Genomic DNA, 72,089 nt, shown 5'->3' with positions numbered 1-72,089 from the left:
TATTCCAACATTCCATCCCCGGTCCTATCAATGAAGGATGATCTCCCATTTCTCTGCTCTTCTTTAAGCCCTCCAGTTAGCTCCTCAGATATGCCTTTTATTTGTGGACCCTACAGGACCACCTTTTCACTCCTTTATCCTTCCGCCTTCCAACAGAAGTCTGAAACCTCCTTTCAATTGCTACTGTCAGAACGGTGTTCCTGCTTATTCTTGATTCATTTTAGTTTGTTTCTGTTAAAGGACAGTTATTTGAAGGTTTAATGATTTTACACTACCTTGAGGGACAGAATTAGCACCTAGACTTATCAGGGGAGGTGTTGGCTCCTCCTCCTTCATAGTCACACTCTTAAGGGTACAGACAGCGTATTTTTGTCTCACTAAAATCAGATTGGAGAGAAGCAAACATGTGTTGGAAACATAAAATAATACCAGAGACTTGTTGAGTCAATAAAGATTACCACAATGTCATGGGAGGCATCAGTGTATTGATTCTAGAGACCAATATTGAGAATGCTAGGTGTCTAATTAGAAAATGTTTACCAATCTGACTAATGGATGCTCAAAACAAACATTGAAAACTTAGTATATAATTGTCAGAGTGAATATTTTTTGTCTGTAAGAACTCTGAAAAATACACAGTATGTAAAGAAATATAATAAGCTTTGTTTTTAAGTAACTCTATTTGCAAAGATGTAGAAAACTGGATTTGACCTACCTTGTTTGCTTGTGTCTGCATTGTCATTTAGCACATCTTTCATCATTTGTTCTTTAAATCTAATCAGTCACCATTTTTACCTTTAGATGGTTTGATCTATGATTCTTTCTTCCTACCAGTGTATTCCTTCAGGTTCGTTAAGCAGTGAGTGTGGATACACTGGCATTTAGATTTCTCACTGTCTTTGGGCTTTTCCTACTCTTTCCATTTTAGAGCTCAGAAAGAACAAGCAATCTGTTTCACACCATGCTGATAAGAATCTAGTCTTGGAATATATGTGAATGGGTGGGTTTGACTTTCATGTTTTCCACTCTATTGCCCCTTTGGTGGGTTGTGAATATAGAGAGTTTTTATCTGAGTACCATGATGTTGCACATCGTTGTCTCCACAGGCAGTTATGTCTCAAACCGAAACATGCTTCTTTTGTTATTAAAATCTTCAGAAAACTGACTCTCTCTTCCCTTCCCAATAGTGCACTAACAAACCCTTAAATCTGAATGCATTCACTTTTTTACATATACATTCTCACATATTGGACAAGATAGTTCAACCTTATAAAACTACATCACATTTAATAATGTATGGTTGAATGTGAATTGTTCTAATTTAATGTTGAAATTTAATACTGTTCGCTATATTTAGAGATAGAATCAGATGGGAGATGTAGAATGTAACTACTGGGTCTGTGGAAATGACTCAGCTAGTAAATAAGAACATTTATTCCATAAACACAAGGATCTGAGTTCAAAACTCCAGCAACTACATAAAATGCCTGGCATGGCTATACATACCTGTAACCTTAGCATTGAATAGACAAACACAGGGTAACACAGGATCCTGGAAGATTACCTGCTAGCTCCTCTAGCTAAATTGGGGCACGAAAAGGAGAAACTTGCTAGATGAAGACACACAACGTCCTGCTATGGTCTCTGCATGTGCACACACAAGCAGACCTACTTGTACATGGAAATGTTTGCAACACACAAACACATACACAAACAAAACCTCTTTAATCAACTAATATTTTCACATAATAGATAAATGCCATTCAAAGAGTCTAATAACTTTTATGATTATGACTTATAAATTCAAGTATTAGAAATATACTGAGGTACAGAATAAGTAATGAATATTAAAATATTTTTTTTTACTTGTTTAGACATAGATTTAGGTCTCTCGATTTTCTTGGGGTTTTGGTTTTGGTGGCACTAGGTGAACCAGTGGCTTTTTTCATGCTAGGCAAGTGCAGGATCTCTCAGCTACATCTCTAGCCCTGAAGCATCTTTTGAAATATTTATGAAGCTTATTTTTAAAAGAAAACAGAAAAATAATTCTGTCTGAAAACATTCAAGGGGAGTTTTGTATCATTTAGAGAAAATATTTACACAATTTATAAATTATATATTTTTCTTAGTTTTTCATAGCTCTCCTCTATCTCCTAGGTGTCCTAATGTTTGTTTGATTTGATTTGATTTGGTTTAAATGGCTAGCTTTAAGTCAGACATGGCCCCTCATACCTGTAATCCCAGCACATAGGAGACTGAGCCAAGAGGGTCACCCTGAAATCAAAAATAAGATGGTATGCATAGACCATTCTAGTATAGCCTGGACTACATACAACATGAGACTCTATCTCAAAAAAAGCAAACGAACAAGAGGCTATTAGAAAGTAGGCATGGTACCTGGGAAAGAGAGAAAGGGAAACTATATAATTTAATTAAATAAAAATGAAAACTAATTTAAACATTTAAAGCCCAATGATAACACTGAATAATTCTGAGACTCTGTTGGAAACTTTCCTAAGGGGCTATAACCTCACTAAAGGGGCCACATGAAGGGCAGTTGCAGTGAAATCCAAAATTGGCAGAATAAGACTCCCCAGTTCTGAAAGTTACACTGATGGAGAATAGTCCCAAGAGGTGGCTGACCAAGGAAGAAGATCCTTCTTTGTGACTAAAATAATGTTTATTTGTGAATTATTCCAAAAACTTTACTGGCTCGAGGGAGTTTTCCCCATGTCTCAGAAGTATAATGCATACATACTTCACTCATCACAGTCATGAGATGATCCCAGCTTGCAGTCTCCTCACAAGGATGCAAGGAATCCCTGGGGGAAATCCCAGGAGACTCACGTGCATTTTAGACTCTGTTATCTTAAAAACGAAGAAAACAGAAATAAAGCCGCAGTACCTTAAACATTCTATGTCCTAAAACTATCTGAAAAAATGGTGTGTCAGCCTTCAGCCTCTTAAAATATGTTGTCTTTGATTGGGTTAATAATGAGATTATTAACCTGTGTAAAGATTCACACCTCATGAAGAATAACAAGATTCCAACTGTCATTTCTAATGCTATGGCTAGATTTCTTGGTGTTCATCAGTAAATATCATGAGATAAAGAAGAATACAGAGCATAAATATAGTTTAAATATAGGTATTTTAATCTATTAAAAAAACTTGAAAATGAAAGCTGATCTATTAGCTATCATAAGAAATCAGGTCCATAAACATTTGACTTGTCAGAAAAAAAATATATATAAATATAAATATATGAACTAAAGCTATAAAGTACCATTAGTAATAATCAAAGTAAACATAATACAAATAAACAAATACCCACACAAATACCCTTGATCTGTGAGTGAACTCTAAGTCTACAGTCTTAGTCTACACGAAATTGCCAGTCATTTCCTATGAAATATTCACTGCTTAATTGAAACACAGACATAGGGGGTCTACTTCTGAAACATTTTCCATTCAAAATTCGTTTTAATGCTGGTATAACTTCAGGATTGTGGAGTTTACATATAATCACAAGCAAGAATTACAAGGTAAACTTTGGTGAGCCTCTAATTTTAAGATATTGTTAACTGTCCCATCTTTATATTCATCTCAGAGGTAACTGTCATTACATAAAAATAAAATTTGTTTCTCCAATTTATATGCATTCTGATTTTTAGAACAAAATAACGTTTCTTAAGTTGTTTAAAGTTACTATTATTAGATGCCTATATATATATATGTGTGTGTGTGTGTGTGTGTGTAATCATATATGTCTGCATATATTTATATATTTGTCTCATGGCAAAATTTGAGGAAGAAGAATTGAGACACTAGGGTGCTCTGTGCTGTGTTTAGAGATCATCTCCCTGATCTCAAACAGCTATAAAATTTTCCCCAAAGACAAATAAACACAAAAGTACTTAGTTGAATATTGAAGTGTTGTTAAAAATATCAGGCCCACAGTGATGGTAAGAATGGTGCTATCATTATGTTCATCACCACTACTTAATACACACACAATCACTGGGAGCAAAATGCCAGGATTCTGCTAATTGTATGACTGTATGTTGAAGCTTCAGAGCAATCTCCAATCAGAGATGCGAAAGGTTTGATAAGACTGACTGGTAGATTCCACAAAACCAGAACAGTATATGGTAGGATTCTTATGTTTACAAATACAATAAGCATTTCAAGTACTTACATGCCTCTTTCTTCATGCTAAGCATACTGGGTGCTAGGAATTCAAAAGAAATGCTGAATTCATTGTAATTGTTTTTAATTTGTTGACTTAACTTCAAGGCAGGAACTAATAAATATGAGAAGTCCTAGAGTTACAACAACAAAGACTTGAAAATTAAGTACACTAATGAATTACAGGAGGATGTAGGGTTGTTTCTTCTAGGGGAAAAAGTGGGTTTGTGATAGCTAATCAATTTCTTAATATTTGAAAGATGATTGTCATAAAGAAACTTCATGTTGACTTCTTATACTAGGGCAAGAAAAAAAATGACTCTAAGAGGGGAGACAGATTAACAAAGATTTGCTGTCATGAAAAAAAAATCTCAAAATAATGAATTTGAGAAGCCTTTGGGGAGGAATGGCATTTCTATCTTGTAAAAACAATAGAAACCTTCAGGTTCTAGGAACAAACCAGTCAGTTTTGGAGATTGCTGAGTTAAGAAAAAAATGAACTGAAATGTATCTAAGTCATTTCTAAACCTTGTTGACAAAAAAGAAAATGGAAAAGGAAAGAAATGCCTGTCACTCCAGTCCTATGACTCAGGTGGACTACTTTCAAAAGCTAGTGATTTAATTTGCTTGAGTAATCAAGCAAACAAATGTGTTAAGAATTAGAGAGAGTACAATTCAGAAGGAATCAAGTTTGAGAGTATAATGATGATTAGAGAGGGGAGAAAGTGAATCCCAAAGAAGAGAAAGCTGAGAGCAAGGTGGGATTTCAAAGTTCTATGACTTGAACTTTACTGACAATAGATTTGTCTACTTGAAATTAGAAGAGCAAACACTGTTGGTCTAGCTAAAATACATCATGCACTGTGGTTATAATTTTATTAACAGAATGAGGTTAGCTGTCTTTCTGTTTTAATTGTGCCCCTGGCATCCACGATTTTTATGCCTGAAAACTATGCAAGCTACAATTTCTGAAAGTGCTTCGTTTCCTGTTTAATTGAAATGAGGATCACTTTGCTAATCTAGTGACTTGAGCTAGAAATGATAACAATCTTCAGATTGAATGAATAAAATAATGTAAAGATCTAGTAACCTGGTTATGTGGTTTAAGTATTCATTTTGGATGCAACATGGAAACCAATTTCTGTTGAGTCAAAGAAAAGAACTGTGATGTGGTGTACCTTCCTGCCACAGGTCAAATGGCAGCTATATATCTCCTGACAGATTCAGTAGCCTTTGAGCATTCTTCTTCCTTAGACCAGAAAAGCCCCCAAATTCCTTTCACTGAGGATTTCTTGAGGAAAACAGCAGGGCATTGTCAACCATCTTCAGTCTTGTATAGACTACCAGTGACAGAGACACTCCATAAAGAAGGCTAAGGATAACTAGTACTAATCCATTTTGCCTTAGACCCTAAATCCTTTTTAAATAATGAAGAGGTGGTGAGAAGTAGCTGATGGTGATGGAGCAAGGCTTGATGTGAGAGGATACGACGGGAGAACTCTAGAAAAATATCTAACTTGAACTAATGGCAGTTTGCCTTTTATAAAGTAACTTTTCTCTTCAGGCAGGTAATGGAATGCAGAGAACATGGTGTAAGAGTGAAATCTTCAATATTGACAGCACAAAGCAAGGAGAAACCATCTAACAGGTCTCTCTCTGCTTATCTGTTGGCTCAAACTCAAACAGCATTACTTAAAAGGCCATGACAATGTGGTGAGCCAGCGCCACCTGCATGGGTTGCAGTGGTCACCAGGACTACCTGTGGCTAGCAATAAAAAATTAATCATGGCATTTTCAAGAAAGGAATGTTGTCATTCATATGCAGCTTCTCCCTGCCTGACAATCCCTCTAAAGAGTATAGAATTTCTCTAGTCAAGAAGTTATATACAATAAACCTCTTTTTCCATAACATGCAAGGCTGAGTCATTAACACACCTACCAGAAAAGGAGGAAGAAAAAAAAAATACCCTCACTCTTGGAAAACCCATTCATTTAGAATTTCCAGGTTCCCAGTGCTGTCCTCTGAACACCCTAATTACCTCCTCTTGCCCTTAAAAACAAGCGGTGTGAATTTTAATCAGCTGAAATATAATCAAGTTCTGAAATAAATAGTGTTAACTAATTTCTACAAAGAAAAGCAACTCTCATACCTGTACTCTGTGTATCTCTGGTTTTCACAAGGGTGAAATGCCCTTGCAATAGACTGAAACAAACAATGTTTTATTTTTGTTTCAACCTCTGTTGACTTTCCTTTGCATTCCTTTCCCCTAGTTTGCCAGAGCCTCAGTTCTGAGAATAATTAGCATTGCCCACTGGTGATAACAGGGCCACAGCAACCTAACAGCGATATCTTGCTGGCGCCAGCTGTGCTTCCAGTATTTATTTATTAAGATCACAATATTTACACAGTATGAACTCGTTGAGATGGTGGGGGGATTGAGCAATGCTTCAGCAGCTAAATTTCATCTGTACTTTAAATGGATATTTAAAAAATAATAATAACTTGTAGGCTGTGTTCTGTTTATATCTCTGGATAGAAAATTCAAGTGTCTCATTCCAGTCTGAGTCTGTTTGCTAGCAGCTTGGAGTATGCACCCTGGAGAAGCTGTGCAGGCATGAGCTGCAGCAGCTGCTGCAATGAAACCTGCTTATCCAACACAGAGACAAATTTTTGTGCTGCCACAGATGCACGAATTGACACAGCAAAGAAATAAGGCAGTGAGCTTCCAGCAGCTGACAACCACACTCAGCCAAGGGCTTTGGCTAAATAATCTTCACTTCACTTGAATTCTTACATCTTTCCATTTGCTTTTCTGTGAAATGATCATCATGCTGGTAAGTGGCTTGTGTCCTGATGGTCATCTGGGAAGTGGATTCTATGTACAGAGAAAGATTAGATACCAACAGGCCAATTTTGGAACTTTTAGTATTTTATTGTCATAGTATTTGAAGGTTTGTTGTTGAGAAGTTAGTAAAAAACGAAGGGATGGTGAAAAGGGAAATGTATGGATTGAAGGAGGAAATAAGGTAGAAATATTATGTTTGTCAAAGGGCATAGAGAACTAACACAGCAAGTTGACTATAAATAAAATAGTTATAATCTAGTGTGATGGCTTGAATAAGTATGATTCTCATAGCCTCATGTATTTGAATGCATGGGCCATGGGGAGTTTCACTATTAGGGGCTATGGCCTCATTGGAATAAGTATGACCTTGTTAGGGGTAGTGTGTCACTGGTGTGTGGGGGAGCAGGCTTTGAGTTCTTACATGCTCAAGCTATATCCAGTGTGGCACACAGTCTCCTTCTTCCTGCCTGTGGATACAGATATAGAGCTCTAAGCTCTTTCTCCAGTACCATGTCTGCCTGAAGTCTGCCATATTTCCCACTATGACAACAATGAACTTAACTTTTGAAACTGTAAGCTGGCTCCAATTACATGTTTTCCTTCAGAAAATCTATGATGGTTGTGTCTCTTACAGTTAAAGAAACCCCAACTAAGAAGAAGATCCTTCATCTGTGTTTGTTTGACCATTGACACAACCTACAGTTGCCAGGGATGAGGGAACTTTGTATAAAGAATTTTCCCCAGTCAAATTTACTGGTGTACATGTTTGATATAGAAAGGTCCAGACTGCTGTAGGCTATATATTCCTATGCAAGTGAGTCTGGCTTCTATAAAAGAAAAGTAGCTGGGCATGCACCAAAGTAAACCTCAGACAGTAAACAGAGTTCCTTCATGGACTCTTCTTTCAGTTCCTACTTGAGTTCCTGCCCTGACTCCATTCAATGATGTCTTATAACCTGGGAAAATAAGTAAGATCAACCCTTTTCTGCCCTAAAGTGATTTAGGTGGTAGTGTTTTTTCTCAACAACAAGGAAACACAATAAAACAGAAATTATACCAGAAGAGTATAGGGGTGCTTTGATGGACTTGACCATCTTCTTTTGATTTGGAAAGGATTGTGGAAGCACTTGGTAGTTTGAAATGAAAATACAGAGCTTAAAGAGTTGTTGTGGATATTTGGAAGATAATACTAAATTAAAAATGAACAATAGAACCCTGGTTAGTACTGTTTCAGCAGGCCATCATCTAAATCACTTGACCACTTAAATCTCACAAAGTTTCAGAATGGAGTAAGAACTTAGGACATGTGTTAGGGTTTATCTGTGTGATATTTTGAATTATGACTCTTATGTGTTGTTATTTGGAGCTGAGGAATTAGCTACAATTATTCGTAAGCCCTCAATGCTGTAGTGAAAGCTTCTATGCATTCATGGTCCAATAGATGGTGATCATCTGAGTGTAGAGGGAACTGTGCTTAAGAGATCAGCATCATTGAAGTAAATACTTTTGGGAAGTGATTTCTCAGGGCCAGCACACAAAAGTAGTGGTCCAGACATTGGGGGTCAAGTCTAAATTGCTCATGTGCAGCAATCATCAACCTGGTACTGGTTTGGAATGCATGGAAGCTGCAAAGTGAAAGGAGTCATTGAGATTAGTATAGCCTTGGCCCCCATAGTAGAGTTATAGTCTTTGAAGACAGGTCCTACACAGCCATTGGTGAAGACAAACATTCTGTTTCAGTGAAAACCCTGAGTTTAAGGAGGTAATCTTTTTTTTTTTTAAAGATTTATTTATTACGTATACAACATTCTGCCTCCATGTATGCCCGCAAGCCAGAAGAGGGCGCCAGATCTTGTTACAGATGGTTGTGAGCCACCATATGGTTGCTGGGAATTGAACTCCGGACCTTTGGAAGAGCAGCCAGTGCTCTTAACCACTGAGCCATCTCTCCAGCCCCCTTAAGGAGGTAATCTAGAGAGTCCAGAATAGCCATTGGTAAAGGTGCAGCCTCTGTTGCAAAGAAGACCTCAGAATATCAGAGAGACAAGGAGCATGGGCACCCAGTAAGGACTACAGCATGTGAAGTGGAGCAGACCTGTGCCCACTAGAGAAACTCTGTGTTGCCTAGATGGCAGACTTAGAGCTGCTGAAGCCATTTAAAGCATGGGGGACCATAAGTGACTGAAATGTTGGATACTAATCTATAGAATTTGGATTTAATTTGTGGGATTTTGGTTTTTCTTTGAAAAAAAAGAGAAATTATTCCTATTTCAACATTCTTATATTTGGGAATGAGAAATATTTAACTTAGTTTTTATTTTGCAAGAACCAACACTTAATAGACTTTGATCATGTAAAGAAACACTTAACTTTTATTAAAGTGTTGGATTTATTTAAGACTCTGGGACTTTTAAAAGTTTTACTGTGTTTTTTGTTGTGATACTAACACAACATATTTGTGATATGAAAAATGTATGGTTTAACAGTGTGGTGTAGGAAGTCCTTCTGTCTATGTGTGGCTTTCATTGGTTAATCAATAAAGAAACTGCTTGGCCTGATAGGGCAGAACTTAGGTAGGCAGAGTAGATAAAACTGAATGCTGGGAAGAACAGAGTCAGGCAGACGCCATGGATCTCCTCTCTGGGACAGATGCTTATTAGAATCTTGCCAGTAAGCCACAGTCAGGTGGCAATACACAGATTAATGGAAATGGGTTATATTAAGATGTAAGAATTAGCCAATAAGAAATTAGAGCTAATGGCCAGGCAGTGTTTAAATGAATACAGTTTCTGTGTGATTATTTCTAGTGTAAGCTAGCCGGGCAGCCAGAACAAAAGGGGCCGCTCCCATCAACAACAGTTTGGTGGCCCAATGTGGTCAACTAAATCCACTTAAAAGACTGAGAGAGCTTAATTTTAAACACATAAAAAAAGAGAGTTTAACAGAGCTTTTTGCTGTTTGCAAGCCGTGTGCCATAGAGAGATTTTCCTGACGTGGCAATTAAAAATTTGATTTTAAGGAGATCATACACACATTTGAGTGAATGATTGGATGGGAGAACTACTGTTTGAGACAAAATCTAATCTAATCTAATCTTTTCTTTTTACTTTACTTCACTGAAGACACTGTTCGTATGATCTAAATTCCCACTAAATTCCTGCAGTTTTATTGATTTCAAACATTACCATAAAAGTGTTATTTCACTCTAAATAAACAGAATACATGAAAATATAAATATTTATATAGTTAACCATGGCTAACTGCTATGTTTATTAATTTTAATTGGTTCAAGAATGTTTAAGAAAAATTGAAATTTCATTTTTCAAATTAATTTCTTTAATATTGTATAATGCTGAAAATATGCATGTAGAAATCATCTGTGATTACCAGAAATGTATCTGGTAGAGAGTTATTGTCTAGAATATACAAACAATAATAGTAATAAATAACAACAAAACATTTATTAAACAAAAACTGTTGACAGAGATTTCTGTCCCATCAGGTCCCAAAGTCATTTAGTCCCAAATAAATACATAGAGGTCTACATTAATCATAAACTGGTTGGCCTAGTAGCTTAAGATTTTTATTAATAAATTCTTACATCTTACATTAACCCATTATTATTCTTTATTCATTATTATTTTATTAATTAAATTTTACATCTTACATTAACCCAAGACCTTATATTGTCTTGTTAGCCGTGTGGCTTGGCACCTTTTTTGGTGAGGCAGTAACATCTTGCCCCACCTATACTTCCTGCCTGGTTACTGGCCAATCAGTATTTATTTAAAATACAAGTGCCAGGGTACAAACCATTGTCTCACAGCAAACAACTACTTTAAAAACTGGCCACAGAACTAAGCAGAATTCTTAAAATATAAAATAAAAATAGTCAGAAAACATTTAAAGTTCTTTAATACCCTTAATTATTAGGGGAATGCTGAAAGGTTCTACACATGATATAAAGTTGTTAGCAACCCAACTATGAGCTCAGTGAGGTACAATAATAACTGCCATGGATGGACCTATTCCCTGGTACAATAACAGCATGAATTTTATAGAGCAATCAATCACTTGGTGTTTTCATTTAGTTTGGGTTCATCAGGTGTAGTCCATGCTTGATATGGTTACAAGGGTCCATTATCTGACTTTGGTCATAAAATATAGGAAAGTTGCTAATCCTATTATTCTTCTAAATGGACAGGGTAATAAACTATCCCTAAGTTCTTGTCTTTAAGGCCACAGATAACATATTTCTACCCTCTTCAGAGAAGTTTTATGTTTTGGCGGTCGATGGAGATTAAAACAAAGACCCACAACTTGTCAACTTGTACAGGTGAGGAATTGACATTTGAATCTAAGTTGATTATAGTAAAACATATTGTATGCATTTATAAGTATTAAATAAAAAGTTAAAGGTAAATGAGTTTAGGAAGTAATTTTCTATATTAAAAACAGGTTACATATTAAGATACATGAAATATAATTTAGCTAGTCACATGATCCCCTATAATTTGGCCATCCACTTGAGTATGAAAATATGTTTTCCTGACTCAAATCACTAACATTTTTATACTTACTATCCTTGTATTTCCTCATAAATTAATAAGCATAGTAAAAATAATTTCTAGTGAAACCCTGAAATTGCTTACATATATAAGAAGTAATCTACAAACTCAAAGAAAAAGAAGGCTGCCCTTTGCTTATATAGGGAATTTCTAGAGTTTTTGGCAAGGTATAATTGTGTGATTCTAAAGACAAATGGATACTGACAGCCTTCAGGACAAATCGTAATATCCTGAATATTTTAGATACTTATTATCCCTATGTAGTATTCAACATTTATCTCATTTTTCACTTAGACTGCCACTTCAAATCCAGAAGACTCAGAATTACAGCAGCAAGCAGCAGGATAAATCTGGTTAATCATGACTGATTTTGTTTATTGCTCCTTTTTATTCATTCAGCTTAAGGCAACTCTTCCTCATTTCCTTCATTATATCAATTGTTTATCTAAAATGAGTGATTATACTAAAATGAATGATTTTGCATGCACGGCCACTAACTAAGCTTTACTACATGTGGATAGGATACTGGAAGGTTGAAAAATATTTAATATTTTGCAGGCACAGTAAAGCTTATGCTTTAATTGTTGAATGGCTTTGATGTGAAAACTTAGTTAATGTAAGTTCATAATTATCTTAAATCAAAGATTAAGTGTTTTGACAAATAAATTCATACAATATGAGAGATATTTAACATTTTAGCGTTGCCAGATAAGTTAGATCTGCTACTTATTTTTCACATACTAGCTCATTGAATTCACTTTGTTTACAAAATGATTTATGTTCTACCATTAACTGATTGTGCATTTACATATCAACTTGACTGAGCTAAGCCATAGTCAGACAGCTAGTTAAATTGTATTTTGTGATATTTCTGTACAGGTAATCACAGAGGTAATGACATTTAAGCCTCAAATTGAAGGTGACGATGTTTGTCAGTGCATGAGGTCTCAACTCATGGACTGACTTCAAGAAATATGCAAAAGACATGCAAAGATTTTTTACATTTTTTTTTGTATCTGGACTAGGTCTCCTGTAGTTGATATAATTATTTAAGGATCATGAGCCTTCCAACATAGAGTTATGCCATTGTTCTACTCCTCTTACCAGTGTTGATGCCCAAATCTGCAGAATTGAACTAAAATTTACACTATGCGCTTCCAAGAAGCCACTTTTTAAAGGAGCATTGCTTTTGCTAGCCACCAGCAAACATAAACTATCTGAAAAATTTCAGCTACCAAGAAGCTCCAATTGACTGCTGTTTCTGTGGATCTAGAAGCCCTATTGTTTAAAGGTTTTTTGGTTTTATGCTGATATTCTTCCCAAATGTTTGGGTGTTATTTTTTGACTGAGACTCTGCTTTCCTTTCCCAGCCACCCAAACCCGAATAATCATACAGAAACCATACTAATTACAACACTCTTTAGACAACAGCTCAGACATATTTCTAGATAGCTCTTCTATCTTAAATTAATCCATTTATATTAGTGTGTGTATCTGCACAAGGCTTTGGGTTACTAGTAAGGTTCTGACATCTTTCTCCTTTGTTACCAACAAGGTGTCTCCCTGACTCTGCTTTCTTTCTCTCTTTATCTCTGTTCGGATTTCCCACCTGGTTTTACTCTGCTAAGCCATTGATCAAAACAGCTTTATTCACTAACCAATAAAATAAACTTCTTTTATTTAGGAATAAAGCTACAAATGTAGGTGTATTAAAGAGTTCCACAATAGCCTTGAATGGAGTATAAAAAGGGTCTATTTAATTGGATATGAAATTCCTAATAAGGGTAGAACAGTCCTCTGTGTGTACTGGAAGCTGGGAATTAAATCCAGCAGGAAAAGGGGCCATGCATACATTTTATCTGTACGTATAGTACCTCAGACCATGCCCAAAAGAAGGCTGATATCTAAATGGCTATTGGATGAAGGGGTTTCCACAACAAATAGATAATAAAAGTCTAGGAGAACTCATTTCACTTAGTATTGCCACACAAAAGAGTTTAATGTTTGATCTAAGTAACAGTTTCTGTGCTTTCTAATGAAGTGAACTCTTCTTTTGGGAACTTCTGGTTTTTATGTTATTTGTGAATAATCACTAAATGTAAAAATATGAAGCTGTGAACATTTTTATTGTATAGACATTTTGTATCCTTGAATAATTTTCTTATTCTCCTTAATCATGTTTCATTTTTGATGGCACACAATGCATGGGGATTCATTTTGCACAGTAGCACTAAACTAGACATTATTTTCCCATTTTGTATTTCATCCTTTCATCCTTTGTAATTTTGCTTCTATTGTTACAGATGTAGGCATCTCAGTTCCTGAATAAAATTAAACTGAGACACAAAAGCTAAACAAACCAATCAGGTTCTCTTTGTAGCCTTCCATATGGAAAAAGCACTTAAAACCAGTGGAAGTCTCAGACATTGCTTTACAAATAGATCACTGGGAGTTCTTTCACTCTTTCCAGGTATAAATCACAGCTAGAAAAGTGCAAGTCTCCTTAGTATTTATGGCTCTCAGTCCTTCAAGACTGAAACTCCCAAATCCAGAATCTTTGAGATGTATGACCTAAGAATCAGAGGCTTAGGGCTGCCCTTTATTAAGCCAAATACTTGTTGCTTCAGATGCTCAGGGAAGAAGCTGATCAGTCATGATCAGAGCACCAGTGACCAGTGGCCAGAGTTAGAGGTGTAGTTCATTGGGTGTTGGAATTCTTAGGCTTATAGGCTTTAGAGTCTAAGCTTCTATCTTCTGCTCTTATGCTATTTCTGTGTTCCATATTCTTATCCTTAGAGTTGGCTTCGGTCTTCTTTATTCTTCCAACATCTTTAGTGGCTTCTTGTAGGTTCCATACTTGTTACCTGGATTCTTATGCTACCTCTTAGCGTCAATACCTCAAGTTTTCTGGTATTAGGACTCATAACTGATGATAACTTTCTGATTTCTTCTATTGAGTTCCTATTGCTGTCAGCCTTAATTGCTTTTTGTGAAGCTGCCCTTGTGAGAAATACCACAGGGCAGAAACTGGCCATTTTAGAGATGCCTTTGCTGGTGCCTGATGATGCAACACAGGTGTGTGTGTTTGTACTAAGTACTAAGTGTAGGATACCTTCCTGAGTTTGTTGTTATGAAAGCCTGCAAGTGCCTGACCACCCCTTCCCCCATCTCCAATCAGACAGGATTGCCATTGCTCTTTGTTTTTCACCAGAACTGCAACATAAGGTGTTATTTTTTTAAGTCATCACACACCAGTATCTTTTCAAATAATTAGTCAAGGGTTCCCATAGAATCAATTACTCTGGAAGAGTACAAGCCATTGCTGTTGCTCATGGTTATCATCCAGAATTTGATGGTGAAGTTCTACTGCTGAAAAAAATGAATTCTTGAATCAAAAGACATGGAAAAGTCAAGCTAGCACTAACCTGTAGTCTTCATCCTTATTGTCTTGTTACGGCGTAAATGAATGGCAGACAGAAATTATTATAGAATATTCAGCTTTAATAAGGGAAGGACTTACAGAACCGAAGTCCTGCTTATGTCTCAGCGCCAGAAATTTCTGTGCATATTACTAGGGGAGAAAATTCATTGAAGTTTTACTCAGTTGCAAACACTATGAATTGTAATAATGATGGCCGTGCAAAATAGTTCAGTGGTTTTAGGAGTTTACACAAATAGCTAAATATTTTCTGATTGACTTTAAAGCACTCTGTACAGTCTAGTATTTATAGGAAACAATCTTTATAAAAAGAGGTATACTGATCTTTAGCTTCTTATATGACAAAAAGGAAATGTTAATGAACTTTTAACAAAAAATAGATATATTTAAGTCAAGTGTTACAAATGAAGATACACCAGAAAAAATGTGAGTGACAGATGAAGTCATAAATCACAGTAAGCAACTATGAAATAATTACTAAAAGTTTTAAGAGTCTGCTTTTTTTACATATTTTAAGTATTTCTTTTATTAAATGAAAATCTCTGATCTGAACAGATATCTGAACGACATTACTGATTATTATGTTCCTTGTTTTACAAAAAGGTTTTATTTATATAAAGAAGTTTTTCTGTTAAATGTATTAGGGACATAAATATATGAGGTAACAAGATGATAAAATATTGAAATTATGTACTAAATTTTAAGAGTTGATACTAGTTTCCAATGTGGAAGTGTTGACTAATGATTCTTCCCACAGTTCATTTTTCAAAAGAAAAATGAATACTATCAATCAAGTTCAAGATTTTTTTTTCATTACACCTTGGGAATAACAGAAGTGATTTCATTTCAAATACCATTAAAAAGTATAAACATGCTGGATAATAAATATTGAACAAACTATATTCAATACATTTAGCACAATCTTGTGCAGCTTTTTAAACGGAGGAAAACCTAATATAAAGATGTGAACAGGTCGCAAAACATATTGTTAAGATTCAACATCAAAGTTATGAAAAATTATTATATGCTGTAATATTCCCACTGCTTTCATGTACGTATTTGTCTATGCACATAATCATGTATGTGCCTATTTGTTCACTGAATTCACTATGTTTATAATGAACAGAAATCAAGGAATTACACAAATGAAAATAAAAGGTGTGGTGGTTTGAATGAGAATGGCCCACATAGGTTTCTATATTGAATGCTGGTCTGCAGACGGTAGAACTCTGTGGAAGGATTAGCAGATATGTCCTTGTTGGAGTAAGTGTGTCACTGGGATTGGACTTTGAGGTATCAAAAACTCAGGCTATTGTACCTTAGTTCTCTATCTGCCTTCTGCTTGTGGATCAGGATTTAAGATCTCAGCAACTGCTTTAGCCCATGCCTGCTATCTGCTAACATGTTTCCTGTCCTGATAGCCATAAAACTCTAGAACCATAGGCCCTAATAAACTTTTTCTTTCTTCTTCCATATGTTGCCTTGATCAAGATGCTTTGCCAAAGTAATAAAATACTAACTAAGAAAGGAGGATAGATAAAGAAGTTGTTTCCATGTTACTCCATATCTGTGCTATCCATAAAATTACACATTTATTATATATTTGCAATGATTTCTTCTGATTGAAACATCTCCTTCTAAAAGAATGTGGTTACTGTGATAGTGTTTTAAGTACTAATTACTAATCACATGTTTATAGTCTACATTCTCTTTCTTTCTTTTTTCTCTATCTCTATTGCAAAGCCAAAGCCAGTTTTCAGCGGAGTTGTGATTTGCAGGAGGCTACACATGGTCTCATAGAGGATCCTGCAGTCATATACCAATGGCAGTGGTTTTAAACCCAAAATACATTAATTTAGTAGGGAAAGGAACTCAGAGGCTAGGGAGAAATTTGCGAGGAGTGGTTGAGTGGAGACAGATTTGGTTAAAATTTGTTATATGCATGTATGAAATTCTAAAAAAGTAAAAATATAATTAAACTCCTAGTTCAAAAAACAGTTCAGATAGCAAATATCATGTTGATTATTTAGGTTGTGGTATTCCCTATACACACCAGATAATTATTGATACTGGATGATAATGAGTTTAGATAAACTGTGTCAGGCGTCTTAATAATCAACTCAATATTTTTCCAATAAAATGAGTATAGAAAAGTGATTTACAATAAATAAATAATAACATCCTTGTTTTAATTTTATAAAATACATATATTTAATCCATCAGTAGGAAGAACAGAAAGGAAACAATGTACAAGCTTACATTAGCATTCACTTGAAAGTAAGCAAATCTCATATTATTATGTATGCTAACTTAAATAAATACTTCCTCTTTCAAATTCTGACTTCATTATGTAAAACACTGAACAAAATTTATTTCAAGAGATACATTTTTAGAAAAATGGAGAAAACTTCATGCAGTTTTTCTGTGAAAATTGATAAAAACAAAAAAATCTATTAAGATATAAAGCCATTTTTGAGCTGTAGTTGTATTGGATGCTTGCAGTCCCAATATAATATTATAATGATATAATCTTCATTATATCTACATCATGCTATTGATATTATTAATCACAAAAAAATTTGATTGACTCTTCATAATAACAGCTTGAAATGTAGTTCTATTACTAAATGACTTTTCTATTTAAAATATTTAATACAAAATCCTATGTAGCAATCAGTTTGGTTTCTACTCTAATGAGCATTATGTCTGCATCCAGCATTTCTATACAGTAAGCCCTGACACCTTCTCTTGTTTGAATGATGTTATTAGCTGTTTTAAATGAAGTCAATGTTCTTCAAAGCATTATAAATTACACTTAAGTATCTGGTAATGTGTTTAAATGGGAAACTCACCAACAATGTCTTGGGGAATCAATAATGAAGCTTAATTCAATCTACTCCAGCTCTGCTTGCTAGTACAGCATTTAAAAATTTAAGAATATTTAAACTGTTGAGAAATTCAATGGCATTTTTAATAGGTGCTATTATAGCTATCCTTTTCCTCCAGATCCAAACATTTCAAAGGCCATCATGCTTTTCATTCTTTGTTGTTTTTCTCTTTGAGAACACCTTCTTTTATTACTGAAGCTCCTGGCAGAATAGAATAAGGTTCACTCATCAGAGATAACTTCAGGTAACAGATTAGATAGAGTCTGGGCTCAGCCTCTGTGGTCCTAGAAATCAATCATATGAAAGACGAGAAAATAATGTGTTCTGGAGTATAAATAAATGACTGGAAACAGCACATCAAGTAGGGGGGTATCAGTCTTGACTTCTTTCCTACAAACTGACAGACAGTTTTAGTTGAAGTTTTTTCACTTTTCTTACCGCATCAAATTAGATTTGAAAACAGCTAATTAGACTCCTGAAGTTCTATCAATTTACATTCATTCCTGCCATTGAGTTAGCCATCAATTATATGAATGACAGCATATAGGTTTTTGGGAAAATTATAATAAAGTAGGCTGCACTGTAGAGGCGCTGATGTTTCCACATGCTCAGACTCATTTAAAGATCATAATTAAAATTTAGTAATGACTTTGTGGTTAAAGGACATTTCCGTATGATGAAATCTTTTTGTATGTACATGGATATCCATGTTTTTTGTCTGCCAACCTCTGTCATCTATCAACTATCAATTGCTGCCTATCACCTGCTCATCACCTATTATTATTTTCTAAAATCTGTGGGGTTTTGTTCTTAATTAATAATAAATTTTAATAGATTCCCAACTTCCCCATCTCAAATCTACAACCTTTCTTTCTCCTTCTCTCATTAGAATACAAACAGGCATCTAAAATAATATAAAGTAAAATAAAAACAAATATCTGTGTATTCTTTAAATAAATCAGAATAATACTATATGTATAGATAATTCCTGGAAAATTAAGTATTTTATTATTTTTATAGCATGAGTTCTGAGGTTCTCATATTATCAGCAATTGCTCTTTGTAGAATTTACATCAGCTAATTTCTGGCTGATTGTTACCAAAGAAGGAATGCAGATTCTTCTGAACTCAAGCATATTTGACAACATATACCTTGTGGGGTTTTTTGTAGTTTTTCTTATACATGAAAATCCAGAAAGTAGTTTACATGAGTGAAAACAAAAACATAACTGTTCATGTTCAATACAGTGGGTATTTTACAACATATTTTGCCAGTATAAAAAATAAATGTTAGGCTATTGATAATCAGAATATAAATATAACTCAATAACCAAAGAATCAAGGAAACAACTCAGTTGAAAATGGACTAGGAGATAATCTCATACATGAACGCAACAAAAATTAATGGAAAAACCCCACAGAACTGAAAGAGATCAAATGATTTAATATTATAATCTAAAAAAAATGGGCTAGGCCTCTAAATAGTGAATTCCTAAAAGAAGAAATAAATATGACTAAGAAATATCTCAAATGAGGGGGAGAGGAGTGGGAGAAGGGGGAGGGAAATGGGAGCCTGGGAAGAGGCAGAATTTTTTTTTCAATTAAAAAAATAAGTAAATAAAATTATTACCATCTTGTAAAAAAAAAAGTATTCATCATTCTACACAATAGATTCAGGCAAATAACTTTGAGAATTTGCCACACCCAGTCAAAAATGGCTATGATAACAAAGCAACTGAAAATTAATGCTGTTGAGGTTGTAGAGAAAAATGAACTCTCATTCCTTGTCGATGGAATGCAAACTGGTGCATACATGCTGGGAATCACTATGGAGAATCCTTAACAAAAAATAAAAATAAATCTGGATTTGATTTAAGCTATACAGCTCCTTGGCATAAGCCCAAGGACTTGACCTCCTACTTCACAGATCCTGCTCAACAATGTTCATTGCTGGTCTATTTTTCACAGTTGCCAGGAAATGGAAACAACCTAAGCATCCTTCAACAGATGAATAGATCATGAGATTATTTTACATATTCACAATGGAATGCTGTTCATCTTTTATTATTTATTTAAATAAAAATAAAATCATGAACTTTGCAGGCAGGTGGATGAACCTAGAAAAGAATATAGTCAGTTAGGTAACAATTGTGACATGTTTTCTGTTATCTGTGGTTTTTCAAATGTGGGTATCAAACATGGAGCCACCAGAGAAATCAGAAAGTATAAATGAAGAAATAGGCAAGAGGTGGGGTGGGTTTAAATGGGACATACTAGCATACAGAATACCAGGTATCAACTGGAAAAATGGAGAAGATGCTCCAACTAAAGTAAAGAAAGGTTTGCACAGCATGAGTAGGAAGGTCAAGGGAGACATAATACTAGACACTAGGGTTGTTTGATAAAGTCTCTAGGAATCATATTATTTTACATTTACCTAAAATTATACAGAATAGATATGAGTGTTTGCTTACATGGGTTGTGTGTGTGTGTGTGTGTGTGTGTGTGTGGTGTGTGGGAGAATTATCTCTATTCTGTCAACAATGTTATAAAGAAACACTGATTGGTCAGGCAGGAAGTATAGGTGGGTCAACCAGGAAGAAAGTACAGACAGGTCAACCAGGCAGGAAGTAGAGGTGGGGCAATGAAAATAGGAGAATTTTAGGAAGGAGGAAGCCCATTACTCGCAGATCACTGAAGAAGCAGGATATAATTTGCCCTGATGAAAAAGGTACTGAGCCATGTGGCTAACATAGATAAGAATAATGCACTATTTAAGTTATAAGAGCTAATACGAAGCCTGAGCTAATGGGCCAATCAGTTTATAACTTATGGAGACCTCTATGTGATTTTCTTTGGGCTTACCAGCTGTGGGAACTGTGCAAGACTTAAACCACAATGAGCAGGCCTTTATGTTACGGTGTGTGTGTGTGTGTGTGTGTGTGTGTGTGTGTGTGTGTGTGTAACTTAAAGGAAATTAAATCACTTGGGTAAACAATGTTATCCTCAAGAAAACAGCCTTGCAGAAATACTTGTGCAAAACAAAAGGACCCTCCTTTCAAATGGTTGGTGAGAGTACTCCAGGTGACTCCACAAACAATTACAGATAGCTCAAGACACAACATGTTTAAGACACTTCTTGGATAATTAAAGCTGAATGTAGCCTGTAAGTTTTTTTTTTCCCTGTGGTTTAGCAGAGAAAGAGAGAGAGAGAGAGAGGAAGAGAGAGAGAGAGACAGAATATATATAGAGAGAGAGAGACAGAGAGAGACAGAGAGAAAGCACTCAAGATGCCAAAAGAGGGAAGAAATTAGACATTCCTACCAGATGCAATGCTTATGAACCACAATTATCAACATGACAAAATATGCATAAAGAAGTGCAATAAGTGGAACTCACATGTCGGCAGCTGTTGTGTAATTAAACCTGAGACCCACTCAACAGGAGAGAAATTATACTGGTACTGGAAACTTAGCCAGTTTCCTGAGGCTAGTGAATGTGTGAACATTAGAAAAGACTCTGCTACCAGTACTTTGCAAGAGCAGCATAATTCATATCAATGTTTTTAAAGCATAGGATTCATACCTTTACTGATTTTTAATTTTTTTAAATCATAGAAATTTAATTTTTTATGGTAATCCAGTGGTAAGGTATTATGCTCAACTTTTCCAGCACTGTTTATTAAAAAGAAATAATAAGTTTTGCCAACCAAATTTGTTGAAAATTTATGTTAGATACTTTTCTATAAGTGTATCAAATTACCTGACAGAAATTATTTGTAGAGAAATAAACTAATTTTGATTTACAGTTCATAGGCCTTTGACCATGGTTGACTGACACCACTATACTTAATATCTGTGACAAGGTAGAAATATCATCCTGAATGGTGTAGTGGAGGAAGACTGTACAACTTCCTCAGATGACAGGATAATCCAGGGAAAATGTGTACCTTCATTGCCTGGCCACATTGATCCACATTCTTCATCCACGTTCTGCATCCCAATTCAGCTCACAACCGTCAATGGACTAGTCTTTACTGAACTCCTTCATTAACCTGTAGCCTCTCACTGTCACGGCAAATGAAAACCAGATCTTCAACACCTGGACTTTCTTAAGTGACAACTCAGATCAAAGGTTATTTTCCTCAAACCAGGTGTTTCATGTTTCTATATCAATATTATTTTAGCTTCTACCATTTTATCTTCACACCATTTTGATATTTCCAGGAATATGATATGGTTCTGAATTGTTTAAAAAAATACTCAACTCTCTGTCTCTCTCTCTCTCTCTCTCTCTCTCTCTCTCTCTCTCTATATATATATATATATATATATATGTACACTATGTTCTCTTTCACATGCTTTTTAACATTTCTTCTAATACACCTCACAAGAGGAGAGAATTTCAACGGTATTACATTTTGTAATTGTATTGAAATTGATTGACATTTTATGATATTGGCTTTTTAAACTTGTGAAACAGATGCTTTTTTGCTATGCTCACTAATTTCCTCTTTATTGATATATACATTGTGTATTGAGGAATTATTTTGTTTGTCTTTTGTATTACCTCTTCTTTCTATGCTGTAGCTCTAATTGCCTTTATTTTGAGAGTTTCATATTTTGTACTTTGACTATTTTTTTAGTACAACATCTAAATTTGCTGATAACTTCAAACCATTTTCTTGTAAATGCCTATTTTAAATAAGAATTAAGCATATTAAGTTTAAAATTTCTAACTTTAAGTTTTAATTTTTAAATTCTTTATCTGTGTCTAGAATATTTAAAGCCTTACTGATAAAATTAAGTCAGTGACATCAATTCTCCTTTTATCCAAATGGAAATTTACTGTGAATTTCATTATTCCATAAAAAATTATTCCCTAATACATTTTCTTTCTTAGTGTTTTCCCATATATTTCTGTTTTTTTACTGCTTTAGGAGTACAAAGTTTTAGAGATTCAGGACTTGACGTTTTCCAAACTCAGATAAAAACTCTGTTTTTATCCTTACGTACCCAAATTGTATTTATGTTTTTTTTTTAAATATAGGATTTTATTTATATGAAACACAAGGCTGTGTTCCGAATTATAAATTTAGCCTCTAACTGGAAATTATTTTGAAATAACAATCAGGATATATGAATTTAGTTGAGAGAACTAATTTTTAATAGAAAATTTCTGAAGTAAATAAAACTGTCTGGGCTGATTCCAAATGAGAGTAATATGTCCAAAAGTTACCATCTTCTTTGCCTAAAACCCTAGTCAAGAGCCAAGCTGATAGTTTCAGTTAACAGGAAAGAAAAATCTACAAGGCATTGGGTGTTTTTGTTTTTCACAATTTCGCAAGACTAAACACACAAACACAGGCACACAGGCTCGCATGCACACTCTCTCACACACATAAGAATGAAAAAAGAAAGGAAAGAATGAAGGAAGCAAAGAGGAATGGAAGGAAAAGAGATGGAAATGTAATTATAGTGTTATAGCAGACAGGAATTGTAGGGATCCAATGTGCTATTGAGAAAAGAGTACAGAAAACTCCAAAAAAGAAATTTCTAATTTCCTCTGAAACACAGAATAGCTACTTGGATCACAAAGTCAAGGATATAATTACCTATGCAGTAAGCTGTTGAAGGGAGGAGCTAGTCTTTCTATAGTCCCAGTACTGAGACACCAAGACTAGAGTACTAGACTTGGCAAGGAAGTAGTCTTCATGAGTATCTCAGGATCCTATGGGTGATCTTAGAATGGCTACACTGAAAGGCAGCATACACAAAAGTAGATAGGGGTCTCATCAAACTCTGATGAAGATTCAGGTCTTTAGCCCAGGACCTTTTGGATGAAAAAAAAGTATAGCTTTCAGGGAAGGATGGATTCTTTAGATGATAATACTATCATCCATAGGCTTTTAGGCTGATTTTATTAACATGTCAATTAAAAATAAGTTACATCCCAGTACTGATCTGTGATTTACAATAAAACATAGTTATTAACCTTACAGTAACTGCAAAAATCAATAGTACCAAAGCAACCATTAGAAAAGGAAGCATTTTCCATTGGAGAAATAAAATATAAAATATTTGACAAAGACCTTAAAGTACAAAAGTTCGTTAACAAAAAGATTTATGAGAAGTCATAACAAGGAAAAAGAACTTAAGGAAACAGACATGGTAATCAAATATTATATGAATGAAATACTAGGGGAGAAAAATAATCTTAAGGAAATCTCAAGAAATCTAAAGGTTTATCATCAATATGACTTATCATCTAGAAATATAGTATATTTTAATTTTATATGTGTCTCACTAAAGAGGATTTTACTAGAGAGAACGTTTTCTCTGTAGTCTTAAAGTCTAAGTGTTAAAGAAATATCCAACAATCAATAGTTAGAGTGGTGGAGTTGGGCTGAATCCAATACCAAGTTCATGTTAGAAAGAACAGATGCTTCTCTGAAAAGTCTGGAAGGCTTCAGAGTGAAAAAGAAAATTGTAGGCAGTATTTTAAGCCATTGAAAGTCAGCCTTGCAAACTGAGTATGAACTTGTGCATTATGAAACAGTTTGCTGATAAAGAAAATTCACATATGCTTTATATTAGTGTTCATGAAGGAGAAGAAAGGGATAAGACATAGTGAGAATGAAGAAAAATCAATAAAAAAAAACAGTTGGAAAGGTTTAAAACAAAGGTTAGAGGATATACAGCAAGTTCCCACAGAGACGAAGAGGTTCCTCCTGTGGTAAAGACTATGTGGACCTGAGAATCCCTTAGTTGAAGGCTAGGTCCTTAGTATGTTGGTTTGAGGTGGTAGCACATTTCAGAAGTCTAGGCTAGTGAGAGGAACTTATATCATGGAGGACACTTCCTTCAATTGGGAATTACTTCTAGCAAGAACCTTGATGGGGTTAAGACTTCATTATATCCGTATTAAAAACCAAAGAAACCTTGATTCCTGCCCCCACTCTCTGCCTTATAATAGAATGTCTTCCTCTCACACATTTTCCCACTACTTTGATGCTGTCAAGAGATATTTATCAGAGTCGAATTGAGACTGGTGCCATGTTCTTGAATTTTAGAACTAATAATCTAATTTTAATGTATTATTTTCATACTTTTAGAATTCCATGCATGCATATCTTGTATTTTAATAATACCCACCCCTCATTCTTTCCCTGACCCTAACTTCTTCCAGATACAATCCCACACCCAACCCACTCCCACTTTTAATATCAATAAATAGAAGATAATTCATCTCTGGCTGATGGCTACTAAAATAAATACAAGTGATTTCTTCAGGAAGAAGGATGCTTTCATGGGATAGAATCAGAAATGCATATGAAATGAAGGACTCATGAATGGAGACTACATCTTGGGGACTAGGAGAACAGAAGAAAGGATATTCAGGTTTGAGAGGTAAACACCAAGGCAGGAAGTGATTATGAATCAATTCCAAGTGAACTTATATAGTCCACTGGTTTTAACATGAAGAATGCTATCTTAGTGTTCTTTTGTTATGAAGAGACACCATGACCACAGCAGCTCTTATAAACGAAAGCATTTACTTGTGTTTACTTACAGTTTCAGAGGATTCATCCATTTTCATTGCAGTCGTGAGCATGGCACCATGTAGGTAAACATGGTGCTGGAGAAATGTCTGAGAGTGCTCTGCCCAGATCCACAAGCAGCAGAAAGAGAGAGAGCCACTGAGCCAGGTTTGGGCTTCTGAAACCCTAAGCCTCCAGTGACTCACTTCCTCCAGGAATGTCACACCCACTTTGATATGGCCTTATCTCCTAATCTCACTCAAGTACAACCCCTCCCTGCTGAAAAATCATTCAAGTTTATGAGACTATAGGGACCATTCTTATTAAAGTATCACAAGTGCTTACTACCTCATCAAGAACATTTGGCTTTCATATATCCATTACAAAGTCTGGATATTTGCTGTAATGTGTTATAGTCTTTTGACTGTTGCATTAGTTACTTGTTTCATCCTAGTGAGCAAATACAAAAAAAAAAAAGTTGGGGAAGGTAGGGTTCCTTTTGGTTCTGGTTTGAGGGTACAGACTTGTCATGGTGGTAGAGAAGGAAGTTGGAGAGCACCCAGAGGGCAATTAATGCTCATGGCAGTGAACTTTGTCCTCCTTATGAAGCCCAGGACCCCATTCTATGAATAGTGCTACCCACTAACAGGGTGAGCCTTCTCACGTCAGTTAACTTCATCTATACAATTCCTCACAATTTTGCTCAGATGCTTTTCTTCTGGTGATTTTAAACCCTAGCAATTTGAAAATTGGTGTTAACTACCACACTATAGGATGTTAAAATCTTTAGTAAATCTGCATGTTCTTCTTTGCTACTGTCATTGTTACTCAGTGATATACCACAGCTTTATAATTATATTTTGTATATGTAATCCCATAGGTTTTTATATTTGATACATTTATAAAATATTAATAAACTTTGTCAAGATTTTCAGAACAACAAACAACATTTTTGAAGAATAATTAATGCCTGTCCTGTATTTTGATACAAATGGACAGATCAGTCAGGGAAACGATTTAAAATGACATTATAAGTTGCTTAAAGACTATTAAAGAGAATTCTTGGTGACATTTAAGAATAAAAAGTACTAGATTAGTACTTGGTCTTCTATCATCTTTCAACAAGGAATTCAACAATATATCAATTATCAATGTTAACAAGAAATAAGAATCAGTAGAGATATACCACTCAGATGACTTGAGATGATAGAATTAATATCACTACCAACCTCTTCATATTCCTGACATTGCTCTTTTATATCTTTCTTCTTTAGGTGTTGTAGAGACTGAATATGATACATGTTTATCTCTGACTCCTAATCATCATCCTTCTCAAATAGAATTTTGTTTCTATAAAGTTGTTTATATTTATTTGGTTTATGAAGTATAGCACAGGTACCTTGGGAGCAATTGACTTTTAATATTATATTAATAATAAAATAATACCTGAATTTGGACTAAAAACCAAGCATTTACTTATTCTGGTAATTCAGAAAAATAAACAAGGAGGAAACAGGCTTCCAGTGATCACCAAACTTCTACAGTTATAAGCTTCTTTAGTGGCATCAGGCACTATTCTTTAGTTACAGGAGAAAAAGGGGAGACAGAACACCTCAGAACAGGAAGCTTCACGTAAAGTATCAAAACTGTCCCTAGTCTAGAAGCTATTACAAGGACAATGCAATATTTTAGTTTTCCTTTTTATTTTTGACAGCCATGGGGATGGAACTCAGAGCCTCATCCCTGCTAGGAAAATGCTACCAATGGACTTAGATCCCTATCTCTCAAATGTCCAGATGGAAGTGATAAGAATAAGTCAGGAGCATTATATATGTAATGCATGCACTCTATCTCTTCTCCCACCTACTGTGAAGTACTAAAAAAAATGTAATGAGTAGTTTTGCAAATTTCTACAGTGAAGATATATTTCTGTAAATTGTAGAGTTAACTATGGAAATGTAAGCTATATAAAATGTTCTATTTCTATTTTACTTTTGGCACATGTTCTGAGTTCCTTATTTTGAAGTTACTATTCTCATTCTTTTTTTTTTTACTCAAATTCAGTGTTATAACTTTTTAGTAATAACCTTAATTTAGAAAGCTGGTGAAAAGCTAAGCATGCTATATGAGTGACTAGTAATTCAAAATACATTCTACCTGGTTGAAAATCAAACAGATGCTACATACATTACTATGCCAGATGAATGTTCTTGTTTGTACTTTCTCCATTAGGTTTTTAAGAATTTTAAGTTTTGTGCAACATGTTTTGTCCGTATAGACTCCCCCAACTCTTACCAGATCCCTCCCAATATCCCTATCTACTCTACTTTGTAAAAGCAAACAAAGATAAAAAAAAAAAACCTGAGGACCAGTTCATGCTCCCTTAAATATTCTTGAAATGTGGTCTTCCATTGGAATTTGGTTCATTTTCTAAGAGTTACACAGTTGGAAAAATACTGACCCTTTCTTTCTGAGAAATCATTGTCAACTACTTCATGGCTAGAGCTAAGATCGTGTGCCTGGTCTGGCTTGTGCTTGTATAGGTATTTTACGTGCTGTCCCAACTACTGTGGATGCTTATATGTAGCTGCACTGCTGTGATCAAAGGATCTTTCCTTATAGTCATCCTGTGCTTGCTGAACCATTATGGCAATGATTACTGAGCTCCTGAGGATGGTGGTTTGTATATTCCCTTAGGGCTTAGAATTCTTCATTCTTTTATTCTCTGCAACTTGGTTTCTTGTGGATCTCTGTGTTAAACACTATCTCCCATAATTCAAAGCATCTCAAATGAAGAGTCAAGAGACATTGATCTATGGGTATAATAATTTGTCATTAGGAGTTGATTTACTATTACATCCATTTAGCAGCATAATAGTGTTAAGTTCTTTCTAAGCCCTGTACCTTATCCAGTCATAGAATCTTGGCCTCATAATGATGAAATTCATGGGTTTAATCTTGTGCCACCACAATCAGAAAGTGGTTATTTGCTTTTATTATTCCATTTCTATTGTTTCCATTATTGCACTGGGCATATCTTTCCAGTATCTCACAAATGTTCACAACTGTATATGAGTGATTACTTTCTGCTCTGGTAACATGCATAGCACCTTATAGCACTATAAAAGCAAGTCCTAGGGACGGAGTTAGCATTCTGTGTGTTAAATGTCATATATAAACTGTATTTGGGAGCAATAATATATTTCTCTTCATTTACGTTCATAAATATTCAAAAATTATTATACATGTAAGTTGTGATTTGCAATTAGATTTTTGTTTGAGACAGGATCCTCCTTGGTAACTTAAACCCATAACCACAAACCCATGATTTTCTTGTCTTAGATGCGGGCTATTTCTATGGAACACTATAGTGAATATACATATATATATATATATATATATATATATATATATATATATATATATATGTGTGTGTGTGTGTGTGTATGACTATATATAGTTACATATAATATGCATGCACAATATATATTATATATGAAATATATATATTGAAATATATATATATATATCAGCATTCTAAATAAACCATAACAAAGTTTGAACATCTAATGCAAGTTGATTCTTTTAATATATATTATGTATATATACATATATACATATGTGTGTCATATATATTATTTCTATGTGTTTAGGTTTAGGTATGTGTGTGGAGATGGGTGGGAAGAAAAAGAAAGCTAGGGTGAGAGAGAGAGAGAGAGAGAGAGAGAGAGAGAGAGAGTCATTCTGTAAACTAGACCAACCTGGATGTCACCTCTAAACTCTCCAACCTAATCCATACCACTACCCAACTAAGGAGGAAGAAGGGTTAGGCTCTAAACATGATGTCAGTTGCATCTCCTACAGACTCCAGAACTACTACAAACAGCAATAGCAACTGGGGCCAAGTAACCAAGTACATAAACCTAAGGGTAAAGGGCATTTCCAATACTGTCACAGTGTTTTCCCCACTGTCTCTAAACACAGAAAACAGTGTATTTCTTCTACTTTTGGCGATCACCTCATATCTCTTAGGATGCCTCTTCAGTTAAACAGTTTTCATGCTATTATTTTTTTTTCTTTTAAACACTGCCTGGCCCATTAGTTCCAGCCTCTTATTGGCTAGCTCTTACATATTGATATTGATCTAACCCATTTCTAGTATTCTGTGTAGCACCACGAGCTGGCTTACCAGGAAAGATCTTAACTTGCCTCTGTCTGGAGTGGGAGAATCATGGCGACTCCCTGACTCAGCTTCTTTTTCCCAGCATTCTGTTCTTTCTATGCCGCCTACCTAATTTTCTGTCCTATCAGGCCAAGCAGTTTTCTTTATTAGTTAACCAATGAAAGCAACAGATACGATACAAGACCCACCTCCATCATTTCCCCTTTTTCTGTTTAAACAAAAAAGAAAGGCTTTAACTTTAACATAGTAAAATTACATATAACAAAACAGTTATCAAGTAAGAATTACAGTTACAATAATTATATCTACTTTATCTTTTATTATAACTAAGGAAAACTAACTATAACTAACCATTCTTCAACTCCATCAAAGACTCCAGAAGGATATAATATTACCTAAGCAAACAAGAAATAAGAAAACTCTAGAAATGACAGAGACATCTCGCTGCCTGGACAGTCACCCAAAGTTCCTCTGTACTGTTGGGGCATCCATCTTCAGCCTACATAGTTTCCAGCAGACATTTCCATGAAGCAGGAAATTCCAAAGACAGTTCAGCCATTATCTGCTATGTCCTGCAGAATGTCTTGCAGACTCCTTCATGAGTCAGGAATCCCAAAAGACCATCTCACCTTTAAGCAAGTTCAGCAGTACTCTCTTTGTGGGGTCTTTGTGTCCAGTTTATTCAATAGTCCAGGCAAGTGCAGTTTCTTGCCCAAATGGCTAACCAACTCCATAAGGAGCCTCTTCAATGCCCATCTTCCTCTCAAAGTAGATTGGTGCTGCCAGGAGTAGAAGTGTCTCATTGTCATGAAAAGCCTTAAGTCATTAAAACATTTAAACTGCCATATTCTGTAGTCTTTGAAAGATATGAAGAATGCGTGTCTGAAATATATCCATGCACATCTAGAAAATCTAACTAACATGACTACAAGCTTGACTATCATCGATGACATGCTATTATTTTATAAGGAATGGTACAACCCCCTTTAAAGTCAATTTTAATTATTCTGCATTCCAACTTTCAATTGAAGATGTCATAATATATATTCTATCTCACAAAAATTGTTCATGACATTTATTTATATGTTATATTTAATTGATACTTATGTTTAAATTACTCAATAATCATTATTATATGAGTTGAGCTATTGGCATCAAGGAACATTATGGCCTCATAACCCTATTTGTTGGTGGTGATTCAAAACCCTTAGTTAGAGAGATTTTTTTTATCAAGTATTTTGTGTACCAGGTACATGAAGCATATATTCCATGAACTACAATTTGTTATATCAAATAACGGGCTTATATTCTACAAACTGTTGTTTTGGGGATGTGGATACTTCAAGAGAGATACTTCAGGCCCATTATTATTTTTCTTCTTTTTAGTGGAATTTCAAACAGCATTCTAGAAACCTATCATAAATTTCAGCATTGGGGAATTATAACTGTAAGAAACTTTAAAGAACTCCTTGAATAAGATTTGCCAATGCTTAATTTAGTTCACAAATAGAAAAAAATGCCTGCCAGAAACACTGCTGCTATCTATTTCCTTTGTCACTCTTCTCTCCCCATGTTTCCAAAACTGATCCGTTCCCCATCTCTGCACTGTGCTCTTCTTTGCATTCCCAAGCAAATGCAGACAGGTACTTAAATAGATAATTGTTTGTATGTGAAAGAAAGAGATTAAAATGTTACCCACTCCTCTCTAAATGATGACTGCTGTAGGAAATTCTACAAGCTAGTATCCTTTAAGCTACCTGCCCACTTGGGCATGGCCTCTTATACTATAAATGCAGATGTAAGCTGTGGTTGCCCTCTCTTCCAGCTGCTGGATTTGGTTTCTGTTCCCCATTAGTGCACAGGACTGTGATCTGTGAGTCTACCCCTAAATGAATAGGCCTTTATTATACTCAATTCTGAGCTAGTATGGCATTTCCTTTTAGTGTCCATCTTCAGATATATATTAAGTATAATTTTGACCATTGAATTTGTTTTATTCATTGCATATGTATATTGTACAAAAGCAAATATCTAATATCTTATTGTTGCATACAACTTCCAGGAATACTGTAGTATGTGATATCATCCTTGCAAGATAAAATAAGTAATCCAAAGTACACTGCTTCAAAATGAAAAAAAAAATAGAACAGCCCAGAATTACTTTAATTTCCGGCTTATGTGAATACACGGATTTTGATAATGATATCTGAACTGTTTTTCCTCTACATTTTGCTTGGTTCTTTCTTCTCTGGGCTGTGATTTGCCTCAATTCTCAGAATACTTTTTATTTATGTGGCAGCCAAAGAATCTTGAATGCCCTGAGGTTAAAGAGTAAAGTTAGAGAAACTCAATAATCACAGAAATCATGCTCATACTGCTCATTTGAGGCTTGATTACATGTCCATCTATTCACTTCCATGGACATCAAGTAATAGAGTTTTCTATTGGATTCTACTTAGGCAAAAGCTTCAGCCCCGAGGCTGGTACAAGTAGTTCTACCTAAATTACATTGAACAAATATGAGGGACAAGGCAGGCACTTTTTTTCTCTTCAAAAACTGATTTGACAAATAAAACCAGAGGAAAAAAATAATGACTCCTTTGAAACAGCAGGGCCTGATGTAGAGTTCCTGTGGTTCCAAGTACCTAAGCATCTGAAGTAAGAGCATAGCAGATTCAGGGCCAGTTTGTAGAAAATCCTGTCTCAGAATAAAATAAAAAGGATTATAAAAGAAGTTCAATGGTAACACATTGGCCTAGTACACAGAGAGTAATGGGTCTAATATTCCATAGTGCAGAAAAAAGTTTGTTTAGGAGGTATTTGTAGTAATATGCTAAATTTGGAGAATTACAATATTCTTCACATAGAAGTAAACATGTGATAATTGTAGCTATTATTGTCAGGTCACCAATATTGTCAAAGCTAAATATCTTACAGAGATGCTGTCCCCTTTTTACTTCCACAAATATTCTCTTTGAGCTTGAAGATGACATCTGCCTGAACAGTTACCACAGTTGTCCAGTCCTGCATTCAGAAAGCAATACAAGGTAATCAAAGTATATTTGTTCAATTAATGAAAGAGCTCAATTATATAATGCACATTCCATCAGTGTATGAATTTTGCAAACACCTCTCCATTCCTATATTAACATACACTCTGTGGTCTCTGTTGAATCAAGTAAAATTTAGAAGTGGGTGAATGTCAAGCACTGATGACCTCCTTTGAAATCTAGCCACACTCTATTTTATAAAATGTTAGTAAGTTATTGGTCCAAGGTAAACTGATGAAGCAACAGAAAATAGCATGAGTTCTTCATATAAATATTTCATTTTCTTTACTGTAAAAAATGGGCCAGAATGGTTGAAATGTATTCAGAAATTCTGTGCCTCTAATGTAGGCTAAAATACCAGTAAAAGTCAGAACTATTGCTTCTAAAGTTTTTATCATGTGAATTCACGAATTCACAGTATTTGTTAAATATTAGACTAGATGTTAACTTGCTATTCAAAGTTTGCAGTATTTTCTAGGATCCTTTGCTCTTTGTTAGAATTGGCATATGTCCAAGATAATAGCACACAGTTTCATAAGTCACTGCTAAGTTTGTTGATAGCATGAAGATAAGAAAAAGAAAAACAATCAGTTTTCTTAGGCTCCAATGTCAAAGAAATGCCATGTTTTTGTATAATTTCAAATTTACATATATGCAATTTAATGTGATTTTAGGATTGACTAAAACACTTTAGGGAAAGATACATATTAATATTCTACAGTAAAATTATAGATTCCAGTTCTTCAAGAGTGTAGATTAAAAACATTTCCCTAAATACCCACAAATGTTATAACTGAAGTGAAATTTTAAAAAGTAACATGTCAATTCAGACATTTAAGGGTTAACTTCAATCTGTTTCAGATTTTACTTAAAATATTTATTCACATTTTTGATATAGAACTGAAGACAGAAACTTAGTTAGGAACAAAATAGCCATCGAATATTAATAATGAAAAGAAGGTTTGATGTTCAACTAGAGAGCCAACAGAGTAAGCATAGTTTAGTGTTATAGGTTCGATTGTTTGGGAAGAAGTTGGTTCAAATATTTACATGAGAAGGATACAAATGCAGGAAATGAAACTGGAGATGTTCACATTGTCAATCTTTCTCTAGAAATAGTAGGACAGACAAAGGAATTCTGGGGGTCACTCTACAGTCACATAGGAACTTCTGGAGTTAGGATGGCAGTAAAGAATTGGCCTGAAACAAGGCAATTAGTGTCTGCATAGAGTACTGTGTTATTTTCAGCCCTAGAACATATGATGTTACTGTACAAAGGTCTTTTGGGTTCAGTGACTTCCTTCAACTGAGCACCAATATTCAAATAGGGGATAAGGATAGAAAGGTCAACTTGCAGTTTACTCAGCAATTGTGTTGGTGTTAGGGGAATAGAACTGTAGGGCTGTTGTTAAAAAAAAAAAGTCTTCAATGCTGGAAATGCTGAGTTTGATTTAATTGGATTCAAACTTTATTACTCTGGCAAACACTTATTATCTGTAGAGCAGTGACAATTAAGAAATTAAAAATATTGTCTTTCATTTTTGTTTGTTTTGAATATATATATATGTGTGTTTGTATGCATATCACTATATGTATGTCTGCCTGCGTTCTTGTACATGTATGTGCTTGCATGTAGAGGTCAGAGACTGATGTCAGGTTTCTTCTTTATTCTTCTTCCACCATAGATATAATCAGGAAGGTCTCTCGCTTGAACCCAGTGTTCACTTGAAACTAGTTGCCAATATTACAAGGTTAGCTAGTTAGGTTGCTAAGTGACCATCTCCACTACTTGAACATTTGGGTTACAGGTGGAGGTCAATCACTTGCTTTTAATCATGTTGTGTTCAGATCCACTTCTCACACTTGCATGGTAAGCTCTTTACCAAGAGAACCATCTCTCCATTGCCTAAATTGCTAATTATTAAAATAAGAATAAATATGAACCAAACAAACTTCATACCATTTACTTTAAAAAATTAAGTCACAAAAATTCATTTAAAATATTAGAGAAAAAAAAGAAAATTCATTTATTCTCCCTTTCTGAGTTCCAGCAGAGGGAGGATGATGGAGTTTCTGCAGCTATTTTTCTGATCAGCAAAATATGGCATCTTCTGCTTCTACTTCTCCGGCATGCACAGCTCAAGGCGAGCTTCTGTTTGCATGTTTGTAATGCACTAATGGATACAAGAGGGAGGAAATGACAACCCATGCAAATATAAAAGAACACATTTTAGCTAAAAATATTCAAGGCTTCCAGTAATCTAAAACAAATAGCACAGAACTACACAGGGGATCATTTAAAGGTCAATTTTCAGTAGCATGTGCTGTTAAATCCGGCCATGTAAACATAATGTTCGTATCCTTATTAAGCTAGGACAGTTTCAACATGAGGCATGAACCTATTAGATTGGCCTGTAGTACATTATCGTTAAAAAAAAAAAGTCATGCTCTTTCCTTCTGAGTGAATTAGTAAATTGCTGCTGACACACTTCCCCATCTATTCACAAGGCAGTGCAGATTGCTATTGTTTTCCTAAGGATTATATCCAGTATGTTGGCCTGGGTGTAGCAAATCTGAGCTAGGAATGAAATTATTCCAATCATTCATCAGACTGTCTTCTTGGACTTTTCTTTGACTCTTTCACTAAAAATAAAGAAATTGTTAGCATTTCCATCCAGGTATTATTAAACCTTAGAAACTAGGAAGTTAGATCAGAAACATATCGTAGCTTTTTAACTGAACACAGTACATTTTTAGTAGAGAACGCATTACAATGCATGAAGCATGTATATGTTTTTTAATGTGCAGTTTAGCATAGACACTTGCACCTGTGGTCTACAGCTTACAAACATGGTTTCTGTGTTTCAGTTACAATTGTAATATGAAAAAAATCCTAACCTGAAAGCAACACTTTTCAACCATATTTGTAAAATGTATGATTTCAAGTTATGTGGTAACACTAAGTCACATCCAAGCTCTGAATATTGTGGATGTGTCCATTTTAAGGGTTTATAGACAGAATTTACACCATCCTAGCAGATTTCCATAAAAAAAGCAATTTTACCTGCAAGAGAAAGACACGTGAAGTTATTTTCTATTAAATAACATTTCCCAGATTCTCCATGCCTGCCAAATGCCTATCATGAGCTTAAATTATTTGAAATTAACTTAAATGATTCTTCTTGTTGAGTGGAAATTTCATTACTGATATTTCCCTGGCTGAAGGAGAAGAAACAGTAAAAATTGGAATGCATTGATTTGCAATATTTATTTTCATTTTAATACCAATGGTTGAAAAATGGTCTAGATGCCTATTAAGGAGAAAGCACAGCCTGCAAGACAATGGGTGGTAAATGCTCTGCAAGCAGAAAGTGCCTTTGAACAGCTGCAGAGGAAAATAACCCAGTGGGATTGAAAGGAAGAAGGTTTGAGGAGACAATGCTGGAGGATGATACAGGAATTCCATAGGCACATGTACTCTCACATGGAAGGAGGTATAGTTTTAAGTTCATACAGATGACATGATACAGTAGTAAGAAGTGAAGCATGTGTGGAGGAAGTTCATATTTTGAACTTTATTATACTATGATAACTTTAGTCTTATGAACCTGTAATTATTTCCATTCATAGAACTAAAATTGCTAATCACTATTTTTTAGAAAGTTAAACTCAATTGAGCATTATCAGTTCATGAGATCCAAACTGAGAAGTGTATTTAACAATTACATCACTTTTATTTTTTTATTCTCTATCTTCCCCCATTTTAGTAGGTAAGTATCATTTGATGAATTTCTTCATCATTTAGGTTTATTTAAATAAGTGTGCATATATAATATATTTATATATTTTATCATTTGCTTGCCCTTTAGGCATTGATTTGTAATTTTTCTGTATTCTACATAAAGTTTGTCACCAAATACACATACTATATGTAATTTCTTCCTACTTTAATTTTCCATTTCTAATGGTATTATACATATGAATTTTTTATTATAATCTATCATTATTTTCTTCTTCATTATTTTTCTGACAATTTTCCTGAGCACAGGTAGGCCATGGTCTATTTAAATAGTTAAAGATGTCCTTGTATATCAGAACACATTCTAAGAATTCTGAGCATTTGTGAGAAAACTCGAGGAGACCAAGACAAGAGTTTGCCACCTCTGGTTCTTCAAAAACATAAAATTGTCCATGGAATGTTTCTTCATGGTCTTCCCAGATATACCTGGTAGGAATGTATTTGTTTCAGATTATTCTTTACAACCAGTTACTTTTATACCTCTACATGCCTCTGCGGAAAAACCTGTTTTGCCACATGTGGCTCCACTAACAAGCATGTTTTGCCATTGTTATTGGACACATTCCTCATGTGACTCATAACCTTCATAGTATAAGTTGTTTGATTCTCTGAATAAAGATGACTATTGAATGAGACTTTAGTCTGTCTGATTTATTGACTCCACTTTCCCAGGTTTCATGACCTCCATAGGAATCACTTAACTTCTCTGCCTTCCTGTAAGAGGAAAGAGCAGAACATTTACTAATAATGTGTACAGACCTATCCACACTTAGTTATGGAGCACTGAGGATTGAACATTAGACATCTTGCATGATAGGCAAGGATTAATCAACTGATCTATATCCCTAGCTACATATTTTCTTAGAAATTATTGTTTAATTGTCTCAGATTGGAAATATATCATGGTGTTTGCTTACAGAATCTTAGTTAGATCTATAATCTATATATCTTTGCATTTATTTAAAGAATTGAGATTGATGTTTTTCCTTTCATTGTTTCAGAAACATTTGCTGTAGAACCTTTCTTTCTGCCTTTTTTTTAAGGAGGCTACAGCATGGACAGTTTTCATGATTTTATTTCTCTGACACCAAGGCCAGGCTTCTGTCATCATATTTATCTCATGGCTTGGGTCACATGGTCTAATATTTCAAAATTAAACTTCTTTTTTCCTAGACGTAAATGTTCTAAAGCACTGGTTATAAACCTGTGGGTCTCAGCCCTTTAGTGAGACTGAAGTACCCTCCCAGGAGTCACATATCAGATATCCTGCATATTAGATATTCACATTATATTCACAACAGTAGCAAAATCTTTATGGTTATAGGTCACACAACATGAATAACTGCATTGAAGGATCACATATCTAGAAAGGTGGAGAACCACTGTTTTAATGCATTAGGTTTTATATAAACTCCAATACATACTTAGTTTCTATACAAATTCGACAGAATTTAATTAATGTGTTTTGAAACTCATGAACGTGTCAGTAGTTCATATCTCATTAGTGCGGAATCCTCTAGTCCATGGAATTGCTATTCTATTAAATACTTTTGGTCTTTATTCTTGTAGCATTGATTTTAGTTTACAGTATGAGAGTGCTGTGCATATTTTCTTGCAATTATCCCAAGACATTTAATATTTATAATACCATAATAAATGTAATTATTTCCTTAATTGTAAATTTGTTTTTCTACTGTAAGTCTATAGGAAGATAATTGAATTTTGAAAACTTGATTTTGTATCCTTTGAACTCATTAACTTCCTTTATTAGTTCCAGTAATTTGTTCTGAGGCTTTCTACAAAAATGTTTCATTTGGGAATACTCTTCCTTTGTACATGCTAGTGACCATGCCTACCATTTGGTTTTCTTTTCTTACAGTACATGATGTTGGGATTTCAGGACAAATATCTTTTCCTGAACCTTATTACACTGTTAGCACTATTGCTGGTGGAAACAATTAGTATCTTTTCTGTATTAATTTAAAGAAGTTCTTTAGTTTATGTTGACTTTTAAAAATCATTGTGGAGATACTATCAAATACATTTTCAAAATTCTGTGCATTAATCACAGGAATTTTTTTTATTCTTAATGTGGTGAAAAATATCCCCAAAATTTTGAGCAGAATAATGTTGCTTGGCAAGAATAAACCCCATTTATTCATGAGGCATTACTTTTTCCGTGTATCAGTATAATATGTTAATATTATGTATTATATTATGTATATTATGTATATTATGTATTATATATTATGTATAATATGTGTTAATATTTATCAGAAAATCACTTGAAATTTCCTAAAAGAAAAATAAAGTCTTTATTAACTTCTGCCATTAAATTTATTGTTGGTTCATAAGAATGGCTGAAGATGTTAATCCTTTCTTGTTTTCCTAGAGACTTTTATTATAGTGGTGTGGTTTCATTGATTAATGGATTTAGGCAATGTTCTATGTGGAACTAGTATTCTCTTTACAGGCACACTCATGTGACTTATTAAGTTAGTTTTAGTCAAAGAGATATTTGAATTTTCTATAATTTTGCCTAGTAAGTTTGGCAGAGTTTTTCAAAGTTTCTAAACTTGTGACTGTAATAAAATAAGAATATGTGTTTGTTTTGTATGGGTTTGCTATAATATTCCGCAAGTTTTTAATATTTTATTTAAAGCTTTTTTTTCTTATTTTTCTCTAAAAGACTCTCCTAAAGACTTCTCACATTGATGATCCTTTAAAAAATCAACTTTTAATTTTGTTATGCATTGGTACAAAATAAATTACAGTGTTGGAGGATAAAATTTAAGTCATTATAGATGGGGTGAACTCATCATTTTTGATCAAAATAAGAACTATTTTCAAAAAAATCATATTTTTTTTGTCAAAGAGAAATGAGTTTGTTTATTCTTATCACATCTAAGTACTGGTTTTGAGTTTCAGAGGACTTTAAGAAAGCATTCATTGCAACTGCTATCTGTGGAAGCATTTTTATGTTGAAAACAGTGTTGCAATGCTTGAAGAAGTGCAATCACTTGGAGAGAAAGTGGGTAATAAGGTGGGCAAGGCAAACTTCATAGCCCAGTACGTTCAACTGTTTCCGTCTTGGTTGTGCCAGAAGAGGTCTGGTATTGGCATGGAGAATTGTGCCTTTCCTTTGCATGAAATGTCATCTCAGTTTCCTTGGTATCTGATGCATTTGCTGAGGATACTTCTCCTATGGTTTCTTTGGCATTCAGAAACTACTGGTGGGCAAGATTAGTATCAGACACCAGTCAGGAACCATGATTGCTTTTTGGTCCAAGTGGGGAATTGCGAAGTCCTGTGGAGCTTCTCTCTCAAATCTGTCAAACCACTGAGCTGAAATGATCATTGCTGACTTGTTGCATACAGTGCACATAAATCATCACACTTAATAGTCTAATGTTACAGTGCACATAAATCATCACACTTAATAGTCTAATGTTAAAAGGGTTTGTGTTTGCTTAGCCCACAAGGCACCCTCCACACTGATTAAGCTTTTTCTGTTTTCTAGGTTGACTCAACTGTAATTGGCCATTCAGAGTTCTGTGATGAAGGTTTTGGTTTGTTTATTTGTTTGTTTCTCTCTCTCTCTCTTTTTTTTTTTGTAGCATTTTGTGTCCTGAAGAGGATCTGCTTCAATCATTGCTTCAAGTCAGTCATTGTCAACATCCGATGGCCAGTCTCTTTAGTTCTCATATCCAAGGCTTCTTATCTTTTGGAAAACAAGAATTATTATTGTACTGTATATTAAGTATCAGTTCCTGAACCTAAAGTGTTGAGGGTGCTGTGCATTTTATCATCAACATATTTTGAACTGTAATAAGAAAATTGAGATCACAACTTTTGATGGTTCAGTAAATATAGACACTTGCTTGATATAAATTACTGATAATCGAGTTTATTCCCAACACCTACATGACAGTGGGAGGGAAGTGATTCCTGAGTTGTTCTATGACATACATATTTGTGGCTTAATAAATAGTCATGCACACAAACACATATACAGTGAGTTTATAAATGTAATTAATAGATTAAATAATCCATAACAAGTACATTTATTAAGAGTGCATTACGCTATCAAACAACAAGTTTCAGCAATGCAAAACTACAATTACTTTTGCACTGACCTAATAAGTTAATTCCGTGCTTAATATTTTACTTTGGCTTTGTCATTTTAATATTTCCTTCCTTTTATTTACTTTGAATTTAATGTCCTTATATTTTTTCTAGAATTTTGTAGAAACCTAAATAGATACTGACTCTTCTCATTAATTTTTGATAAGATCACTTAAGCTATTCAGAACTCTAGAATTTAGCCCTTTATGGTCTGATGCAAACCACAGCATGTTTTATTAACATTGTCAATCTACACAAATAAGATTTTGCTTTTTTTTCAGTCTTATATCTTGGCCCATAAGTTTTTTAATAATCAAATAATGACTTTTCAAATATTGAGATATTCTAGTTAGGTTCTTTTGTGTAAGTTAACTTGATATGAAATGCTTTAATTCTTTGAAATTCAACTTTGATTTACCTTGTCATCCCTTATGGGATCTATCTGAGTCATTTTCCAAATTGATGGGAAATATATTTGTGTTGTTAGTTTTCAGATCTTCTCCGTTCTTCATATTTTTTCTAATGTATGGCTTCATATTTTTTCTTTGTAGGCTGACTGTTAAAATAGCCACTCACAGTATGTGGGTTTGCCAGTCATTTTATTTCTACTTGCTCTGTGTGTGAATTTGTCTATGTCTATTTTTGCCTGCATTTTCATCACATATTTTGACATCCTGTCATTAAGTACTAAAATATTATTATGTCTCACTGATGAATTGACCCTCTCATCATTATAATATGTCTTCATTTCTCTCTGATAATAGTCCTACTCTCAAAAATCTTATACAGGGAATTGTATGGCTATAGAAGCTTCCTTATACTTTAGGGCTTGATGCTGTGTTGTTTTCTACTTTACTGCTCTTGACATCTTTGTGCTTATTGTTTACACGACTTGTAGAAAGTAGATAATTAAGGTGCTGTATTGTGTTTTACTTGCCTCACAATCTCTGCCTTTTGATTTCACTTTTTTGTTTATTTACATAAAATATAATCATTATATTATTGTGTTTTATTCTGTAATCATTCTTTGTACTTTAACTTTCTCCTGGCTTCCCCACCTCTACTCCCAAATGCTCCTGTTTCTCTTTTCCTACTTCCTTTTAGATAGATTCTTCAACCTTTTCCTGGTACTTGGTATAACTTTTTTCTTATTTTTCATTTTCAACTTTATTATTTTTCAATTACAGAGGTTTTTAAATTTTAATTTTTTCTTTATTTGTGTTTGGGTGCTTATATGTTTGTAAGCAAACATATATAGAGTTGCATGGTGATAACTGGAAGAGAATGTCCAATTCCCTAGAGCTAACTAAGGACTATGAAGTCAATCTTTAAATATAATTTTGTTTTCTTTCTTGTGTTTTCTTTTCAAATACGAGATACAGAGTAAATGTACATTTAATATGCTCTTAGTTATCTAACATTCTTCATTTCTTTTCTTCAATTTTTTACATAATATTTAGATAATTTATATAATTCTATGCATAAGTTACAATTAATGGTTTTTGATGAGTCATATTTTAAATGTAAAATTTATCTAGTGAGTTATAATGTGTTAAATCTTTCAAGGTTTTCTAAAATAAGAAATTAAACTAGCAAGATATCTTTATTACTGAAAATGTGCAGTTCCAAAAATAATCTATTTTTTGCTTAAGGTATCATTGTTAAAATCATGAGTGATATTATCAAATCTATAAATTCATGCTGAATAAGTACATGAATATATACAGAGGGTAGCTGACTAATTAATTTTTTATGTTTACAACTGTCTCTTTCTCAGTGAAGCTACAGAGCAAATCCCTCCTCTCCATTCAGTACACTAGTGGAGCATTAAGGAGGCACAAGTCCCTCTAGAGATGATGAAACGTTTAACAATTGACATTTTACAAAATAGTAAGGAAGCAAATCAAATTAATAGCAATGATAAATGATGAAAAGAAGCAAGATATTAAATAAAACCATATGCATGCAGAAGAAATGTAACTAAGATAAATCATCCAGTAAATAAAAGAAAAACGTATAAATGCAATGAGTAAATATATATTACAGTGGATGAAAAATTTACTTATTCTTGTTTCATAAGCAATTAGTTTTGGAATGTGTAATTACAGCTGCTTAATTTTATGAGAATATTATTGTACGTTAGTGTTATATTAGAATCTTTCACAGCTCATGTTTTCAGTTTTAAGAATAGTCTACCTTGAAACATTATTTGCCAATTTATCTTCTGATGGTACTCAAATTACTTTATATTGATGTTATATGCATTTTTATAAAAATGTGCATGTCTCTTGGTGCACACTTCTCTTGGTGCACAAATGCGTACATCTCAACTCTGCTTTGAAATTAAGAAAGATGAGCAATATGAAGGTTCTGCTGCTCAAGTCTGTTGCCATTTTATTCATTTTTTTTGTTATTTATGTTTTTTAATGTATTATCTATTTTTATTTTTAAAGCAAATTTTAATTTTAAATATATTTTTATCACATTATTTTCCTCCCTCTAGTCTGCTCATATTGTCTGCCCCTCTCTGCCAACACAACTATAAGTTCTTTCCCTAAAATCCATGTAACAACAAAATTTCTCCAAAGAAAGAAAATAAAAACAAAGCTTCACTCAAAAAGAAAGAAAGGGGGAGGAAAGAAGGAAGAAAGGAAGGCAAACAAAACTGTAACCATAAACATAAAAAAAAAAGAATCTCTACAGACTGTCAGGACAAGACTTTTTGTCAGATACATGTCAATATTTTCTCAAACATTCTAAATAGTTTTGATATCCTTGGTAGCCAATCATCCCTTAATCACACGATTCTGTGTATCATATCACTAATATACTCCTGCAAAAGTCAATTTTTAATATTTTCTCCAGTTTTCCTATTTTTTCCATCAAAGTTAGACCAAAGTGTCTGCCTGGGTACAATAACTTTATGCATTCTTAAGTATAATTCCATAGTCTGCATGTATTCTTTGTCATCCTAATATTTAATTTATTTCATAGCATGGGATTTCTAGATTTCCAACATGATATCTGATCTTTATTGCCCATAAGATGAGGGATTGTGACTTTTAAGAAGAAAAATGACATAAAAAGGGAAGCTGCATCAATGAGATTAAGAAAAAAATTAATGAGGTGAATAACAAAACATGAGATCATATTAGCTCAATCATTTACGTACGTGTAGCATCACTTATTAATAAACAGTTAATTTTAAAATATAACATTTAATCACATCTGATGCACCTTATCATGAAATTGTTCAATGTATTTTATGGTTGTGTACACTTCACAGACTTATTTTCTTCCTATTTCAGGACTGCCTTTTTCTCTAAAGACATATAGGTTTTATGAGCTGCAATCTCTTGCTGACTATTTTCTGTCCCTGTTGATTCCTTCACAGCTGTCAATAAGTACTACTTGAAAAGTTCTGATAAATTTCCTTTACTGTAAATCTCAAGGCTAATGTTTCAAAAAAGTCCCATTCTTGGTTAAACAGTATAAAGGCAACAGTTACAAAGCACAAGATAAAAGCTAACAAGGACTTGTTGAAGTGCACTTTGCTGGATCTTCCTAATTGCTAGGAGCGCTCAGTAGACCAGAAGGGAACATTTGAAAGGAAGTCTGGCTGCAATTCAGTCAAAACCTGAAACAGTTTCTTGAGTTAAGCCTCTGTTGCTTAGAGATTAAGATCAACATAAGTTTTAGAGAACTAAATCTTATGAAGACTATGGCACATAGTGTCAAACAATTGTTAAATTGGTGAGGACTCATCATTTATAAGTGACTAAAATATGTCACAAGGTCATTTCTTTTTTTCACTTTCATTTTTATTGATTTTTATTGAGCTCTACATTTTTCTCTGCTCCCCTCCCTGCCTCTCCCCTTCCCTTCAGAGCTCCCCCAAGGTCTCCATGCTCCCAATTTACTCAGGAGATCTGGTTTCTCTTCAGGTTACATAAATCTTTTGCCTTTTTCAAGGTCATTCCTCAAAACACCTTTGTCACATCATCATCATCCAATTGTTTTCGAAATTGTTATGAATGTTGTTTACCAAAAGAATGCTTGCTAATGTTCATATATTCCTCCACAAATAAAAGACTCACCAGAGGAAGCCAAGTCCTACAGGGTGTTGAGCAGATATTAAACATTGTTTAAAAAATACTATTAAATTAGTTGTTAGTTTGAATATGTTTTTATTAGATCTCTCAACACCCCTGATGATTGATATATATATATATATATATATATATATATATATATATATATATATTGGTTTTTTGAGACAGGGTTTTTTTGTAGCTTTGGTGCCTGTCCCAGCACTAGCTCTTGTAGACCAGGCTGGCCTCGAACTCTCAGCGATCCGCCTGCCTCTGCTTCCCGAGTGCTGGGATTAAAGGTATGCACTAAGTAAGTGAAGATGCTGAGAGATGAGATGATTTGACTCCCAAATTGGAAATTTGGAACTAACTCTTTGCCGCTCTGGAAACCTTGAGCAAGAGAACTGGTGTGGGAGGTCCTTCTGTCTATGTGTTGATTTAATTGGCTAATGAACAATGAAACTGGCTTGGCTTATAGCATGGGAGGAGGAATGTGGGGCTAGAGAGATGCAACGTAGGCCTGCCAGAGAGAGAATCCAGGAATTTTCCCGGTAAGCCACAGTCTCGTGGCAATACACAGATTAATAGAAATGGGTAAAATTAATATGTATGAGTTAGCCAATAACAAATTAGAGTTAATGGGCTAAGCAGTGACTTAATTAATGATTTCTGTGTGGTTGTTTTGGTTCTGGGCAACTGGGATGAACAAATGGCTCCATCCTCCAACAAAGAACTGCCAGTCCCAGGGCTTGCAAACTTCAGTTGAAAGAAAGAACACATGCTCTTTTGAACCCCTTGTTGACCTGGGGGAAGCTGCATAATGATGGCATGTTAGGAGACCAAAACTGAAAATGCTACATCAAGATTAACCGTTAAGACAAACATGTTTGCAGGGGAAGACTGGAACACTTCCTTACCCTGGCATCATCTCAGGAGATGGCATGAATGAAATAAAGTCAAGAAAACACAAATGGCAGTGGAGACAGCAGTGAAAGGCCATACACTAGCCTATATTTATTCATAAATTTCTTCTTTATTAATTAGCTCCTTATTTCTATCCTATGCCATAGTTAAAATCCATGACTTTTTCTCCTTCTATCATTTTGGTGGGTTCCTGGATTTCTCCTAACCTGAAGAGTGGTTTCTCTTACACAATACTAAAATTGTCCTTGAGCTTTGTTTAGAGTCAATTTCTAGACTGTTTTATTGAAAGTTAGATGCAACAAAGAGAACCCTATATTTCCAGATAGCAATTCCAACTGCTTACTCTGTCTCCTGATGGTTTTGTCACAACCAAGAGAGAAGGGTCTTGTGGAAGACTCTCACTGTCATTATTTCTATGGGGCCAGAGCAGGGACATTTTCTTGAAAAGGGAAATCTGTAATTTGTTCAAGATCACAATAAACATAGAGGGGAAGTAACTTTCCTGTGATACTTGAACTCAAGAGGCTGAAGCAGGATGATAGTAAGTTTAAGGCCTGCCATTTTAAGTTTCAGTTATGTCGAAAGCATAGTGAAGCTCTGTGTCAACAACAACAACAAAAAACCTGCAGAAACTTGATCGTGTGTACACAATAAATCTTTATTAATGAATTTATAAGTTTGTTTTGGTTATGGACAAATGCCTTCCTGCTGGTTATAAAACAGAATACTAGGAACATATTAGAATCCTCTCTCTCTCTCTCTATCTCTCTCTCTCTCTCTCTCTCTCCCTCCCTCCCTCCCCCTCCCTCCCTCCCTCTCTCTCTCTCTTGCTCTCCCTCTCCCTCTCTCTCTTGCTCGCTTGCTCTCTCTCTCTGTATGTATGTGTGTATACCCAGCTGAGAGAAACCCTATTATGATGTTCTCTGGGGTTTTATTATTAGGCTCAATTGCAGTCTTCTCCCTTGTGAGATTTTTTTTCCTTCCTACTTTCAGTAGAACAGGGGAGGTTGAGTTCAACAAACACTGGCTGCTATTGCAGCAGCTATACCAGCAAAGGAAAGCTACTTGATCTATAGACCTAACAGGGTGGAGAAACCAAGAAATAGAAGATGAGAGAACACTGAAAAAGAGGTAGAAGAAATAAAGAAACTCTTAAAGAGTTAGAAAAGATACCCAGGACCTTCTATAGAGCCAAGAGTCTCAGACACATTAGACCCAAGAGGAAAAATAATAGCTACAGTCAAGGGCTGAAATATTCCATTTCCTAAGCGTCCAAAGGAGCTCAGACTTTTATACACCCAAGGTAGTAAGGGATCTACTACCTGAGTTCTGCAAGAGACTTGAAAACGCTGCATGGTGGCATCTTCTGCTGCCACCACCTGTTTGCTATCTTGAATCATTGGTACCAAAGGATTGGTGCCAAAGGATGCATTATCCACCAAAGAACACTACTTGAAGAGGTTACCTTTGCCTAACCATGATTTCCATCTGGACAAAGCAAAGTAAACTCATTCTGCATAGAGATAGTATTATTATAGATAACAATTATCATTAAATATTGTAATAAATATTGATAAAATTTCTCATTTAATTTAGCTTCACTGAAAAATATGTTCTGTAAAACACTTTCTGGCTGATCATATCAGCCTCCCACCTCATATGCACATATATGTATACACACACAAGCACAAAAGTTCAGTAACTTCGTTGTTTAACATGTATCTTAACAGCTTTATATGTTGAGTAGCCCAAAATATAAATATATAATTGTTTGCATAATGCCACAGAAAGTAGTACACAAAGGATTTGCCTGAGTTAAGATATCATTTAAGTACTCTCAGTGTGGAAATGTGGACACCGAAAAAGGTGAGTAATTTAACTTTGGTTTTCATTAAAGAGAAGAATGCCAATATTACAGAGCTGAGCATTTATATCCAGCTTTTTACCTTGGTCCTTGGGAGTCTGAATGCAGACCTGGCCTTAGGCTTGAACAGCAAAAACTTTAGAGACTGAACCCTCTTCTCAGGCCCATTTATTTTGTCAGACATGTCTTACTGTGCAGATCAACTGGCTCTAAATTTACTGTAGGCTAGACAGGCCTCTAGCATATGAGAATTTTCCTACTTCAGCCTCCCTGACACTATGACAGGCTTAGATATTTCTAAAATCAACTCTGTTTCCCCTCTCTTTCTTGTAGCTCAGGGAGTGCTCCAGCTTCTGTACTCTTCTGCCTCTGTCTCTCAAGTGTTGGGATTACAGGCATGCATAACCACACCCTTTTATTCATTGGTGGAATGAAATTTCTGGCTTAACATTTTATACACAAACTCTCAGAAGCAAAGTACAGCAGCAAAATGATCTGGAGAGGTGACAGGAACCAGGGGTGTGAAAGAGTGAACTCTCCCTGACTCAACAAGGACAGCACAAGTTCACTAGTGTCGTGGGGGATGGCAATGAAGAAATGGAAGTGAAGACTGAGGTTATAGGTGGATTAGGGGCTGAGGTATATGGTTAACCTTTACAAGCCCATAGGTTCAAATCCAAGTACCCAAAGAAAATCTTTAAGGCAGATACAGAAATTTCTAGGTTTGTTTGGTATACATTAAGCAGGAAAATCTAATGATTGTTTATATAATGAGAGGGAAAAATCACAATTCCCCATAGGATGGAATTTGAATGGATTAAAACAGAAAGTGACAGATATTTTAAAATTGCAAATGCAATATAGCAGAATCAAAAGACTCTAACAAAAGTTGATGGAATTATCATCAAATGGTGATCTGTAACTAGAAGTGTATTAGGGAAGTACATTAAAGTACCTATTGTGCTTTTGAGGCAAGGAGGAAATGGAAGGTTCTTTTTACTTCAGTGTTAAGATGTTTTCAAATCAATTGTACTGCAATGCAATTATTTATGCAGCAGAGGCTAATTAAACCTCATACTTCGCATGAGAGAAATCTGGAGACACAGCAGGAAGTAAATAGATAAAATTTACAATAATGTTTGAAGTATTTGGATTAATTTTGCTGAATTCCACAAGACTAGTAAAATAAGAGGAAGGAAAAGTGATGTGTGAGTGTCATATATCAATCTGTTGCATTCATTGGTTAAGCAATAAAGAAACCGCTTGGCCCTCATAGGTTAAAACATAGGTGGGTGTAGTAAACAGATCAGAATGCTGGTAGGAAGAGGAAGTGAGCTCAGACTCGACAGCTCTGCTCTGGAGCAGAGACGCCATGCTCTGCTCTCCCGGGCAGATGCAATTCAGCTCCAACTCAGGATGGACGTAGGCTAGAATCTTCCCGGTAAGCACACCTTGGGGTGCAACACAGATGATTAGAAATGGGCTAAATTAATATGTGAGAATTAGCCTAGAAGAGGCTAGATAGAAATGGGCCAAGCAGTGTTTAAAAGAATACAGTGTCTGTGTAATTATTTCGAAGTATAAGCTAGCCAGGCTTATAATTACAACAGAAAAGGAGGGAAATATGAGATAGATATGCTTTTTGGACAGATATGCTTTTGCTAGATAGATATGGTTTTTGTTGACTTACAAAACTCACAACAACCTAATGATACAAGATAGTCATTTAAAATTATCCCCACTACCTGAGTGTGACAAAAATGCAATATATTTTTCCTTTTTACAAAGTTGTCCCTCACAATGATATATCAACAAACCATTGTTTAGCTTTCATTTATAGATGCTCACTTCTGTCATCAGGCTACATAATAACATACTACCTGTCTATATTTATAGCACAACTCTGGCAATGACTAGAATTTCTCTGGATGGCTTTATCTCGAAGCATGTCTCTGTTTATTTTTGTTGGTATTTGCTATGATTCATCATGTTTATTTTTACTGGCAATCACCATTTCAAAGAGTTAAAGTGCCGGTATTTTAATGTACATTTTGAGGGAACACAATTTTTCTATGGCCTTAAATTTTAAAGTCACAGTAGTACTGGAAAAGGAAAAGATTATATTTGTAATTCTTTCGAATTCTACCTCCAGAAGTTCTTCCAGGTTGTGCTTATGGGGACTTGAATGTCATTATTAAGTTTTGGAAGAGCTGTGTTGTCTGGATTTTTCAGTTTGTAGGACTGAGGAGGGAACTGTATATTTGTTATTGTTTGAATAGATGTGTATGCTAAGTCCTGGTGGTCTGGTGGTGCTAACATGTGATTATCAGGAGCTAGGGAATCTACAGAAGGATATTCATGAAACTTGGGTGAATTTGAGGAGTTCTAGTTCATTAGTTGTTTTCTGGGAAGCCCTTAACTCTCTCTGCTATGTTAAGGAAACTGGCACTCCCTAGATTAATGGATAAGACAAAATGTGGGAATATAAGTCATCTGTAACTAAAAAATGAAATAATAAAATTTGTAGGTAAGTGGACAGAAGTGCAGAAAATTGTGCTAATGTGACTCAGACCCAAAAAGACAAAAGCCATGTATTCTCTCTAAGGTTGGGATTGTTTGGGGTATTTAATTTTGGGCTCAATGGTAACCAGAGAAGAAACGAGATTTTTTTGGTGGGTGAAATAAAGAGAAGAGGGAAGTTGATGGAAAGTAAAATGAGAATAGTGAAGCAGAATGCAAAAGGTCGAAAAGCTTAGTCAGGGTGTGGGAATATGGAAGAAATCAAAGGATAAACAAGGGAAGAGTGTAAAAAATCATATGTAAGCCTACTATCTCAGAACCCAAATTATGGAAAATTAAGTCACAGGATGTCTTAATGTATTGGAAAAAAGAGAAGAAAGAGGATATTATGTTTTAAAAGATTATGTAATGTTGGAAGTGAGGTTCAGGTGGAGGAGAGTAGGGGTATTGAGTGGATCACCACAACTCACCATAACTCCATGGTAAGAACCTATTGTTAAAAATGTGGCATACATATGGCTGCAGGGTATAGAAAAATCAGTCTCAGAAACTTCTACCCTATTTTCTAATTTTCTAGTGTCAGAAATTACTGTGCAGGAGACTGGATAGGAAAAACATTTATGATCTTACACAGCACTGGATCTTATGTGTTCATACTGACTTTCCAGGCAAGATACATTTATATGCAATAGTAGCATGACTGTTATGGGAATTTTATATCTGTTTCTATAAACCTGGCCAAAAGCACATGACTTGTCCCTCGACATTGTCCCTAGAGTAAAACCTGCTACTGTTTTTGTTTTTGTTTTTTGTTTTTTTTTTCTAAATGAGCATTTGTCTAATTGCCTCATGAATATTTGTATATATACCATGGACCTGTCAGGTAGTAAACCTTGGCTAGAAATGTTACTGATTGTTGGCTATAGAGATGACTCAGCAAATAAAGATCCTTTCTGACTAGCCTAACAGCAGGTTCAATCCCAGGCTCCACATGCTAGAAGGAGAGCACTGAACCAACTCCTCTAGACTGTCCTTGGAATTTGATGCATATATGTACATACATAAAATGCAGTAAAAAACGATTTTTAAAAAGTCAGGTAATAGATAAATAAATTCATTAATTAAAGAAAAAGTCAGGTGATGGTGGATCACACCTTTAATCCTAGCACTCAGGAGGAAGGAAGCAGGCAGATCTCTGTGAGTTCAAGGCCAGCATTTTCAACAGAGTGCCAGGACAGGCTCCCAATTTATATCCTGTCTCAAAAACAAAGAGAGAAAGAGAGAGAGACAGACAGAGAGAGAGACAGAGACAGAGACACAGAGAAAGAGAGAGAGAAGGAGAGAAGTGCTTTTGTTTTCAGTGAACAGTATACAGTAGTCAATGGAAAGAAATGGGTAGAACTGGAAGAAGAAATAGAGGGTTGAGATGATATTTCATTGTGCACATGTATGAAATTCACTGAAACTTAAAGATATTAAAAACAGAAAGAAAAAGGGAAAAAAGTAAGTGAACATTTAAATTATATTTTCTTTTCTCTTTTTGAGACATGATTTCCCTGTGCCTTTTGATAAAATTGTGTTTTCTTAATTTTCATAAATGATAAAATTATAGAAGTATATTGTAACTTAATACTGTAAAAATATCTGCTCTATACATACTATTATGTGTTTCTGTCAATAGTTTGTTCTTTTTTCTTGGATGGTTTATTGTATTATTCAATCAGTTTTAAGAAAATGTTTTGTTTTTCCTTACTTATTATTTCTAATGCTTTTTTATCCTATGCTTTAGTAATTTTCTAAGGATGATGCTGGCCACACTTGTAATAGAAATGATGACCTTGTAAAAGGACACACCCGTTGTGAATATGACTGAACTGACTTAGTAATCCATTTTACATAATGGAATGCTCATTAAGTTGTTATAGATGTGTATTCCTTCAATTTGCAGGAACATATGTTTAGTCAAATGGGTTCATAAAGGAAGTTGCATTTCAGTAAGGTAATATACATCACATTGCTGAACATTTTCCAGTACAGAAAAGCAATTTTGGTGTTGCCCTAAATAAAGCACAAGGCTAGACCAGGACTTAATAACTTTTCAAATGAAAACAGCCTTTCTTTTCTAATTTTATATTCCAAGACAGCAATCTTACCTCAAGACAGAGAATTAAGACTTTCTAGAATATTTTTCCATGTCGCCCAGGTACATCTAGTTGATCTTGGAATGATGAGACATGATGAAGAACAAGGGTCTTATGGACACTGCATTCAGCTACAAATATGAACATAAAGAGTTTTGACAGCATGAACAACTCTCATGTGAGCCAAAACATATTTAAAAAATATCCTACTAGGAAACAGAAAGTTCAGTTCACAGTTCTACCTCTAGCTGAGAAGTCATTGTTAAGTTTCTGTTGTTACAAGAGAAGTACCAATTTTCTGTAAAAGTGCAAAGTCTGATAACCAGACAATGTTCTTGTGAAAGATCACTATCCAAGAGTATTTGGGCATCAGAAATTGACCTTGATGGGGACAAAAAGAACATAAAGTTGGTTGGGAAAGGGGGTATAACTTAGTAAATTTGGGGAAAACACAGTAAAACTGATCAAAATTCATTACATAATTTTTTCAAAGATCTAATAAAATAAAATTGTGTAAAAATAGAATCACCAGAAATAAACCACCATCTCCAATTTACCAAATAATCAAATTGAAGGACAAAAACTACACAGTCATCTAATTAGTTACAGAAATGAGTTTTGACAAAAAATCCCACACTTCTTCATGATAAACAAACAATGTAATTTAATTACCATGAAAGAGAACATTCTGAAGATGGAAATATCTACCATACTCATGAATCAGTAGAATTAATATAGTAAAAATAATCATTCTACTAATAGTAAGCTACAGATCCAATGTAATCCCCATCAATATTCTAACATAATCTTCTTAAATCTTGAAAGGACAAATTCATCTTCATATGGAAATATATACACAAAAATTAGGATAACTAAAACAACTGTGAATAATAAAAGAACCAATGGAGATTTTACTGTTCTCAAATTCAAGTAGTATCACAGACAGAGCTGTATGATAAGACAGCATGGTATTGGCCCCAAAACAGACACATTGAACATTAAAATAAAGTGGAAGACGTGGACACATATTCACACAGAGAACTTTTTTTTTAATAAAGAAGTCAGAAAAACATGCTGGAAAAAAAACAGAATATTCAACAAATTGTACATGTCAAACCAAATGGTTGAGTGTACAATAATCCATATAGATGCACCTTATAATCCTACACAAAACAGCTCCACATGGATTTAAACTTCAACAAGAAACCAGATACACTAAACCTGTTAGACTAGAAACTAGGGAATATCCCTGAACTCATTGACACAGGAAAGAATTTTCTTAGCAGATCATTACTAGTACAAGAAGAAATACCAATAGTTATTAAATGACGCCTCATGAAAATGGGAATATTTCACACAACAAAGGATACAGTAATTCAGAAAAAGCAGAAGCCTACAGAATGGAAAGTGATTTTTACTAACTAGGTATCCAACAGAAAACTAATGTCAAAAAATGCTTATAAATAGATAAAAAATCTGTATATCAATAAAACAACTCAAGGGAAAATAAGGCATAGTCTAAATAAAGAATTCTCAATAGAAGAAATTCAAATGTCTGAGAAGCACAAAAAGAAATGTTCAATGTTTTTGGTCATCGGGAAAATGCAAATGAAAACTACTTTGAGATTTCAATTTGTGTCTATGAGAATGGCTAAGATTAATTATAGAAATTACAGTTCATGCTGGAGAGGATATGAATTAAATAGAATGCTCATCAGTTGCTGGTGGGACTACAAACTTGCATAGTCACTATGAAAATTAGTGTGGTATTTTCTCAAGAACATGGAAATTAATCTACTTCAAGATCCTGCTATTCCATTCTTGACCATATACCCAAAGGACAGTTCATCCAACCACAGAGCCTCTTGTTCAACCATGTTCATTGCTGCCCTATTCATAATTGACAGAAATTGGAAATAACCTAGGTGTTCTTTGATAGAAGAATAAATAAAGAAAAATTATATATAATAATTTTATATAATATATATATTGCTCATCCATTAAAAAAATCACTGGTAAATGGTTGAAAATAAAAAAAAAATTCCTTAGTGAGGAAACACAGACCCAGAAAGACAAATATGGTTTGTATTTGCCCATATGTGAATGTCAGCTGTTTGGTAAATGAGAATCTAACTATAATCCATAGAATGACAGAGGATAGACTGAAAAACCGGAAGGTGGAGGAACAGATAGAATTCCCCAGGAATGTGACACAGAGTAGATAGCTCCAGGAGTGAGGGACTGGAATGGGAGGATCAAGAGGCGAAGGGGAGAAAAGAAGAGGGTAAACATGAGAATATTGAGAGAGGTAGCTAAATCTATGGCTAGTAGGCAATCAACATGGCTCAGAATAAGGCCCTCTGCATGTGGGTGACAGTCATGTAGCTGTTTGTGAGGTTCCTGGCAGTGAGACCAGGATCTATCCCTGGTAAATGAACTGGCTTTTTGGAGCCTATTCCCTATGGTGGGATGCCTGGCTAAGCCTTGATATGGGGGGGAGGGGCTTGGTCCTTCCCCACCTTAATGTGCCAGGCTTTGTTGTCTCATGATGAGAGGACTTAACCTTTCTGAAGAGTGGACGGGGGGGGGGGGGTCTTTTGGGTGGGAGGGGGCAAGAGAAAAGCTGGGTTGGGGTACTATGTGTGGTATGAAAATGAATAAAATATCTAAAAATAAATAAAATAAATATAGAAATAAAAGATTTCTTATGATCCATTCTCATAGAACAGTGTCTTGCTCAGGCCTCATCAGAAAAGCATCCTTCTGTATAAGATGGAAACAGATACAAAGACCAGCAACTGGACATTATATAGAGAGTAAGAAAGCTCAGAAAATTCAGTCCTAAATGTTATATCTCCATCAAATCCTTCCTGTGAGGTCTCAGAGAACTCCATGTAGAAGATTTTTATACTCAGAGGGAATGGAGGACATCAAGGAAACAAAACCCTTTAAATCAACAGAATTAACATATATAAACTCCCAGAGACAATGGAAGCAGGCAGACCCAGGGCTTGAAGGATTCTGTACCAGATGAGATCCTACAATTAAGAGAAGCAGTCACATGCCTCCATCCCTAATTCAGAAACTATCTCCTATAGTAAATGAAAACTTTATTTCCTTCAAGGAAATTCTTATGGAGGAAGCAACTATTCTTAAGGGTTCCATGCCCAGTAGTAGCCAGCTAACAAAATGAATAAATATATTATTACTTCTAGTTTAGTGTATGAAATACTGAGTATACGAACAATTGTATCCCCAAGTCTCTATATTTTTTTGTATCTTTTCTTGGTTTCTTTTATGCCTGTGTTTTTGTTGTGCCCTATTTTGATGTATTAATTTTTGATTTATCTTATATTGTATTTTATTATCCCTTAAAAATCTATTTTTTTTCTAATGAAAGACAGAAATATTTGGATAAATCTCGATGGAAGGAGAGGGGGGGAGGACTTGGTAGGCATAGAGAGAGGAGAAACTGTAACAAGGATATAATATAGGAGAACAATTTTTTGATAAAAGGAAAAACATAATAAATAATAGCGAATACTTTATTTTTTACATAATTTCACTGGTAACATACATTCCTAATATGTTAACCAGAAATCAAAGCATTCCAAAGTGCATTTGTAACAAACAAAAGGTTGTCACTCTTCTTAATAAAATTCTGCTTATAATGCTTGTATTTGGGAGGTTTGTTGTTGAATATCCTAAGCAAATGCTAAATAAATGAAAACATTTTCTTTTTTTATTTATTTTAAAGTGGCTTAAGTGGATATTTTATATCTCTGAGAACGAGCAACAACATTTATGCATCACTCAAACCATGAGCAATCACAAACAGATGGAAATCACCTTCACAAACTATGGAAGAGACATGGGATCCAAAGGAGCAAATGAGAACCCTCCTTCAATATGAACATCATGAGAGAAATAGACATTCAAAATAATGCTTGGATATTTTTCAAAACCTGTCTCCATGCTTTAACTTCCTTTGAAAGATGGAACTTTGTCATTTTACCACAGAGCCAACTGAAGTCACTGTTTCATTTCCAACAAATGTTAAATGGAAGAGAAATAGAGGTGGCCCTGAGATGAGGACATGAATGATTTATGGATTAGATTTGCTGTTAGTAATCTACCATGATTACTTGTTATATCATGAAAATCAAAAGCAGCTCTGTGTATAAATCTAACTCTGAAAGCAACAGAGGTATTCATGTTTCTTCTGTGATGGAAACTGAACCATACTATTCCAACCAAGCCTTAATAGCAAGCTAGCCACAGAAATCAACTGATAGCAATCTCACATAAAAACACAAGCAAGAACAACCTAACAAAGCCCTCCAGTCACTGAGAGATAATAATTGGATTGTTAGTAGTTTTTTTTTTTACTTCATTGGACTTAAAAAATATTCATTAGAGTAACCAATGTTGATGAAAGCAGCAAAGTAAGACTAAATACAAGTGAAGAATGAAAATGAAAGTGTTTTGGAAAGGAGTAGGTATAATATGCATTGCATCATGTGAGTGTTAACATGGTAAGCATTTAGATACTTTAAGACATTTCCAACATTTAGAATAGCATAAGAAAAACTCGTATAATGGGATCAATGCACACTGGAAAGAAATTGCATACTACTATGAGTAAGCAAAGTGCATCAGAAAAGAATATGGAAGAAAATGAGTTTGCTGGAGTGTAGCAATTATGTTTTTTGAGCACATTAATCCTAAATGAGGTGACAACTATCCCTTTTTGGGGTAATTTGGAATCAATACTTATTTCTCAGTGCCAGTAGGTCAGTTATGGAAATGAAACATATTAATAGTGCAGTTAATAAATTTTAATCAATAGGTAGGAAGATGCTGGGCTGTAATTGGATAGATATTTCTGTACTCTGCTATCAAGGTGACAAAAAGCAAGAACATTGTACTTAGAAATGTCAGGATAGGAAAAAATAATGTCAAACTTGAACAAATTTTAAAGTTAGGCTTTAAATTGCAATAATGGCCAATTGATAATAGCTGTCAATAAGAAGGTCAGAGAGATGATGAATCTGAGTAGTATCAGGATAACTAGAGTAGAGATATAGATAAGGAAAATGTAAAAGAAAACAGAATTGGAACAGCAAGTAATTACTAACCAACATAAAGGATAACTAAGAGAAATTGCTAGGCATTCATTTTGAGAGTCAAAAAGAAGGACTAATTTCAGTGGTTATTTAAAGGCATGGTGCTATTTGTGTACAGAAATTATTCTTAGTATGGAATATAAATTTTGAAAGAAAATGAAAAAGAAAAAAGTTGTTATGTATCAATAAGGAAAAGTTTCAAGATTCCTTCACACATCCCCTCTGAAACTTTGCATTTCTATCTGTCTGTCTGTTTAACTGATGATTTTTCATCTATACAAAAATTTGCTGAAAGTCATATTGTAAAATTGTAGCATTTTTTGATGAAAGATTACAGTATGATAAAGCACTCATTAGCTCCATGCTTTGCAACTTATTTATGCATACTGTGGTGAATATTCATTTTATTTTTACAGTCTAGTTTGCAAAGATTACAGTTTGAATATCCTTTTTTTTTAAATTTAAATTCATAAAGAAACAACATAGGCCATTTAGCAGAAACAAATATGGCGCACGTGGGGATTTAGATGGGAATATCTCTGACTGTTCATTTATTTGAGTACTTAGTCCACAGTTAGTGGAAGGAATAAAAAGTATAGCATTATTGAAGAAAGTAGGTCACTGAGGCCAGTATTGAGGTTACAAAAGGCCCCACCCACTGAACCTCTGCTTCCCAGAGAGATCTTATTGTCTCTTCCTTGAAGGTTTAGGTTGAGCTCTCAAATATTCCTGCAGTCATGCCTTTAGCATCATACACTCCATCCCACTGGAAACGTAAGTCCAATTAAATACTTTCTGTTAAACTTTTGGGTTATAATGGCAATAGATAAGTAACTTTAATACCATACTATTCAGAGAAAATGTACTCCTAGGGAAAAATTATATAAAATAGACATATCTAATGTGGAGTATCCCTCTGTATGCTGTTTGTATGTTTTATTGTCATTCGTTAATAAAGAAACTACTTTGGCCTATGACAGTACAGAATATAGCAAGGTGGAAAATCTAAATGGAGGCAGAGGAGAAAATAAGGAGACAGAGAGATGCCATGTAGCTGCTGAAGGAGAAAGATGTCAGAAGCTTACCGCTAAGCCACAGACTCGTAGCAATACACAGAATTACAGAAATGGGCTAATTTAAAATGTAGGAGCTATCTAGGAATATACCTGAACCATTGGCCAAACAGTGTTGTAATTAATATAGTTTCTGTGTGTTTATTTGGGTCTGGGAAGACGGAAAATAAACAGTCTATGCTTACAAATGGCACCCACCTTTTGGCATGGATCAACATAAGACTTTAAAAAAGCTTAAAAGTGGACAATGAGGACTACTGAGAACTCAAGAACAATGGCAATGGGTTTTTGATCCTACTGCACGTACTGGCTTTGTGGGAGCCTAGGCAGTTTGGATGCTCACCTTACTAGACCTGGATGGAGGTGGGTGGTGCTTGGACTTCCCACAGGGCAGGGAACCCTGATTGCTCTTGGAGCTGATGAGGGAGGGGGACTTGATCGGGGGAGGGGGAGGGAAATGGGAAGGGGTGGCGGGGAAGAGACAGAAATCTTAAATAGATAGATAGATAGATAGATAGATAGATAGATAGATAGATAGATAGATGATAGATTGATTGATAAAAGAAGGCTTCTAGATCCACAAAAACTTGGGAGTCAAGTGCAGCTTCTTGGTCGTTGCATTTTTTTTCCAGGAAGGCTTTTCCAGCAAACAGAAGCTTAGTTCATTTAAGAGTAAAAGAAAGCTGTCTGACACAGCATTAGCAGCAAAAAATGTAATGTTCTTTCCAGAGACAGCTTCCTGGTTTGTGTTGGTGCTACAGATGACTCTGGCTCTTTTGGCAGGTCCTGTCACAGGACATTTGATTGGGGTTTGTAAGGATTCTGCTATTAGTTGCTTAATGGCAAAATAGACCCACTGCGTCTCTGGAGCTAAGACAGTAAAGATAACCTACAGAGATGGTTAACATACCTCATGGCAGAATAAACAAGAAAAGAGGCAGCATTAGTCCTAGCCATGCCTGCTTAGCATTTTTAAAAAGCCCTCCTGGTCAGAAAGGAATTATAGATACACAGTAAAGACAGATTTGGAGAAAAAAAATGCTTCTAATTGTGTCATAGTAAGTTTGATAAATGTGCATGGGCATAAAACAGAGAGGATAAAAGATAAAGTCATAGATTTAAAAAAAAAAACACAATTTCAGGGTATTAAACAGATTCCTAGAGGAAAAATTGAATGAAAAAATTTTAATGGTCCAGGAAAGGGTGGAAATACATAGTCTGTGTTATATATATTAATGTGTTTACTTTTAATTTTTTGAGTGCAGAGAGACATTCAATTCTGGTGGCTGCTAAGTTAAATGAACATATATAATTAAAAGGTATCTTGACTTGAAAATTTGAGTCTAAGGATATGTTACTCTGGAAAAGAAGTACTACTTTTTCTTCAACAGAAGATGAGAACTTGTAGATTCCTTCTGGTCTAATGTGGTTTAATGGATCAAGACCTCCCAAAAGGTTTCCAAAAACCCTGAAAATGCTTTGCCCAACAAACAGCAGGAAGTAATTTGGAGAAAACAATGTCTAATTTCCCAAAATAATTGTTTATAATTTTTTTCATTTAAAGTTTTTTTTTTTGATTATAATGGTTTATGGTCACAGTCAATCTCTTTTTCAAAAAACAAAAGGGGGTATAAGATATAGAAATGAATATCTTGCATTGGTATGGACTTTTTGTTTTATTGATACAAATTTAATGTCAATTTTGTTTCTACTTTTATTTAAGGTATTTTTATTTATACAGCTTATTTAAAATGTAAAGTATAATGAAAAAGTACAGATTAATAGAGAGTAATTTACAATAGTCAAAATTGTAGTCATATTAGTTAGGTTTTCTAGATATACAGAGATATATCCCAGTTAGGTAGATAATCTTCAACACTTCAAAGACCTAAATAATATGGCATTTAGAAGGTTTTAAGAATTTAGACTTTCCTTGACAGTGAGGCATGCCTTTTTCTGGCAGCACCAATCTACTTCAAGAGGCTGACAGGCATTGAAGAGGATCCTTATAGGTTTTTGCTAGCCTTGCCTGAAATGCTTGATGGTATTCTGTATAAGTTGGGCATGCGCAAACAGAGAAAAATGACTACTGAACTTGTCAAGAGAGGGTTAAAACTGTCCTTCAGGGTTACTGCTTCATGAAAGAGTGTGCCAGACATTCTGCAAAACAAAGAATAAAGAAATTGAAAAACTGTCTATGTAGGTGAGAAAGCATTTCAAATTTTCTGCTTAAAGGAAAAATCTGTAAGATACTATGGGCCTGTAGGTTGAATATGGATTCCCTAATGTTGCAGAAGAATTTTGGATGATTGTTCAGACAATGAGATATCTCTGTCAATTCTAGTGTTTTGGAAGTTGCTTACAATGCATGGCCTGTTTATTTATGTAATTTTATATTGTTCTGGCAGTTTGATAGTATTGAAGATCAATAGCTACATTTTTCCTTAGTTATGATAAAAGATAAATTAGATATGAAACTTTTAAGATAAAAATAGACTTTTCTAAGTTTAGTTCTTGCTTGATACCTTTTTTAAATATAAAATTTGTTTTATGTTAAAGTTAAAACCTTCCTTTTTATTTAGACTGAATAAGGGAGACAATGTGGGATTCCACTTTGTATGTTGTGAATATGTTTTATTGCCATCGGTTAATAAAGAAGCTGCTCTGTCCTATGGCAGGACAGAATATAGCAAAATGAAAATTCTAGGCAGAGATAAATGGGGAAAGAAGGAGGACTTGGAGAGACCCCATGTAGCTGCCAAAGAAGAAGGAAGCCAGAACCTTACTGGTAAGCCAAAGTCTCATGGCAATACACAGATTAATAGAAGTGGATTAATTTAAGATGTAAAAGATTGCTAACAATATTTCAGAACCATAGGCCAAATGATGTTTGATTAATATAATTTTAGTGTGATTATTTGGGTCAAGAAGAACAGGAAATGTAAGTGTAGTCTCCAGTTATACATAGCATGGTCAAGTATTTTATTATAAGGTCTTTTCTGACCAATGTAAATCTGTATCTTCAATCTTAATTCACATTTGTATTTCATGTAGCTTTTGCCTTTTCTGAGGGAAAAGTATTTTAAATATTTTATATATACAAATTTTCTATATACTATTTTTATTATTATCATTTTCCTTTATTCCTCTCCATGTGCTGATGCCTTATAGTCTGAATTTTCTCATTTTTCTTGACTTAGAAAAGACCTCTCCATGTTCAAGATTTTCTCTGATTCATTCAGCTAATATTTATTGGCACAAGTTTGATCTTAGATAACACCATAATTATGCACTTTTTTTGACATGATCTTAAATTGTTTTCTATTGTTTCCATTTTCTCCCACCACATAGGGCATAAACTTAAAAGAATAGTTTTCTTATTTTTATATCAGCTGCATGAAACAAAATGAGTTATTTTTATGACACTGGATCTATATTCAAAATATAGAGAACTATAAATAAATGTTTACATTTTCAAGTAGTTTTGTACAAGAAGCAACCATATGATGTGAGTTCATTCTGTTTATTTTGTTTACCTAAAGAAATGAAGGAAAAAGTATCAGTGAGTCATTTTGCAAACACAATTGTGAGATGTGTTTGACAAAGCCAGGAGTTACAGATGGATTGCTCTATTATTTCTGGATTGTGAGACAAAAGAATTATAGGGAAACACAGGTGGAAATTGAAATAGATTTCAAGTTATTATAAAACATCTTAATGAATGGAATTCTGGGATTCTGTTTGGGTGTAGCTGTAAGCAGCAAAAACTTGTGGCAATGTTCACTAACTGGGGAAACAAAGTGTGTGCCAAGGAAATGAGAGCCAACTCTGACTTGAGGCAGGTTTTCTAACCCAGAGTTATATGCCGAGTCAGGAGAAGAACATAAGCCATGGCTTTATTCCTCTAATATTTCATGCCTGTAGCTGTGGTAGAGTTTTAAAATTTTGCAAAAGATCGAAAATCAATAAAAAGTGCACCTGGTTTCAGAACAAGTCCTCAAACATAGCTGTCAGGATAATTTAGCTCTAGATTCTGATCTCTTGATGAGGAATACCAAGAAAGAACATTATATTATTATAAAATGCAGGCACACACACACAACGTATTCCTTTTGATTCAGAAAACCTTAAATGATTGTTAGCATTTATGACAAAATAGAATTTTATATTACTTGAATCTTTAAAATTGAATCATTTGATGACAAATGACTAAATATTTATAAAAGTTTGCATTGCTCTCTGTCTCTGGATATAAGTTCTTTGGTAATATTTAAGATATTCATCAGTTAACTAGAGGGCAAGGCCAGTTTTAGTACCCTCTCCTTTATTGCTTAGGGTCTCATCTGGGGTCATCCTTGTTGAGTCCTGGGAATTTCTCTAGAGCCAGGTTTCTTGCTGGCACCATAGTGGCTCCCTCAATCAAGATATTTCTTTCCTTACTCTCATTTTTGTCCTTCCTCAATCTCTACTATCCCAATCCCTCAAGTTCTCCTCCCTCTCCTTTTCTCTCCTCATCTTGCCCTTCTTCCCTCCCTTCTCCTCCTACACCCATGCTCACTATTTTGTCAGGCAATCTTTTCTATTTTGACTTTCCAGGTGAATCTATATATGTTTTTCCTTGGGTTCACCTTGTTACCTAACTCTATGATCATGAAATATATGCACAATATTCTTTGTTTATAGCTACTATCCGCTTCTGTGTGAGTACATACCATATTATTCTATTTAGGTCTGGATTACCTCTCCCAAGATGGTGTTTTCTAGTTCTATAGATTTGCATGCAAATTTGAAGGTTTCTTTTTTTTCCCACTGAGTAGTAATCTAATGTGTAAATGTGCCACATTTTCTTTATTCATTCTTCGGTTGAGGGACGTCTAGGTTGTTTCTAGGTTCTAACTATTACAGATAATGCTGCTATGAACATAGTTGAACAAATGTTCTAGTAGTATGATTGAGCAACCTTTGGGTATACGCCCAAAAGTGGTTGCCGGTTCATGAGGTAGGTTAATTCTCAACTTTCTGAGAAATTGCCATACTGAATCCAAAGTAGTTGTACAAGTTTGCATTTCCACCAGCAATGGATGAGTGTTCCCCTTACTCCACATCCTCTCCAGCATAAGCTATCATTGGTGTTTTTAATCTTAGCCATTCTGACGGGTGTAAAATGGTACCTTGGAGTTGTTTTGATTTGCATTTCTTTGATGGCTAAGAATATTGAACATTTTTTATATATACCAATATCTTTAATGAATATTATTATAACTTTCTCAATAAAATAATGAAAAAATATAATCAAGGACTAATAGTATTCCTCAATTGCAAAGATGTCCAATATATAACTATTAGTCAATATAATGTTTTTAACAAAATTAAGAAAAAAATATGACATCATTTAATGTACAAAATTTCTTGCCAAAATTCAACACAATAATATGATTTTTAAAAAATCTCCCACTGAACCACCAAGTTTATCTCTCATCTTTTTTTTTATTTGAAGTTACTCAGTAATTCATTTCAATTAATTATTTTATTCATTGAACATTTTAATGTATTTAATATGTTTTTGGACCTTATTTGAAAGATTCATGCTCTGAAAATGATTAAATTTCATTACTGTCTTTCATCTATTTGAGATTCTTCTATTGAGAATTCTCTGTTTAGTTTTTTATCCCAATTTTTAATTGTATTATTTTGAATTTTGATGTCTAATTTCTTGAGCTCCTTGCATGTTTTGGAGAACAGTCCTTTGTCTGATGTGGAGTTGGAAAGATCTTTTCCCATTCAATATGTTGCCTTTTTGTCTTATTGACTGTGTCCTTTGGTTTACAGAAGCTTCTCAGTTTCAGAAGATCTTTTTGGAGTGAATGGGAATGGGGTGGGAGTTAATTGGAGAAAATGGGATGAGGAGAGAGAGTGGGAACTTGGGTTGGTATGTATAAGGAAAAAGATAGTTTGTTTTCTTTTTTTTTAAATTCACTTTGTTTTTAGAGCCCAATGATTTAGCCATATTTTATTACCATATAACAAGGTGAGATAATGAATTTACTCTTAGAAAACAGTGAATCAAAGAAAGATTAATGCAGTATGTTGAATTGATGATTTAAAATATATGCAAGAGAGATTATCATTATTCTTAAAGGAGTGTGTATGTGTATATGAACGTAAGGCAAACATGAAAGTTATCTCAATATGAGATTCCAAGTATACTATATAATTATTGCTAAGTTTCTTTTCACTATAAATTATTTTTAAGATAGTTTATAGTCATGTTCAATTTATATATTAGGTAGTTCAAAGTGGAAAAGGGCAGTTGGATGACTTCACATATAAATCTTTTATAAAATTGTGAGTGTTGGGCTTAGTGTTCATTATCTCAGTGACTCGGGTAAATAGTACAGGTAGATGGTCATACTTTAAAAATACTGTTTTATTTTTCTGTCATATTGAAAGGCTTCAAGTGTGTAAGATCCAATTGAGTTCTTTGCTTTGCCAACTTCTTCTGTTAATATTTTTCAAGTTTCCCTTTTTATGAGAAGTAATAGGCCATGATTCACCTGGATGATTTTTGATAGTGTATTACTAAAGTCAATATTAAATCTTATTTGAGCCCCATGGATGGTTGATTCTATTTATCCACAAGTGCCACTTCAAAGTGGTCTGGATGCTAAATGAGTGGATCATTTATGCTTGCTAAACTTTCCCAAGTCAGTGAATGCTCCATTAACTTCCTGGAACATATTACTCACTTTTCCTAGAACCTGAACTGAAGTTGTCCAGAGTTGTATTTCATTTGCTTTATAATTGTCATTCAGTTTAGACTGTTGTGGTGTATAATTGTTGGAAAAACTAGTTCATTTTTCTTTATCAAACACTATTATGTCTCATACAGTCTGCTTCAGCCATTTATTTGTCCATTCTCTTTACTTTAGCCATAAATAAATAATGGTGTTGACTAATGTGAATTTTAAGGTGAGTAAGACACATTAAATTCAGTATAATATTCTAAATAATATGTTTTGAGTATTTGTACAACTGTTATATTTGATACATATGTGTTTTCTCTAGGTAGAAATAATTTAAAGTCATTTTATATAGATAGAAATCTATAAAGTAGATGGATAAATAAATAGTAATTTTTATTTAATGAGAGGAAAGGTTTACAAATCATAATCTCTCCATATTAGATAAATGAATGTAAGAATTTAGAATTTTCAGTAAGTCCAATTTCCTCAAATTTATTTTCATACATCAACATTTAAATAAGAGACAAATATTATGATCCATATTTTTTTCTAGAAACTGTTACATTATGCAATTATATTTTCCATGTCTATAAATCATGCCAATATTTATGGAGAGATTATAGCTGAGAAACTGAAAGTTCTCTAAGACAAAATACCCTAATAATAATTCAGTATTCTTATTATAACAGAGAATGCTTTTCTTCTTTTATTTTTGGTACAGTATAAGCATGAAGTTAGAATAAAGATCATGTTTAAGTTAAGCATAATATTTTAAGAAGAAAAGAACAAAACATTTGTATTTTTATCATACAGAGATTTCCAATATATGTTTACAATGCAGTGTTTACAAGTTTGTGCATCAACTCATCTTAACCAATAAGAATTAGTGGCATTTAAGAGGAAAAACTGATGTTATTAATACTAAAGCTAATAGTGACACTAATAATGTAATGAAAGATTAAGTTCTTTCTCTTCCATCTGGCATGTTTATTTTCTCCTTATCTCAATATTGAAAGATGGATTTTACCATATATATGGCTCCCATGAACAACATAAACTTTCATTATTTTTCTCCATAAAAGAAAGGAAGTATTTTCCAGAAAGGCCTCATAAAATTTTGCCTCAAGCTTTGTTTACTAGAAGATCATGTGAGGTAACCACTCACAGCTTCCCGCTCTAAGTAAAAACAAGCTTAAAGTATATCGGCTTTACACATAAGCCGAAGAAAGGAAGAATAACTTAAATAAAAAACAGTCCAAATCTTTAAGAAAGGGATTAATGGTTATCATATGCATAAGGTTCTTTTAATCTTTACAGTTTTGCTGTGGAATAATGCTCTTGTACCCTGTGAAGTTTTATTACTTCTATTGGTTTAACAAAATACCATCAGTCAATAGCCAAGCAGAAAGTATAGTTGCAGTGACAAGGCTAGAAGAATTCTGAAAAGAGGAATAGTTTAGTTTGCAGTCACCACCCAGATTCAGAGGAAGCAAGTTGAAAATGTTGCACTAAGAAAAGATACCAAGCCACGTGGCTGAACACAGATAAGAATGAATTATGAGCTAATTTAAAATGCAAGAGCTAGTTAATTATAAGCCTGAGCTAATAGGCCAAACAGTTTATAATTGTCATAAGCCTCTATGTGTTTCTTTGAGACTGGGGACCAGGTAGGATAGAAACTTTGAGGCTGGGTTCAAGGTAGGATAGAAACTTTGTCTACAAAGTTTCAATAAAAAAATATTACTAATAAATTATCTCTAATACTCATGGTTAATTATGAATTACCATTTAAACATTGGCTAGGTTTTATTATTGATAGTGCTTATTTCTATATGATATGTCTCCCTAGAGTGACCTGTGTTTAGCCTTCCTTCAAGCAGTTTATGTAAATCTCCTCCTTTTGGTCTTTGAGTCAAACTGTCAACATACACCAATCACAAGTTGACAGGTATATTTTTTCCTTTTTTTTCTTTCTGTCTTTTTTTTTTCTGGCCAAAATATTACTTGCTCATTTTTATTGTTCTTATCCATGAAACTGAAAAACAAAAAGTAATGAAATAGCTCATAGGATTCCATTTTAGTCTGTTTGTGCTGTTACAATGAAGCACAATAATCTAAGCAACATAAATAAAGCAAGTTTTTTTTTTCTTTTTTAGGTTAACAATCTGGCACACAGTGTCTAGTGAGAGCGCATTAGCTAGATTTCAGGGATCCACCTTGTTTTGTATCTTCACAAAAGAGAAAAGTAAAGACTCTCTGAACTAATTCCTTTTATGAGTCAGTCACATTACACCGTAAGCCTCTGGTTATATGATTTCATTACATTACAATAGACCTCCATCCTAAATTTATCACCTTGAATGATAAATTAAGATTTCAACATCTATATCATGGAGGGAACAAAACATTGAATTAGTAGCACTCTATTCCTATTCAAGTAAAATCCATGATTCTTCTGGCTTTAAAATACATTTATTCCATCACAAAATCTTCATAAAGATTTTAATTATTAGAATATCAACTAAGCCCAAAATGTTTTCTAAATATTTAAACTACATATGGGCAAGAAATATTTTATGATTCATACTAAAGCAAATTTCTTTTCAAATTTGTATTATTAATTCAAGAAATCTCTGTGGTTTTAAAATAATGTGATGGCAAAGCATAGATTAGCATTCCCACTTTAAAGGTGAGGTATAATAGAATATTAGAGGGAACAACGCCCAGGCAAATGAACAAGTAGTAAGTTAATAACATCAAAACCTGAGACTTAAGTGCCAATCCCATTGCCTTGATCTCCAGGCACACTAAATCTGCCATAATATTTTATGTGGAAGATCAGGAATTTAGCAGTTCTCCACCTGATTTCTATGATTCAGTCTACTGACAGAGCTACTAGTATTCTAAAATTTAAATACAGTGTTATCTATAAATAAACTTTATACCAGAGTATCTGACTCTGTACATAAATGTACAAATAGCAGTTATTATTTTAATTTGTATTATCAATATTTAAATAGACACTATAAGATCATAACATAAGATACAAATTTGTTTCTTTCCTTCTATTTTTTAATTTATTTTTAGTCATAATGCATTATTTACATTTTTGCCAATTAATCTCAAAGGAAGATACTCATAACTTATAATATTTATTATAGAATTAAATTCTAATGAAAATTTTGGCCATTAATAAATAAAAAACAAAATGATAAATTTCAAGTTTATAATAACAGATTGTTTTTATAAATCTAATGTGTGTGTAATTCAGTATTTTTACATCTTTTCTTCAAATTCTTTCTAAATTTTTGTTTGAAACAAACACACAGTTAGCAATAATAAGCAATCATTCATTTGCTAATAATACAATTAAGTAAATGTCTCTTAGGAAATACATAATGATGAAGTCTTTTGTTTTCTCATAATGTCCTAATTTTTCTTTAAATTTTTTCATACAATATATGTTGATCATATTTCCTAGTTCCCTAGATCCTCTGAGATACTTCTAATCTTCCTACTCTCATAACTTCATGTTCCTTCTTCCACAATTTGTCATCAGTTGAATAATAACATAGCACCAAGTCATTTGAAAAACTAGTGAATATGACATGTATTTTGTACTGACTTATATACATGTTATATTTATCACACTAAAAATTTTAAAGAAGCAAATTTTTTAAGTATAAGATAATAAATAACATTTAAAAAACATAAAATTATAGAAGATAAAAAACCTGAAAGCATAAAAGATGTTTGTGGAATAATGTGTCTGTCCCAAATGAGATTACCTTGGAAAAAAAGAGTATTATTTAATGAGATATCCTCTCTTCCTTTCCTTTTGTAAATGTAGTAAAGGCTTGGGAGAGAGAAGAAAAAGTATAGAAATATATAGAAAGAAGTAAATGGTTTTTTTTAAAAAATTAAAGTCCTTAAAGAGACAGAGTACAATCATAGATTAAATGATAAAGAAAAATAATTATGGATTATGTATATTATTGTGTATTTTATTTATTTTTTTGACTGTGAAGGAGTTAAGTACAGAGAGAGATTTCATTGTATGGACTGATAATCTAAACCAACATGTATATCTTAAAGGTATCTTGATTTCAAAATATGGGTATAAGGCTATGTTGCTTTGGAAAAGAGGTTCTACTTTTGTTCCCACAGAAGACAAGAACCTGTGGAATTCTTCCAGACTAAAGTGGTTTCATGGACCCAAGTCCCACTGAAAGTTTGCTTTGAATAGTCCTCAACTAATTACTTCACACAATAAACATCAGGAAGAGGTTTGGATAAAACTATGCCCATATTCCCAAATATTGTCTATAACAGTTTATTTACATTTAAAGGGGGATATGATATTGAGATTTGCATGAGTATAAAGCCTAGCTTATTCATACAAATTTAAGGTCAATTTTGTTATATGTATATTTTTGCTCTTGATTAAGGTACTGTGATTGTGCAGTTCAGTTAAAAATGGTATTGGCACAAAAACAGAGATGTTGACCAATGGAATTGAATTGAAGACCCGGATATTAATTCACAAACCTATGAACACCTGATTTTCAACAAAAGAGCTAAAATTGTACAATGGAAGAAAGAAAGCATCTTTAACAAATGGTGCTGGCATAACTGGATGTCAACCTGTAGAAGAATGAAAATAGATCCAAATCTATCACCATACACAAAACTCAAGTCCAAATGGATGAATGACCTCAATATTAATCTAACCACCCTGAACCTGACAGAAGAGAAAGTGGGAAGTAGTCTGCAACGCATGGGAACAGGACACCTCTTCCTACGTAGAACCCCAGTAGGACACACAATAAGAGCAACAATGAATAAATGGGACCTCCTGAAACTGAGAAGCTTCTGTAATACAAAGGATACTGTCATTAAGACAAAAAGGGAACCAACTTAATGGGAGAAGATCTTCACCAACCTTACATCAGACAAAGGTCTGATCTCCAAAATATATAAAGAATTAGAGAAACTAGACATTAAAACTCTAATTAACCCAATTAAAAAATGAGGTATCGAATTTAACAGAGAATTCTCAACAGAATAAGTTCAAATGGCCAACCTCCATAGCGATCAGGGAAATGAAAATAAAAACAACTTTGAGATACCATCTTACACCTCAGAATAGCTAAAATCAAAAACACCAATGATAGCCTATGCTGGAGAGGATGTGGAGTAAGGGGAACACTCATCCATTGTTAGTGGGAATGCAAACTTGTGCAACCACTTTGGAAATCAGTGTATTGGTTTCTCAGGAAACTGGGAGTCAACCTACCTCAGGACCCAGCAATTCCACTCTTGGAAATATACCCAAGAGATGCCCAATCATACTACAAAAGTATTTGTTCAACTATGTTCATTAGCAGCACTATTTGAAATAGCCAGAATCTGGAAACAGCCTAGGTGCCCCTCAATAGAAGCATGGATAAAAAAGGTGTGGAACATATAAACTTTAGAGTTTTACTCAGTGGTAAAAAAACAATGACATCTTGAATTTTGCATGCAAATGGATGGAAATAGAAAACACTTTACTGAGTGAGATAACCCAAATCCAAAAAGATCAATATGGTATGTGCTCACTCATAAGTGGATGATAGCCATAAATAAAGGACATTGAGCCTATAATCCATGATCCTAGAGAAGCTAAATAAGAATGTGAACCCAAAGAAAAACATACAGTTATCCTCCTAGATATTGGAAGCAGACAAGATTGCCAGGCAAAAGTTGTGAGCAAGGGGGTGGGGGTGAAGTGGGGATAAGGGGAGTTGGGAGAGAGAAGGGAGAAGGAGAGGATTGGGGAGAGCTTGGGGAATGGAATGGTTGAGATGGCGGAAGGGTAGATATGGGAGCAGTGAGTAGACATCTTAATTAAGGGAGCCATTTTAGGGTTGGCAAGAGACATGACTCTAGAGGGGTTCCCAGGTGACCAAGGGGTTGTCCCCTGCTTGTCCTTTGGTAGCAGAGGAGAGGGAGCCTGAACTGGCCCTATCCTATAGCCACACTGATGAATATCTTGCATATCACCATAGAACCTTCATCTGGAGATGGATGGAGATAGAGACAGAGACCCACATTGGAGCTCCCAAGGTTGAAATGAAGGGCAGAAGGAGGGAAAACATGAGCAAGGAAGTCACGACCATGTGGTTTGTGTCCACCCATGGAGAAGGTGGAAATGATGTAATGGGAGCTCACCAAGGCCAGCTGGACTAGGACTGAATGAGCATGTGATCAAACCAGACTCTCTGAATGTGACTGACAATGAGGGCTGACTGAGAAGTCAAGGACAATGGCACTGGGTTTCTATTCTACTGCATGGACTAGCTTTGTGGGAGCCTTGTCTGTTTGGATGCTTACCTTCCTAGACCTGGATGGAGGGGGGAGGACTGTGGACTTCCCACAGGGCAGGGAACCCTGAATGCTCTTAGGACTGTAGAAGTAGGGACAGGGGGGAGGGGAAGTAAATTGGAGGAGGTGAAAATTTTTAATAAATAAATAAATACGTACTGTATAATTAAGAAATATAGGTTAATAGATAATCATCTATTATAGTCAAGCTTGTAGTCATGTTAATTATATTTTCTAGATGTACAGAGATTTATTTCAGATAGAAAAGTATTTTTCAAACCTTTCAAAGACTACAGAATATGGCATTTAAAATGTTTTAAGAAATTAGGACTTTTCATGACAGAGACACATCTGCTCCTGGCAGTACCAATTACTTCAAGAGCAAGATGGGCATTGAAGAGGCTTCTTGGGGAGTTGGTTAGCTATTTTGGCAACAAACTACTCTTTCCTGGATTTCTTGATGAACTGGCCAGCTTCATGAAAGAGTCTGGAAAGCATTAGCAGGACACAAAAGAAAGTGACTGATATACTGCCCATACAGGCAGAACTGTCTCTGAAATTTTCTGCTTTGTGGAAATATCTGCTGAATACTATGGGCCTGTGGGTTAAAGATTGG

The 72,089-nt window shown here is 34.3% G+C and overlaps 1 long non-coding RNA gene across 1 annotated transcript; it reads left to right on the top strand.

Annotated features, from left to right (window-relative positions):
* Nucleotides 1-32,628: 32,628 nt before the first annotated feature.
* On the top strand, nt 32,629-55,952 carry LOC121466304. Its single transcript, XR_005976760.1, has 3 exons — nt 32,629-32,698; nt 40,021-40,069; nt 55,923-55,952. It is a non-coding gene; the product is annotated as an uncharacterized LOC121466304 (long non-coding RNA).
* Nucleotides 55,953-72,089: the final 16,137 nt, after the last annotated feature.

Source organism: Microtus oregoni, unplaced genomic scaffold (assembly GCF_018167655.1).
Source record: "Microtus oregoni isolate MIOR12 unplaced genomic scaffold, Mior012 000033F_ref0000390, whole genome shotgun sequence".
Classification (NCBI taxonomy): Eukaryota; Metazoa; Chordata; class Mammalia; order Rodentia; family Cricetidae; genus Microtus; species Microtus oregoni.
The sequence above is the reverse complement of the archived record's forward strand: the minus strand, read 5'-3'. Positions and strand labels throughout refer to the sequence as shown.